The sequence below is a fragment of the Martes martes genome, assembly GCF_963455335.1.
Source record: "Martes martes genome assembly, chromosome: X".
Taxonomy (NCBI): Eukaryota; Metazoa; Chordata; class Mammalia; order Carnivora; family Mustelidae; genus Martes; species Martes martes.
In genome coordinates, this window is record NC_137897.1 from 37,542,012 (window position 1) to 37,614,100 (window position 72,089).

The following is a 72,089-nucleotide window of genomic DNA, read 5'->3' on the forward strand; positions in this document are numbered from 1 at the left end:
CGGTTTTAATACTATGCTGTCTTTGGTACAAAAGGAGGGAGACTATAAGTTTGTGTGCATATTTGCTTATATGTCCGCATTCAAGGGAAGATATCGTGGCAGATGGGGGGTGGCAGGGATCAGCAAGAGAAGAGACTTTCACTGTATATCTTTTTGTACTTCCAGGTTTTTTAATCACAGAAAAACCTTACCTATTCAAAACCTAAATTTAAAAATAAAGGAACAGGGGCACCTGGGTGACTCAGTTGTTAAGCATCTGCCTTTGGCTCAGGTCATGATTCCAGGGTCCTGGGATCCAGCCCTGCATGGGGCTCCCTGCTCAGCGGGAAGCCTGCTTCTCCCTTTCCTATTCCCCCTGCTTGTGTTCCCTCTCTCACTGTGTCTCTCTCTGTCAAATAAATACAGTCTTCAAAAAAAATAAAATCAAAAAAGATAAACCAGGTGAATGGAAAAACCACTGAAAATATAGCAAAATTAAATTTAAAAAAACAAATGAACAGAATGAACAGAAAATGGTGAAACAAACAAAAACAAATAAAGCTATGTTTCCCTCCCCATCCACCTGGAGTTAGGAACTCCAGAGGCAACTTTCTAGCATTTAAGACTTTTCCTCTGTTAAATGTGAGAACATGAGCCCCAGGTATGGAAAGGCGTTTTCAGAAATGAGTGAGTGAGAGAGAGAGAGAAGAGAGAGGGAGAGAATGACTAAATTTGTTTTCTTCCAGAAAAACCAAATCCCCATTCATTTGCATAAACATGGTGGAGCCGACCCTGTTGGTGCTGTGTGTAAATCCCCTCAGACCTCTGTTAACATTTTCTGTGAACTCCCCTTTCCCCGACTTCTGTGCTCTCTGCTTTTAATGGCCTGCACCTGGGACAGTCTTTGGAGCTCTGCCCCTCGGCTGGTAAAGCTACTTGGCCCACTTGGCGAGAGAGCAAGAAATGCCTGGGTATTTACTTGCCGTGGGGCGGCCTCAACCAGCAGACGGCCCAGTGTGGGCATATGAAGTCCTAGCTCCTTGCCTCTGGTCTGAACCAACTTGGAGGTATAATTTATGTTCCAGAGCATTCCACAAGATAAGCCTGAGGCCGGGACTTTGCTTGAATTGTACACTTACTTGGCTTCTTTCCTTCATGCCCTACCTCTTCCACCCCCTTCCTGGTTTCTCCTGGGAGCACTTTCCTTCATCAATCATCTGTATAGGAGTCGATGTCCCAGGATCCCTTTCTGGAGAACACGGCCCAAAACATATGGTTTATTAGATTCGGAATGGCTATAACATGACACCAAAATTTGATTGTTCCTAATACATAGATTTGAGAAATTGGGGTATCATTATTATATGTTCCAATCCAACCTCTCGAACATTGCAAATACTCCAGATTATACCTCATTATGTAATTATTTTATGAAGCATAATAATTTCAATACCTTGCTTCTGTGAGTAAATGGGTTTTACCACACATCTAATCATATTACCAATTTAGTTAATGTCGAACTCCTGCCCCTGGGGTCCTGTATCTTAAAAGACTGTAAATGGAATTTACAATGTTTCAGGTAAACTAATACAGAGGTAGCAAAAGAAAAAAACCTCCCATATAATCTTGGGTTATCTATTAACCTCCTGAAGCATGAGATTTGATTTGATTACTGTTATTATTAGTTTTGTCTGCCTACCTAAAGATGTCATTGAAGCTCAAAGTAGAACACAGCTAATTTAGCAAAAGCGTATTTGTATTTCTCCCGCTACGAACTTGTTTCCTCAAATATAGCACATCTCTGTTCTTGCGAAAGGACTAAATTTCCTGAGAAAAATTTTCTTTTTTTTTTTTAAGATTTTATTTATTTATTTGATAGAGAGAGATCAGTAGGCAGAGAGGCAGGCAGAGAGAGATGGAGAAGCAGGCTCCTTGCTTGCGGAGCAGACAGCCTGATGCGGGGCTTGATCCCAGGACCCTGAGACCATGACCTGAGCCGAAGGCAGAGGCTTAACCCACTGAGCCACCCAGGTGCCCCACTGAGCAAAATTTTCTATAGCCACTTTTCCATAAATATCACTTTGGTATCTGGAATTTTCCTACAAGTAAGGGCTTTGCACAAATGTTTTGTCATGTTAAGAAGCATCCACAGTACAGCAAAAGCCAGAGAACATTCTTGCCCTTTACAGGCTCCCAGTCTGGGAGAGAGGAGTTCACATCTACATCAGAGGTTGGCAAACTATAGCCTACCGCCCAAATCCCTGCCTATTTTGTCCCCACCCTGTGAGCTCAGAATAACTTTTCACTTTTTAAATCATTGAGGGGGAAAAAACTCAAAAAAGAATATTCTTTTGTGACACAACTATTATGTGAGATTCAGATTTTAGGGCTTGTAAATAAAGTTTTTTTGGAACACCGCCTCACATATTGTCTATGGCTGCTTTCAATTGAGTGGTTGTGACAGACAAAGTCTGGCCCTCTGTGGTAGGCAAAATAATGCCCCCTCCCCAGCTTTATCCCTGGAACCTGTGAAAATGTGACCTTAGACAGCAAAGGGGACTTGGCAGATGTACTTAAGGTTACGGACCTTGAGATGAGGAGACCCTCCCAGATTATCCAGGTAGGTCCCATCTAACCTTATGAGCTCTGAAAAGCTGAGCACTTTCTCCAGCTGGAGTTCGAGAAGGGTGACAGAGAGATTCAAGGTATGGGAAGGATTTGACGTGCTGTTACTGCTTTGAAGATAGAGGGGACAACACAGAAAGGAAGGTTTCTGAGAGTTCAATTTGGTAGGAAAAAAATGAACTTGAACCACGGTCCAGTTTTTTCTTGGCCTGATCCTACATTTGGATATCCAGCCAAGCTACCTCTTTCCCTGCAATAGAGCACAATTATAGTCTCTCATTATTCAACTGGCACGACTAACAGATGTAACTGAGGGGGAAAAAAATGTGTGTTCTATCCTTTTATGTATAGGCACCACTTTAAACACAGAATATTAGTTTGTTTACTTATTTATTAGCTATTCTCTTCAACTGAAACTCATTCTTCCTTGGTAAGAGATTCTGTCTTGTTCAACATTCCCGTCCTAGAGCCGCACCTGGCACAAAGGAAGAGCTTGAAAAATATTTGTAGAATAGATGAAAACAGACTGTAGCCATTTGGATAAATACAATAAAATGTTGTAGGATATGTACAGACGTAGGATTCGGGCAGAAAATGTCTCCTGCTCATTTATATCTTGCTGGTCAAATTAGTCAATTTCTAGCTAAGATATATTCAAATCCCACCGATTAGGACAGGAAGGGTTTGGCAGAAGAGAAAGATGGTAATAGAAGTTTGAAATAGAAATACGTAACGTGGCTCCTATTCTAGTCTCAGAACATTTAAGGTAGGGTATCTAAACTTCAGGATGAGGATAAATCTCTGAGCGTGAATCACAACAGGTATGATCCAGACTGTTTTACAAAATAAAAATGGAAGCCAGTTTTTACAGTCCTCTTTGTGGCAGCCAGTATGTTTGAAGGCAGAAGTCATGATTATGATGATTGATTTTAATTTAGCATAATTCTGTCTTTAATAAATGAAACCTTCTTGCTCTTAAGAAAATCTAAAATATCTTGGAGTGGTTGTCAAGAGAGGAGAGAGCTAAGCTTTGCAAAAAAAAAAAAATAGAAAGAAAAAGAAAAAAGAAAAAAGAAAGAAAGAAAACGAGAGAAAAAGAACATGATGTTCTTATGGGGAATTCTAAAGAGTATTAAAATTGACTAATTCATTAGAAGAGTCTTTTGTGAGCTTATTACAAGTTCTTCATTATTACAGGTCTTCCAAAACAGCTTAAAGGGCTTTTGAATGCAAAATGAACACTACATATTGCTTTGATGTTTCCTAAAGATCTGACGTTTTGAAAATCGAGTAAGTCGATTAAAAAAAAAAAACCTACATATTTTCAGCTTTCCCAATGACTGTCAATGTTTTTCTGTATGATTCAGATAGTTCAGCAATTTATTTATTGGGATTCCATTTGGTTCTATAAAATCTTTATCTCATACACAAAATATTTGTATTAGCATGTACAAACATGCATTATTAACTCCTCACGTACTCCAAGTTTACAACGCAATTCAATCCTTCTGGGATACTAGCACCCATCACTATCCCCTCATTCTTTTTTTTTTCTTTTTAAGATTTTATTTATTTATTTGAGAGGTAGAATGAGAGAGAGCAGAGCATGAGAGGGGGAAGGTCAGAAGGAGAAGCAGACCCCCTACTGAGCAGGGAGCCCGATAAGGAACTGGATCCCAAGATTCTAGGATCATGACCTGAGTTGAAGGCAGTTGCTCAACCAACTGAGCCACCCAGGTGCCTGATCCCCTCATTCTTTAACAGTGCCATGGTTCAGTGTAAAACCATGGAAATGTAAAAAAAAAAAAAAATCTTCCTTTTCCTCGTTGTGTGGTTGCCTTTGGGCCAGCTGCCCAGGTATCTGATGCATTTAATGTTATTTGAAACCCTATAGTGAATGGAAAGCTTGCATCTCCTCTTAAAAAGGATTCAATTTACATGCGCCCCAAATATTCATCCTCCATCTAGAAACTGTTAAGAAAATTTGTACAAGAGTGAAAGACAAGGGGAAAATATAGATGTTACATCCTTCGAATATCAAATGGAGAAGAAGCTTCACCCAAGGACTGTCTAGGGGAATGTACCTTGTTTGCTCACTTTATCATTCATTAAAAGTCAAAGACTCAGGAAGTTCCATGAGACCTTGAAGAATTTTGTCCTATAGAGGGGGCCTGGGTGGCTCAGTCAGTTAGGCATCTGCCTTCAGCTCAGGTCCTGACCCCAGGGTTGTTGGATCGAGTCCCACATTAGGCTCCTTGCTTCTCACTTTCCTGCTGCCTGCCACTCCCCCTGCTTATGCTCTCTCTCTCTCTTTTTGTCAAATAAATAAATAAAATATTGAAAAAAAAAAAGAATTTTGTCCTGTAGAGATTCAAGTAATTTCTGTCTAGTAGAAAAAATAACCCCAGGAGTTATAGGGGCTTTTTTGCCCTGTAGGAAAGTTTTGTATCTAACCCAGCTATGTTATCCTGTATTAAACTACCTGTCCATATTGCACTCCTGACATACTCTTCAAACCCATCTTAATATCCTACTGGTTTCGACATTCATTAATGAGTTGAATAAAATCTTTGGCATATGTTTCTTTTATATATGCATAAGAGTCTTGATTCTACCTTTGTTGGAAATTACATCTTAGTGCCAGTTAAGACCTCATGCTTCCACCTACAGGCAAATAAGGTCTGGACTACCCCTATAAGAATGCAGATTAGAGAAAACTTCGATACAAAACAAAACAAAACACATGAAAAATTATGAGGTAAGAAAAAAAATACCTTCAATCTTCAAAGAGAAAAAAAAATCAGTCACCATGGAAACCAACAAGGTATTGCATTTTATTCGGCCCTTTTTCTGTTCCCTTTATTGGGAAAAGGAAAAGATGGGATTCAAAAATTCCTGGGATCCTTTAGCTGATGTAGACGGAGAGCACTTCATTTCCTTTTTGCTCATTAAAAAAAAAAAAAAAAAAAGCGATCCCTCATTTTCCTGAAGCATGACTCTTAACCTCCTGCCTAGATCCATTTTCAAAGGTCACCCGAGTCATGTTTCGGGCTTGAGCAAGCTTTTGGTTATTACCAGATTATTATCACCACTGTTAGTCAAGTGGAGATAAGCCATGTCCCCTCCCCTCAAGGAAGTCACGGTCTGAGAGAGAGAGAGGCCAAGGAGCAGAGTGGACACAGGTCAGGGGAGGACAGAGGGATAGTCTGGAAGCACCTACTAAGACTTGTCTACGAGTAGGAGTAGGTAAGTCTACAGTGAAAAAAGAGAGTAAGGGGTTCCACCTGAAGAAGAGTTACACCATAAGGAATAAAGACAGTGGGCTAAACTCCAGCTGGATTTTCAATTATTTTTCTAAGAAATGAGTCAAGAACCTATAGATTAGGTACCCTTCCTTTAGAAATTCTATGAAAGCCCCTAAGCCTTATAGCATTTATTCATTTAGCAAACATTTTCTGAGAGGACAAAATTTGTGTTAATGTCTTTTTAAGTTTATTTCTTGTAGTAACCTCCATACCTAATGTGGGGCTTGAACCCATGACCCCAAGATCAAGAATCCCACTCTTTTCTTATGGAGCCAGCCAGGTGTCCCAAGTTTGTGTTATTTTTAACTTTTTCAGTTAGGGAAGAACAGTAACATGCTCCTGAATGAAGTTGTCTTATGTGCTAAACTTTGGCCTTCTCTCCAATCGTGGAGGGTGGGGATGGGGCACCAGGCCCCAGGAGACCTACCAGGAGGACAGCAGCTTTGGAAAGGAGACAAAAGCCAAATGTGTGACATAAAGGGAACAGAAAGCCTAGGATCCAGTCTGCTGCAAGAAAAGTCTCCTTGGGACACAAATAACGTGAGCCCACATATTAATGTTATATCAATGAGCTTGCCTCTCTGCCAGACACACCCCTCACGCTACCCATGAGTGGTTTCCTCCCACTACCGCCTTGAGTTTTGTTTTAACAAAACTATCTGTTCATCTGTTCTGACGTAAACATATACAAGCTAGGAAATAAAGAAAAATACAAAATAGAAATCATCCATACCACCTCGCAGAAGTAATATTCAGTATCTTGATAGAGACCCTCCTTCTGTGTGTATTTTTTTTTATATACCTGTATTCATTTTCCAGAGCTGCCATAACAAATATCAGAAACTGGATGGCTTTGAAAACAGAAATGTATTGTTTCATAGTTCTGGAGGCTAGAAGGCCCTAATCGAGGTGCCAACAGAGTTGGTTGTTTCTGAGGGCTGTGAGGGAGAATCCGTTCCAGAACCCTCTCCTTGACTTGTAGATGGCTGTCTTCTCCCTGTCTCTTCTCATTCTCTTCCTTCTATGTGTATCTGTGTTCAGATCTCCCCTTTTTATAAAAACAACGGTCCTATTCGATTAGGGTCCCCCTCATTACCTTATTTAAACTTGATTATCTCTGTAAATACCCCATGTTTGAATAGGGTCACATTCTGAGGTACTGAGGGTAGGGATTTCAACCTATCTTTTTTTGGAGAATACAATTTAATCCATTACAATCCCTCACATATTGACCGAGTGGATTATTCTCTGTTGGTATCCCATTTCCCACCTCTCAGTCTTGCTCTATGTCTGGAAGCTGACCTGGATGGATGACATCAATGGTCCCTCTTCCTCCGGTTTCCAGTTGGGTTGAGCTGATAGAAGGCACTGGCTGGCAGAAGGAGGGTGAGAGTTGGTATTTATTTGCTCGGTTTTCCCCCTCTTTATCAGACCTAGGGGTGATAAGGGTTTTCCACTAGTCCTAGTGCCTAGAAACCTCAACATCTCTGTTTTATGTCCTTAACCCTATCACCACCACCCCCAAATTTAGTAGTCTGTCCATTAAACCGTCCCCAGTTAAAACCTTTGGTGTGGCATGAATTTCCTGTCTGGAGTCTAATACTTAGACATACAACACATTTTATATACTCAGTCTACTGTTTCTTAAGAAAAAAATACCTAAACCTTTGGAAGTGAGGCGAAGGGAGGAGGCACGTTCTCCCAGTGTTGTACTGGGAACACTGTGTAATAGAATTATTTAATTCTCTAAGAGAATGTCTCTGTGTTTGACTTCACTATTTACTATTTGATTAAAGTCCAGACACTGTGAAGTTCTCTGTTAACTTGTAGATTATTTCTGTCTGGTACAAAAGATAACTCCAAAGGTTATGGTTTTATGGCCTTATGAGTTATTTTATCAGTTTTGTGCCTTATGTAGCGTTTATTCACGCCTGTGCATACCCAGTTCACAAAACGCTCTTTTTTTTTTTTTTTTTTTTTGAAGATCACAAGTAGGCAGAGAGGCAGGCAGAGAGAGAGGGGGAAGCAGGCTCCCCACCGAGCAGAGATCCCGATGTGGGGCTTGATCCCAGGGCTCTTGAGATCATGACCTGAGCCGAAGGCAAAGGCTTAACCCACTGAGCTACCCAGGCGCCCCCACAAAACGCTCTTTGAACCAGCTTTACAATCTCACCGATGCCCTCCCTAATGAATCAAGTGAATCTTTGTTACGCGTTTAGTCTATATTTACATGAGTTTAAATTTTAAGCATTTGAATATTATGCTTTGACATGCTTCACACGGTTTTGCATTGTATTTTTTACACCTTACATATCGTCAACTAATTTCACTCAACCACTCTTGAGGTGTTAGGGATTTAGATTACTTGTAGTCTTTAGCTATTATAAACAAACATCCTGATGACTCACTTTTTTTTTTTTTTTTTTTTTTTTTGGAGAGAGAGAGAGAGGGTGGGAGGAAGGGGCAAAGCGAGAAGGAGACAAGAATCTTAAGCAGGCTCCATACCCAGCACAAAGCCCGACGCTGGGCTTGATCTCAAAACCCTGAGATCACAACCTGAGCCAAAACCAAGACTCAGATGCTTAACTGACTAAGCCACCTAGGCACTTCTAATGATATTCACTTTTTTTTTTTTTAAGATTTTATTTATTTATTTGACAGAGATCACAAGTAGGCAGAGAGGCAGGCAGAGAGAGAGAGGGGGAAGCAGGCTCCCTGCCGAGCAGAGAGCCGGACGTGGGGCTCGATCCCCGGACCCTGGGACCATGACCTGAGCCGAAGGCAGAGGCTTTAACCCACTGAACCACCCAGGCGCCCCTGATGATATTCACTTTTAACTGTAGTTCACCTGCAAGCAAATGTTTGTGGGAAGAGGAACGGCATGAAGTTTGCAGTGGACCTTCATGTCTCATATTCAAGATGGTCCTGCCCTCCCTTTCTTCCCTGTCCACTTTCATCCCATCTCACCCCATTACAAGCACCAGAGCATCCTTCTGGGACTTACAGTCCATTTGGGGCATGGCCTGAGCACACTTCTTGCTACCAGTAGCACCTGACATGTAGGGAGTGAGTCTTTGCTATATACAGACACTGTGCTAAGTGCCTGATCTGCATTACCTTTTGGGTTCTTATGACCACCAGTCCACCAAGCCCTGTTATTATCCCCCTTTTCTCTGTATGAGGAGGCTAAGTTGGGATTTAAACTCAGTTCTGACCATAAGGTCCGTGCTCCTAAGCACTGAGGTGGGAATTGACTGCAGAAGTATTAAATACCTGAGTGGATGAGTAAACGAATGGTCAAAACCCTCCTGAAAGGGCCGGAGTACCCGAATCTCACCGGCGGGGAACAAAGGTGGCTGGGGCAGCATTCTCAGCCTTCGTCCTCGTCCCTTCTAGCTTTTCTAGAGGGCCAGACGGTGAATATTTTAGGTTTTGCAGAGCAAATAGAATGTCTTTCACATATTCTCTTTCTTTTTTTTTTAAACCTTTCAAAAATGTGAAAACCATTCTCTCATGAGCCATACAGAAACAGGCCACGAGCCAGAGTTTGCCCATAGGTCTTAGTTTACTGACCCCTGTTCCAGGTCACTGATTCTCCCAGTAGATTTGTCTAACTTTCTGTTACATCCAACCCTTGCATTCTTAATTTTGGTTATTGTCTTTTTTTACCTCTATTCTGCCAAATTACTTTTTTAAAAGATTTTATTTATTTATTTGAGAGAGAGTGAGAGAGAGCATGAGAGGGGAGAAGGTCAGAGGGAGAAGCAGACTCCTGGTGGACCTAGGATCCCAATGTGGGACTCAGTCCCGGGACTCCAGGATCATGACCTGAGTTGAAGGCAGTTGCTTAACCAACTGAGCCACCCAGATGCCCTATTCTGCCAAATTCTTAATTCTGTTTTTTAATCTCCCTGTGCATAGGGAGGAGCTTTTCTTTTCTTTTCTTTTCTTTTCTTTTTTTCCTCTCAATAGATTTATTTATTTATTTTAGAGAGAGTGAGAGAGAGAGAGAGAGCATTGGTGGGAGGGGCAGAGGGAGAGTGAGAGAGACTGTCAAGCAAACTCAGGCCTGAGCAAGAAGACCAAGACTCTGAGATCACTACCTGAGCCAAAACCAATAGTCAGCCACTTTACTGACTATGTCACCCAGGCACCCCAGGAAGGATCATTATTTTAAAGTCTGTGTCTCATAATTTAGTATCTATAACCAATGTGAGTCTGTTTCTATTTTCTATAATTTCTGCTGGTTTTAATTTATGGCATATTCCCTTCTTATGTATCTCATTATTTCTTGTCAAATGCTGGACACTGTATTTCCAAAATTGTTTGCAGAAAAAATTTGATGCATGGACGGTCCCCTCCAAAGACTAAGGTTTACTTCAGAAAGGTATCTAGGCATGCCAGCAGTTTGGGATGCCCAGAAGCCCTAACACACTGGGATTTACTCAATCCAAGTTTGATGATTAAGGTGATTCCAGACTGAGCTATAGCTCTTGGGAGAATTTACTTCTGGTTATAGGATGCAGCCCTTTGGGGTAAAGACCCAAATCTTCCCATGTTTCCTTGACATGTTCCTCAATTTGGCAAGGCTGTGAAAAGTTCTGCTCAGCTTCTCAGCTTTCCTACTAGAATTAGTATAAGTTCCCAGCAGAAAAAGAGTTCCCTGAATTTCCTTCTTCTCACAGATCTTGGGAGGGTAGATCTAGTTAGCTTCCTGGTGCCTTCACACAGACTTTTTTTTTTTTTTTTTTGTAATTTCACCCACCTTCTCTAGTTGTCCCAAAGTCATGTGTGTGGGCTAAATTCCATAGTCCATCATTCCAGAAGTGAGAATCCAGAGATAAATTCTCTGTGCTTATGAATTTGGTCTTGTTATAGAAAGAGATAGTTGAGAAGAGGCTTATACTATCCTTCAAAAATTTCAAAGAAAATAGATCAAACAAACAAACAAATAAAAACCCACTAACACATACATGCTAATTTGGTTCAAATTTCCACCATAGTGTATTTCAATCTATAATAATTGTTGAAATCCTTAATAACCAAAAACACTTCTAGGTCATTATTAATTAACTGTTATACTCTAAAATCAACTGAGGTTGACTGTACATTTTGAGATTCTTATTGAAAAATTAAAGTTTAAAAGAAAAGAAAATAGATTCCTTTGGGAACTAATTTTGAACTGTAATTTTAACAGAAGGCTTCTTGAAGATCACTTTCCTCTACTCTACTAAATAAGGTCTATTCGTATATTCTCCACAGTCGCTATGATGCCTGGGCAGGTTTTGCTTCATAAAGTCCTTTATTAGCATCCTGATTTCTTTTTGTGCACAAGTGAAGTGGGCTGTTCTAAGGATACAGCAAGACACTAAAAAAATGTTACTTTCTCTAATGTTACACTTCTAAGTCAGGGTGAGGCCCTGACTTATTTGGTTAAGCAGTCTTAACCATACAGATCATGGGCACTCTCCAACCTGAGGGAGAGTACATCACAGCAAGGTCACCCTAGAGGACATGGGAAGGAATCGACATAGTTTTGGCCTAACAACTCCTTGCCCTGGCTTCTGTCCTGCAGCTGTCTCTTTGCAGTAGACGTGACAACTATAGTCTTCATCATTGGCTGGAAGAAAATCTCTCTGTTTATGAAAATAAAGGCTAAGATTAAAGGTTGTTACTTAAGGTGACCTCTTTCTCCTCACCTAGCCCAGTGATCAGAGGGTGGGATGGGACATCCCAATCTTCCATGGAACATTTCAACTCACAGAATTTCAGCCCTGAAAATTTCACCTGTCTGCCCCGCCTTCTCTGTTACTTATTGTCTCCAATTCCAATATACTGGCCACAGTGGGGGTGGGTGGGTCTCCCAGGTGGTTTGGATTTGCTGAGCCTCACTCGTCATACCCACAACCTTTGTTTTAAGAACTCCGGGTCTGACTTTTCATGTTTTTTCTTCTACAGGGCATTCTTTCTACTGACCTATATTTGTCCAATCATTTTAAGATGGGCAGCAGTTTTCTACCATGTCCCCCCTCGCTAGCATCTGGTATAAGTCATACCATCTACTATGTGGCACAAGCTCTCCTTCATGTGGGTAAAGTGGATTTGCAAAGACACCACTCTGGTAGACAAGAAAAGCCAAAGACCTGAAGCAATGTTCTCTATATGAAACTGCTAGTAGGAAAGACTCTTCTTTATTTATTTTACTCAGATTCTGTGGTGTTTGTTTTTTTTTTTTAATTTTAAAGATATCATTTACATATAGTGAAATTCACTCTTTTTGGTGTACAGTTCTGTGAGTTTTGATGAATGCATATGGTTGTGAAATTTCTACTAAAATTGATCTATAGGAGTCCCTTTGCCTCAAAGATACCCTCAGGCTCTCTTGTCGTCAACCTGCCCCCTACTCCCAGCCTGTTGGCAGCTACTCAGCTGTCTACTGCTCCAATGTTTGCCTTTTCCAGATAGTCATATAAATAGAATCATAGAGTATGTAGCTTTTTGTGTCTGAGTTCCTTCATTTTGCATAATACTTTCCTCCAGTTTTTTGTGTGTATCAGTAGTTTGTTCCTTTTTTTATTACTGAAGAGTGTTTTATGATATTAGTATACTTTGATTTGGATAAACATTCATCCATTGAGGGATATTTGGGTTGCTTCTAGTTTTTAGCAATCATGAATAAAGCCTACGTTTATCAGCGGACAGGTTTCTATGGGGATGTAAAATTTCCTTTCTCCATGGTAAACGTCCAGGGGCAAGATGGCTTAGTCTCACAGGAAGGGTATGTTTAATCTTACAAGGAACTACTAAGACATATTCCAGAGTAGCTGTATTATTTTGAATTGCAACCAGCAAATTATGAGAGTTCCAGTGGCTCCTCATCCTCACTAGCACTTCACATTGTCATTATTATTAAAAACGTTATCCATTAGGGATGCCTGGCTGGCTCAGACAGTTGAGCATTGGGCTCTTGATCTCAGCATCCTGAGCCTAGCCCTCACTGGGCTCCATGCCCAGCACGGAGCCTCCTTTAAAAAAAATGTTATCTGGGGTGCTTGGGTGGCTCAGTGGTTTAAGCCTCTGCCTTCGGCTCAGGTCATGATCTCAGGGTCCTGGGATCAAGCCCCGCATCGGGCTCTCTGCTCAGCAGGGAGCCTGCTTCCCCCTCTCTCTGCCTGCTTCTCTGCCTACTTGTGATCTCTCTCTCTGTGGAATAAATAAATAAAATCTTTTTTAAAAATGTTATCCATTATAATAGGAATGTAGTGGTGTTTTGCTGTGGTTTTCATTTAAATTTTCATTTAAATTTCATTTAAATTTCCCTAATGACCAAAATGCTCAAAAGATGTTGAGCATCTTTTCATGTGCTTACCGGCTATTTGTATATCTTCTTCAGAAAACTGTCCACTCCCATCCTTTTCCATTTTATTAATGGTTTGGTATTTACAGTTTATGTTTAAACGTTATTTATATATTCTGCATACAAGTCCCTTCTCAGAGAATTTGCAAGCATTTTTCCCATTCTGTGGATTGTCTTTTCACTTTTTTTAAGCTTTTATTTCTTTATTTAAGTAATTTCTCCACCCAATGTGGGGCTCAAGGTCACAACCGCCCTGTCCACACCACCCCCCCATACAGATCAAGAGTCACATGCTCCCCTGACTGAGCCAGCCAGGTGCCCCTGTCTTTTCATATTCCTTTTTTTTTCTTTTTTAAGATTTATATATTTATTTCAGAGAAAGAGAGTGCATGCGAGTTGGGGGAGGGGCAGAGGGAGAGGAAAAGGGGAAGCAGACTCCTTGGGATATCTACTGGGAGATCAAGACCTGAGCTAAAACCGAGAGTCAGAGGCTTAACTGACTGAGCCACCCAGGCACCCCTTTTCATGTTCTTGATAATATTCTTTGAAGCATAAAAATTTTATATTTTGATGCAGTCCAATTTGTCTATTTTTGTCTTTTGTTGCTTCTTCTTTTGGTGTCACATCTAAGAAATCATTGCCTAATCTAAGGTTAAGAAGATATGCATCTATGTTTTTTTCTAGCAGTTTCATATATTTAGGTCTTACCTAAAATAAGGTTTTGGATCCATTGATTGATTTTCATACATTGAATAATCCTAGCAGTATGAGATCAATCCCACTTGGTCATGTCTATAATCCTTTTTGTATGTTGCTAGATTCAGTTTGCAGTTTGTTGAGGATTGTTGCACCTACATTCATAAGGGATATTGGATCAATAATTTTCCTTTCTCATGATGTCTTTGGTTTTGGTGTCATGTCAGAGTAATCCTGGATTCACAGACTGAGTTGGGAAATACTCCCTCCTCTTCTATTTTTTTAGAAGAGTTTGTGAAGGATGGGTGTTCATTCATCTTTAAATGTTTAATAGGATTCACCCCGGAAACCATCTGGGTATGAGGTTTTCTTTGTGCAGTGTTTTTTGATTACAAATTCAATTCAATTAATCTACTTGTTATAGGTCTATTCAGATTTTCTATTTCTTCTGGTAGTTTTGATCTTTCTAGGCATTTGTGCATGTCATCTAGGGTATCTAATTTTTTGGTATTTAATTGCTTACAGTATTCCCTTATAACTCCTTTTATTTCTGCGAAGTTAGTAGTGAAGACTCTTCTTCTATTCCTTTCTAATAATTTGAGCCTTTTATTTTGGGGTCAGTCTAGTTAAGGGTTGTAAATTTCATTGAACTTTTTAAAGGACCCGCACTTGGTTTTGTTGATTTTCTCTGTTTTTGCATTCTCTATTCCATTCCCTTCAGTTGTGCCATTTTACATGTTGTATTTTGGAGGTCTATGGTTAGGTTCACATATATTTATCATTTTTATATATTCTTGATGGATTAATCTTTTGTCATTATAAAATGTCTTCTTTGTTGCTAGTAAAAATTTTTGTCTTAGAGTTCATTTTGTCCAATATTAGTATAGCCACTCCAGGTCTCTTCTGATTACTGTTTGTATGGTATATATTTTTTCCATCCTTTTACTTTCAATGTATTTGTGGTTTTGAGACTAATGTGTGTCTCCTGTAGACACGATAGAGTCAGATGATGTTTTCTTATCCACTCTGCCAATCTCTGCCTTTTGATTGGAGTGTTTCCAGGGAACTGTTGCAAAAAGACTGATAAAGGCAATTCTTGGGGTAGGGCTGGGGGGATCTCCAAACCTCTTCTGCCCCCCATGATTGTTAGGTTGCTAGTTTTCACAGCTACTTTTGTTGTGAGATTGTTGGATTTCAAGGCTTCCAAGGAGATTGAAAGAAGAAGATGTCATGAGGCAAGTACCACAAAGCTCCCATTCTTGCTGAGATTCTAGTCCTTTTCTTGAAAAAACACTCCAAGAATTGTTGCAAGCCTTTAGTTACTTTCCAGAGTTCTGAAAAAGTTGATTTTGACAATTTTTGTTAGCATTCTCACTGGTCTTACCGGGCAGAAAATTCTGGGAGGTCTTTATGCCACCATGCCCATGGATGTCACTCCTCCAAATTGGCTTTTATACCGAACCATCTATGAAGGAAAATCTATCATGTGTTTATTTTTTATGGAATTAAAAAGTGCATATCTATATATTTTCCTTTACTAGAAAAATAAAACTGAAACCACCTTAACAAGCAGGTGCATTTAGAAGATACAAAGAATTAAGGAACAGAGAATACGTTTCTTATAATTCAGAAAAATAAGGAGTAATTTGTAACAGTAGAGCAAAACAACCCCAATTTTAATGCCACAGTTTACAGAATTCCGTAAATTAATGCACCTAAACTCCAAACTCCCTGAATATTTTCCTCTGGTACCTGGACCTTCCTAAGATACTGTATTAATTTTCTATTGTGGCCATAATAAATAACCATATGCTTGTGGCTAAAAACAACACCATTTATGTGCTCACCATTCTGTATGTTAGAGGTCTAAGCAAGCTCAGTACTTTCTTTGTTCTGGGTCTCATAAGGCTGAAATGAAGGTGTCGGCCAGGCTGTATTTGTCTCTGGAGGCTGTGGGGAATAGTCCTCTTCCAAGCCCATTGAAACTGTTGGTGGAATTCAGTTCTTTGTAGTTGTCAGACTGCTGGCTCTCATCTGGGGCTCATTTCTGCTTCTAGAGACTACCTGCTTTCCTTGCCTTGTGGCCACCCTTTGTCCATCTTTAAAGCCAGCATCAGTGGTTTGATTCCTTCTTGGTCATTGAGTCTAACAACCTCTTTTGCAGCCGACCAGAAAAAACTTTGTTTAAAGAGACTCACATGGTTAGAATTAGGCCCACTGGGATAATCCCCCTATTTTAGGGCCAACTGTGCCATGTAACATAACATAAGTTGCGGGGGAGGCGGGGGGACAGTGATTTTACGGTACTCACAGGATCTGGATTAGGGCATAGAATCTTGGAGCCATACTTAGAATTAGTGAAAGCCAGTTTGTTTGCAAAATGATTGGCCTGACTGCAAGTTTGAAGGCAAGGTAGATTCCTTTACAGAGAAAAGTTTTCTCCAAATTTTGACTTTGGAAATTTGCAAACACAAAAAAATGGAAAGAAGAATGTAATGTACACACATATATATATATATCTACCGATGAGATTCCAGAGCTGTTAAAATTTTGCCATATTGGCTTTATGTATTTACTTACAGGTATAATGGTATCATCGTCCTGAATATTTGAACATGTATCTCTCTTGAATAAGGACATGTTCTTATATCACCACAGTGCCATTATCATACCTAAGAAACTTAATGATAGTTTCTTCATAATATCTGCTATGTAGTCCTTAATCAAAATTCCCCAGTTGTCCAAATATGCTTTATGTAACTGCTTTTTTCCTTTTGAAAGGTGATCTAAAGTTTATGAAATATATTTGTCCCATGTCTTTTGTGTCCTTTAAGCTAGAACTGTCTCAACATCTTTTTAATTTGCATTTGTAGGCTTTGAAGAGACAAGATCAATTTGTCATCTTGTTGAATGTCCTGCATCATCCTGAATTTGACTGTTTCCTTGTGGTCTCACTTAACTTGTTTTCCTAGCCCCTGTACACTGCGTGAAAGATTGAAAGGCAGCACTGTTTCATAGGTTATGGCATTTACTTCGTATTGTATCATACTGGGAATGCATAAGGTCAGACTGCCCCAGTCTTTAGTGCTGCTGAGTTTGATTCCTGAGTTAAAGTGACAACCACCAGATTTCTCCATGCAAGAGTATGCATTTCCCTTTATAGCACGTGAATTATTTGTGAGGTGACAATCTGGCACCACACAACTGTCCTGTTCACCAACAACCTGACACCTGATGGTTTTGCTGCACATTCATAACCCCATCCTGAACCAGTTGTGGCACTAACGTTTGCACAGTGGTGATTTTCAATTTCTGTCATCCTTCTACGTTTATCAGTTGTAATTTTTCTGTAAAGAAGAGGCTTCTCTCTTCAATTAGAGTAGGAGAAATACTTCTCTTTTCTAATTACAAATCACCAGAGTAAAAATTGATGTGAAATGAGAGGTTTTCCTTTCTCTTCCTTTTCTTTTTTATTATCAATATAAACTTATGAATCTTGTTTGTTTGGGGGCGCCTGGTTGGCTCAGTCAGTTAAGCATCCAGCTTTTGGTTTCGGCTCAGGTTGTGCTCTCTGGGTTGTGCGATCGAGCCCTGAATCGGGCTCCACATCAAGCTTAGGGTGCTCTCTCTCCTTCTTTCTCTGTCCTGCCCCTCCCTCTCCCTCTCAAAATAAAAAAGAGTTTTATTTGTTTGGTTTATAATTAATTATGAATGTTATCATCATTATCATTATTTGATACTCAAATTACTCAGCCAAATTGGCCGGGGAGAACTTTTTGATGTAATGCCAAGATTCTTTTGAAATGACTCCATTAATCTTGGAGATTTCTTTGGTTTTGTTTTGCTTTCTGACACAAGATAATTCAGGCTCATCTTGAATTTTTCCTGCGTAGGTCTGGAATCAGTTCTCTCTGAGAACCCTTGGTTGCTTTTCCAGGAATGCAATTCAGAAGACAACAATATTCTCATTGCCATCGGGGGCAGGTGTCTGGATTTTAGAGTAGGGGTCAGAAAATACAACAAAGTCTGACCCTTAATTCTTGGATTGCTTTTGTAAATAAAGCTTTATTGGATCACCGTCATGCTCATTTGCTTATGTATTGTCTGTGGCTGCTTTCACACAATAACAGCCAAGTCAAATAGTTGCAGCAAGATGACATGGTCTGAAAAGACTAATTGTGGGGTGCCTGGGTGGCTCAGTGGGTTAAAGCCTCTGCCTTCGGTTCGGGCCATGATCTCAGGGTCCTGGGATCGAGCCCCACATCAGGCTTTCTGCTCGGCGGGGAGCCTGCTTCCCCCTCTCTCTCTGCCTGCCTCTCTACCTACTTGCCATCTCTCTCTCTGTCACATAAATAAATAAAATCTTTTTAAAAAAAAAAGCCTAATTGTTTACTATCGAGCCATTTAGAAGAGAAATTTGCCAACTGTGGTGAAAACATCTAGGAACTATATTTTGTAATAACATTCCATGTTTCTCTTTTTCATTCACATTGGAACTCAAGAGTTTTTCTTAATTGACTTTATCTTTGTATCTCTATTTTCTTAACTGAAAATCTTGCTTTTAAATAACATGAACATAGTTATATATTTTATTTTACTCTATAATATATAAAAATAGCTCCAAAATTGCAATGTCAATATTACTTCTAAAAATAAAATGGCTGAAGAAAGTTTAAGGTTTTTTTTGTAGTGTTTTATGCCTTTATAATATATTCCACCAAGAACGTACAGAGTACTGTACACAAGTCACTTAAAATAATGTTTTTTTTTCCCTGCAGGTTCATTTGTTCCATTTTTTTTCCATTTTGGAGTTTGCTTAACATTCCTTTTTATATAGATATTATTTGAAAATAGGGGATGCCCGGGTGGCTCAGTGGGTTAAGCATCCAAATCTTCATTTTGGCTCAGGCTATGATCTCAGTGTCATGAGATAGAGCCCCACGTAGGGCTCCATGCACAGAGCAGAGCCTGTTTGTCCCTCACCCTAATCCCTGCCCATCCTTCCCACTTGTGCATGTATGCTCTCTCTCTCTCTCTTTCTCTCTCTCAAAATAAATAAAGTCTTTTTTTAAAAGTCTTTATTTATTTATTTTGAGGGGGGGGTACAGAGGGAGAGGGAGAAGTGGATTCCCCACTGAGCAGGGAGCCTGATGCAGGGTTCAATCCCAGGGCTCTGGGATCATGACCTGAGCCGAAGGCAGACTGACTCTTAACTGACTGAGCCACCCAGACCTCCCTACATAAATAAGTCTTTTTAAAAAGTTATGAAAATATGCAAAACACAATCCTAATGGAGGATGTTAACAGGCTTATTAGAAACCAACAAATTGAGGCTATAAAATAAAGGAAGAATATAGAAAAGTTGGCAATACCATTAGCAAGCTTGAGAAAAGTCCCCAACTCATTTTATAAAGTTAATATAATCTTGATACGAATAATGAAAAAGAGAGTATAGGAAAAGCATAGGTCCATCACTCTTACAAAGACTGGTACCCAAACCCCTAACTACAAAAGGAAAAGGAGCAGACCAAATCCAGTAGTATGTGTGCATGTGAGATAGATATTTGATGGGCAAATGGATGGATAGACAGACAGGCACACCAGAAGGCAGTTTTGACCTGGAAGTTGAGATAATAGACTAGGAAGCCAGAATGCCTAAGACTGAATCTCAGCTTCCTTCATTATTATCTGTATAAACCTGGGCAAGCCATTTAATGTTTCTGTGCCTCAGTTTCTTCATCTGTGAAATGGGGCTAATGATAGCACCTACCTCCTAGGGTTGTTGTGGGGCATTGATCAATTAGTATAGGTAAGATACTTCATGTAGAGAGTGTTATATCAGTGCTAGCCTGATATTGTTGCTGTTTTTATTCTTGGAGGACATTTTGTCCATAGAGTGGTCGTGACTCGATTTTGTCCATAGAGTGGTTGTGACTCGGGGCCTCCACCAGAGTTAGCTAAACTCAAGGTTAAGGGCATCAGCAGTATCTGAGGGATATAACAGTATGTTAACAGACCTGAGTCCAATAACATAAAAATGATAGGAACTTCCCATAGAGGACAGAGTAGTAAACCCCCCCTCACCCCCAACCTGAATGTGCCTCCCCCACTTCCAGAGCCAACAGTGATGATACCAGGAGGCCGAGCAGGTGGAGCATGTCACCTGCATGCTCCAGCCCATGTCCTGTGTCTAGAAGACAAAGTAGCATAGTGGTTAGGAGAGAAGGTTCTGGAGTTCGACTGCCTGAGTTTAAATCCTGGCTCTATTTTATGCTAGGGCCGCCTACTGCAAGCTTCCTAATCTCCGGAAGCCTCAATTTGTCCATCTCTAAAATGCAAATAATACGGCACCTGGGTGACTCCATCAGTTAAGTGTTTGCCTTCGGTTCAGGTCATGATCTCAGGGTCCTGGGATCAAGTCCTGCATTGGGCTCTCCACTCCTGGCAAGTCTGCTTCTCCCTCTCCCTCTGTGATCTCTCTCATTTTTGCTCTTTTTAAATAAAATAAATGAAAATCTTAAAAAGTAAAATAAAATGCATATAATATTAGCACCCAGCTCATAGGCCTGCGAGGATTAAATAAACACATGTCGATTATTGAAAACAGTGCACGGCACTCTCTAAGTATTAGCTGTCACTCTTCTGTACCTTATTTGTGAACTTGTCACCATGGAGACAGGACTGTTGTGCTGAGGACCTTGGTCATGAGGAAGCACCAGTAATGGGCAACTGGAGAGATTTAAGCAGCCCCATTGATTAAGAAAGTTCGAGGGGCACCTCGGTGGCTCAGTGGGTTAAGCCTCTGCCTTCGGCTCAGGTCATGATCCCAGCCTGGGATCGAGCCCCACATCAGGCTCTCTGCTCAGCGGGGAGCCTGCTTCCCCCTCTCTCTCTGCCTGCTGCTCTGCCTGCTTGTGATCTCTCTCTCCCTCTGTCAAATAAATAAAATCTTAAAAAAAAGAAAGAAAGAAAGTTTGAAATGAAAGGGTCCTCAAAGAGCTGCCCTCCACCTTCTCCTCCCCTAGGTGGGATGGCGCCTGATCAGATCCACTTAGGGCCTGGGGGTCAGGAAGCAGAGAGCAGGGCTGGCAGTTGGCTGGTCTCGCTCAGAAAAGGGAAATCTGATAAGGCAGATTGCTCCATCAACTCCTGCTACAGCCTTGGGCCTTTTCCGCCTGCGGGGAGACAGCAGCACTTCCTCTGGATCACATGGCCTGAAAGACCTCACCTTCCCCATCGCTGCACAAACGGGGCCTGCTTCTCGGTTTTCCACTCGTGATATCCATGTCAGACCCTCCGGTTTGCAGCGACCCCTCAGAGGATCCCCTCAGAGGAGCCTCACACCGTTTCCAGAGTTCTCTGCCTTTGGTAGGACTCGTAGCTGCAGCGGAGAGAAAGCCAACTGGAATGACTTATGCAAAAGAGGATTTGTTGAAAGGACACTGTGGGTAGCTCCTAGAATCAAGGGGATTTGCTGAACAAACAGAGTCACAGAGGCAAAATTGGGACAGCTCCAAGGACCTCAGAGTTGGTCCCTCAACACCAGTGTGCTGTCTGTCTCTTTACCTGGGACGTTCTCTCAGATCAACTTATGCCCAGAGGCTAAGACCAAGGAAGGCCCTGGAAGCCTCAGGCCTCCTATCCGCTCAGTTTCAGCACCCCACAGGAAAGCAGTGTTTTTCTTTTGTGCTAATTAAAATTACCCTGGTGGATGCAGGCCTGTCTTAGGTCACAAGCTCGTCTCCGAGTCCCACCACTGCGACCAAGGATCAGGCCACTTTAGTCAGGGGCCACCCTAGCCAATCACCATGGCTGAGGGGGTGGGGTCTGTAAAAAGATGATAATTCCCCTCTGACCCTCGGGTTAAAGGAGCATCTCCCCGAAGAAAGCGTTGCTTGCATCCAGAAGAAAGGGGAGCATGGCAAAAAAAAAAAAAATTAAAAAATAATAAATAAATAAATAAATAGATAACCCTACAGTCTCATTAAAGACAAAAGTCGAACCTAGGAGACCTCATACAAATTGACATGACTTCCACAGTCATTCTGATGAATATTCATAAGACAGCAAGTCCAGACTTAACCCACGTCTGAGAAAACGATTTTTCTCGCTAACTGAACTTTATCCTTTAAGTGCTAACACTTGTCTCTTTAGATCATTTGCTATCGTCTCTCTAAAATACGGCAGAAACAACTTTTCCTGCTTTTATGAAAAGACTGTCCCAGATACAATTTCACCACAGTTTGTCACCAAGTGACAGTTATCCATTACACGTTCTGATTTCTGGTTTCATTTTTAAGTTTTTGGTCCCCTGTTCTCAGATGTATTTCCCCACTGCTGTCACCAGGCCTGTCCCTACTATCTTTCAGCCTTAAATGCTCCCCCCTCCCACGTTTCTTTGCTAATTCTAATCTACCGTGGATTGGGAAATCAGATGACCAAGAGTGTTACAACATTGTGTTAAATATTTGCAAATTCAGAAGCTAGAATTTACTGCTATGTGAAGAAATATCTCTGAGCAAAAGCTGGGGAACTTGACTATGAATAAACGATGAGAACTCTCTAACACTTCTTCAAGTGATTTCTCCACACCTGTCATTTCCTTTCCTGTGTTCGTCCATCTCTGCTCAGAGATACATTACCAAAAGTATGATTTTATAAGAACCGAAGTATTTCTTTACTTCTTTTCTTCATAGTATCTCTTTACTAGATTATGCTTTTTTCAATTAAAAACATCTATTTGTCTGGGAGTCCTCCCTCAGCTAACTATTTTAGGCCATTTCCAAGAAGTCAAAACCTGGACCTCCCCACATCCTGCCCCCCTTAAATCAGTAAATGAATACACAGAGGGAAAATAGCATTAAAATTTACACTGACCCAGCAGCTTCCAGTCCCGGAAAGAGAAAATTATAGAGGCGAATTTTTCTATAGATAGATCACTATTAAACATTGTGATTTTAAAATTAACGCTGGGCAGTACTGAATTCTGGAAGCCGATGGAAATATTTCCTTGTGGGAAAAGAAAGAAAAGCTTGTAACAAAAACTGACAGGGAATTGAGAAAAGATCTGAATTCAAACACACAGATCCTGCTTTTACCATCGATAATAAAAATAGACGAAAAAAAAAAACAGCCCACTTCTCTGCTACTAAATGAGAGTAGATTGAAATGATTATGGCCTGCATGTCCCAGATATGAAGACCCACTCTGGAAACTTCATCTCCAAAAATAGCAAGTCTGGCTCCATCTACACCAGGCTAAACAACAGTTCGATTGGTTGATTCAGGGGAAAATAAAACCAATTGTATGACAAACTTAAGTAGGTATTGCCCTTACTTCGGCGGCATAATAAACCATCCAGAAACTTAGTAGCTTAAAAGAGCAGCATTTATTTTGCTCATAAATCCACCATCTGAGCAGGATTCAGCAGGGACACCTCATGACCACTCCACTCCACGGTAGCTGAGGTGACTCAAAAGCCATTAGCAAAGGATGCTCCAAGGCCAGAGTCTGGAAGGCATCCAGACTCATCTACTCACACGTCTAGATGTTGATGTTGGGGTTACTCAGACAGTTGGGGGCCGGGACAGCTGTTGCTCCTCAGACTTCTCTCTCTGTATCTCCATGTGGTCTCCCTAGCATGGTGGCCTCGAGGTAGCCAGACTCTTTCCATGACGGCACTGGGATCTCAAGGCAGTGTCGCAAGAGAGCAAAAGCCTGGCAGAATCTGTTTTACTTTTGATGACCCAGCCTCAGCCGTCACGCAACTGTCCCTTAGTCTGCCTTCTGTTGGTTAGAAGTGAGGCACCACACGCCAGCTCATGTTCAAGGGATGAACGTGGACCCCACTCTGGTGGCTATAGTGTCCACGAATTTGTGGGTGTTGTAAAACATCACGGTGGGTGACTCTGCCTGAGGAAGGACCAACAGCTATTGTTAGTTCAAGCTTCTTAACACGGCAGCTCCAGACCCAATTCCCTTCCTCCCTGATTATTTTAGCCAGCGAGCAACTCTTCCCGACATCTGCCCAAAGGAATCCAATTTCATGAGTCTGCTGACTTGTTTTTGGATGAATCTGAGACAGAATAAGAGCAGAAACAGAAGAGCTGACTGGGTTTAGTTAGTGTCTCCCCCTTGCCAGAGGCCCCGCCGTGAGGAAGCTCAAGAACAAGATCCTCAGAGCCAAGGCCTGTGCAGAAGCTGCCCTGGTGAGAACTTCAGAGAACCCAGCCTGAGCAAGAGAGGGAGAGAGCACAGGTCTACACGGGCTCCAAAGTCACCAAGCAGTCTCTACATAGTCATTTACATTCATGAGGTAGGGGTTCTTAAAAATAAGATCAATCAGCAATTGCACCACTAGGTGTTTATCCAAAGGATACAAACATAGTGATTGCAAGGGGCACCCGCAGTCCCAACGTGTATAGCAGCAACGTCCACAAGAGTCAAACCATGGAAAGAGTCCAGGTGTCCATCGACAGATGAATGGATAAAGAAGATGTGGTTTATACACACACACACACACACACACACACACGCACGCACGCACACACTGGAATATCACTCAGGCCTCAAAGAGAATGAAATCCTGCCCTTGGCAACAACATGAATGGAACTAGAAGGTATTATGCTAAATGAAATCAGTGAAAAGACAAATACCATATGATTTCACTCATATATGGAACCTAAGAAACACAACAGATGAACATAAGGGAAGGGAAGGAAAAATAAAATAAAATTTAAAAAAAGAGAGGGAGGCAAACCATAAGAGACTCAACTCCAGGGAACAAACAGGGTTGCTGGAGGGGAGGTGGGTGGGAGAACTGGGGGAACTGGGGGATGGGCATGAAGGAGGACACAGGATGGAATGAGCACTGAGTGTTACATGCAACTGATGAGTCACTGAATTCTACTTCTGAAGCTAATAAAAAAACTGGAGCAATGATAATAAACACTTTGGAGTTACAAGTTACTTTGGGCTTTGTGGAGAATATCCACATAAATTCTCCTAGTTTCTGCTCTGTATGGCAAAACTTCTGATTACTTCTTCTCTACCAAAAGGCAAGAGATGACACTCTCAAGTTCATCTTTAAGAAGGAAATGGGATCAGTCTTTGAAAAGATTGCATCTTATGTTAAGGGAGGCTCGGGTAGCTGCTTTCAGTGGTGGTTTCTGCTAATCAGGTGATTTTTTTCAGGATGCTCTCTGTCTCTCTCATCCTTAGGCCAGAAGTAACTACTCCTTTCTCTTCTCTCAAAGCACAGTGATCACATCTTTATTGCACATTTATTCTCTTGTGGGTGCCATTTTGGTTAGCTCTTCTCATATCCCTATTGTGTTCCTTACACTCACTACCCAGTTGTGAACTTTGAACATTGTGAACCATTTTGATCTATTTTTACCCCTGAAGCATTTACATGATACCTCACACATATATGGTTTTTGAGGAGTGACTGTGTAAGAGAGTCAGTGGATGGTCATGAAAATATAGTATACGGCAACTTCAATATAAAAGTATGAAGATCATACTCATAAACATGAAGGGTGTCTCTTCTAACTAGAAAAGACAAAGAAAAAATATAATAAAAGCACATAATCTCGTTTATGTATGCTATGAAATATTTCAATATCACCCTCTATCTATGTTGATAAACATGTGCTCGGCGTATCTTAGTGGGCCTACATCAATATTTGCATCATTATCATCAACAGAGAAGAGACTTAATATTTTATAGGAATTTTATGACCATATCATTTGAAAATTGCATAGATATTATGAGAGACTCATTGTTTTAATAAGCTAGATTTATGGAAGATATTTCCAGTATCAAATGAAGAGGAGCCTCATCATATTTTTGTTGTAAATGGCTTTTCATATTCCCAAGTCAATTATTATGGTTCTGAGACAGTGAACCCAGAAAACTCATTTCAGAGTCAGGAACGCTTGATTTGTAAGATGTGAAGGGAATGGATGCCTTTACTTTGAATTATTGTCAAAACCAAAGATAGACAACCTATTTGTTTTGGAGGGAAGAAGACTCAAAGGCCAATGAGATGAGACCAGTTATTCACCTCCCGGGGCAAGGAGCTGATTATGCATGTAAATAAGCAAACCTTGGGTTCCATGACAAGGACAATGCCACTCACTCCATGAGGAGAATATAAGATGGTCTGGCTTGTCCAGGTAATGGAGCAGAGTGCGTGCTGGCATAGCCTGGAGCGGGGGAGGGGGAGAGGTGCTCACATGTGTCTGGATCAAAGTGATGGCCACTCTAGCTCAGTGCAGGTAGGGCCACTCTGCCCCCATTCCCCTCTCCTGGACTGCAACCTGTGAGCTTTCAGATTTTCAGCACCCAGAAACCATCTCACTCAACTACCATGCAAATAGAAGGATCCCACCTGCTATAAGGGACAACTATTTTTGCTCCAAGGAGAAAGACCCTAACCCCCAGGAGAAAGGCAAAGGATGAAGCAGATGTCTTTCCTCTTCATCCTTGTGAGATGCTCCCTGAATAAACAGAAGGGGGAAACTGAGAAGATGGGAATTGATCTGAGTGGATTTGAAAATCGAATTGATTTGAGGGTTTGTTCCACATGAAATTTGCACTGGCCTATGTCCCCCACCCAAGGAAAAAACAAGGTCCATTGTGGTTGTGAATGAAGTTCACACTCCAGACCCTCAACATTCACTGGTGTTCCAGAACTACTTTCCCTCCCTGATGGTTTGAGGGTCCTAGAAGACCTCATCTGCATCCCATGAGCTTTCCTCTTGTCACCTCATGCTCTCTGTCTTCTCATGGCTTGTAGGCTGATGCTTGCCAAGACACATCTCAGTTACTTCTCCTGACACCCAAGTTCTTGCTTTCTTAGCCATGCTTGGGCTTCATCTTCACCTGAAAGGTGAGGAGAAGGCTGGTGTCTCCCCACTGGGTCTTTGTTTAGGGTCACAAGGCAAAGCCCGGCGTCCCTACCCTCAGGCTCTTCCTGAAGCATTAGAGGAGGGGCCCCATCGTCTCAATCAGGCTGTCCATTTTCTCTTAGAAACCTAGATTAAGTCTTTGGGGGCAGCTCTGCCTTGAGACAACATAAGGGGCACTGCTTAGCGTTGACATGCAATCAATGTCTTCTCCCCAAAAGTCTCTTGTCTCAGGCTGTACCCTGGCTCTCCCTCCCCACCCTCAGCAGGAACTTCTAATCCATCGATTTCTGTCTGGGACATTACAATGTGCTTGGTAGACTCCACTTTTGGGGTCTCTTAGCCCTAGGGGGTGCAGATCTCTGCAACCACAAACACCAAGAGGTAGACTGTACCCACTCGGAACAGACCATTCCAGGCAGCCAATTGGCATGAGCTGGGCAGCATTGCACCAGCGTGTAGGACGATAGAGGGCCCAAGAAAAAAGATCTCAAGGCCTGAGAAAGCCAGGAGAAATCCTACTGAGGGGCGCCTGGGTGGCTCAGTTGGTTAAACATCTGCCTTTGGCTCAGGTCATGATCCCGGAGTTCTGGGATAGAGTCCCACATCAGGGTCCCAGCTCAGTGGGGAGCCTGCTTCTCCCTCTCCCCCTGTCCCTCCACCCCACTTGCACTCTCTCTCACTCACTCTCTCAAATAAATAAATAAAATCTTAAGAAAAAAAAAGAAAAAGAAATCCTTAAAGTAGTCCATCCATGCCCTGCCTGGGAAGACCAACAAACACCTGGAGAAGAAGGATGGGAGCCTGGGGACAAATAACACAAGCAGCCAGACACAGGTATGACAGGGTGGGCATGGAGGTCCCCAATTCAGAAATTTATCTGCAGAGCCTCTCTCCTCAGGGCAAGGGTAGTGTTGTTGAAGGGGTATGGTGCCTGTCTTTGTTCAAGTCCCCCCCCACCCAAAGCAGGGCTTGAGACAAGGACTTGGTTGCAGGTAATTTATTTGGAAGGTGACCCCAGGAATAAGAGTGAGGGAGTAAGAAGAGTGAGACAGGGAGGGAGAAAAAGCTAAAGGAAAGGTGCTTTGTTGAGCTGTTTACCACGTGAACCCATACTCACTGGGAACTATTGGTGGATCAGATAGACTGAGCCTCAGAATTGTCCCTCCAGAGGACAAGAGGTGAGACCATTTATCCAAGGAACCCAGTCTCGCACTGGTTAGTGTGTGCCCCTGGGGCTTTACCTCCTCCAAATTTCTGGATGTTTTATGGACTGAGATAAGTTCACTAAGCTTTGGTAAAAAGCCCTTAGTCAGAGAACCTAAGAGGCCCCAGAACCCAAGGTGCATCCATGCCAGCTGAAGTCAGATAGGACCAAGGAGATGTGATACAAAATATAAAAAGCATCTCCCATAGTTCCCTAACACAGGCTTAGCAGGCCAAACACACCCAGTTCAGAAGCGGTTTGATCCCCTGAGCTCCTGACGGCACACAGCTGACATGCTCACACTGGCTCTGCTGTTCCTTACAGAGGCTAAGGTTTGCCAGTGGGGTGGGGGCTGATGGGTGGCACAGGGAGGATGTTGGGCAGGAGACTACAAAGCCCCGGGGATCATGGCAGGTCTTTGAGTGAGAGACCTGGGAAGATATTCAGTGAGAGACCAGGGAAGAGGGCCTCTGAAGCCAGCCCAAGATGGCTCTGATGACAGTTGTCCTGATGGCAAAAATAAAGGAAGGTTTGGCCCCATCATCTGGGCTCTTGGCATACGGATCATTCTCTGTAATGAATCCTCTTATAAATCACCCACATAGAAAAATATTTCAAGTGATCATTTTCTTAATTCTCCCAAAGATGGTGCAAAACGAGTTTCATTCTAGAGAGGTTGGAGAGAGATTAATTTATTATATACAGTGGGTGCCTTAAGGTATACATTCTCTCTAAAATTCCAGCTGAGAGGAACACCTGGGTGGCTCAGTCAGTTAGGCATTGGCCTTCGGCTCAGGTCATGACCCCAGGGTCTTGGGATCAAGTCCCGCATGCTATTCCTTGCTCAACAGGGACCCTGATTCTCCCTCTGCCTGCCACTGCCCATGCTTGTGCTCTCTCTCTCTCTGTGTCAAATAAATAAATAAAATCTTAAAAAAAAAAAAAAAAGACTCCATCTGAGAAAGGCTAGTCTCTACTAAGATTTTCTTTCTGGTAATAGACTGTGTCTTCTCATGTTTCAAAGGTAACAGGGACAGCTAAGTTTTTCTGGTTTTATTTTTGTTTTCTTTTTAAGATTTTATGTTTAAGTCATCTCTACACCCAACGTGGGTCTTGAATTCACCACCCCAGATCAAGAGTCCCATGTTCCATTGACTGAGTCCTCCAGGTGCCCCAATAGGCACAGCTAGGTTTGTACATAAATCCAGGTGACCTGATTGAAATCACATCAGCACATGACTTCTGCCACCCAGTGCCCTGTCCTGACCATTCCCCAGGTTATGAAGAACTCCTCTGAAATCTCAGCCTTCAATGGCTATACAATAAATACTTCATTATATGGAAGAGCCAAAGTGTTCTTTTCCTCCAGCCATTTTTCTGCTGTTGGACATTCTGGCTACCTCCAATCTTCACCAAATTTTTTTCTTTCTTTTTTCTTTTTTAACTTAAAGCAACCCCAGAAGCAGTATGGAGTCTGGACAACTTAGCCAGCTATTGCAATGGCTCAGAATGAGATCCCAAATTCAGATGGAGGTAGAAGGAATGGAAGGGAGTGGACTGAACCAGACGCACAAGAAAAAAAGACATTTGGGCCCTTTGAGATATACAGATGTCTGTTTTGCTTCACACCTAATAGTTTTTTCAAAATTTAGGGTTTTTTAAGACTTATTTGTTTGTTTTAGTGGGGGGAAGGGGCAGAGGGAGAGGAGAGAATCTCCAGCAGACTTCCCTCTGAGTGGGAAGCCTGGTGAGGGGCTTGATCCCAGGACCCTGAGATCATGACCTGAGCTGAAATCAAAAGTCAGATGCTTACCTGACTGAGCCCCCCACACACATACCCTCAAAATTTAATTTTATGACATAGTCACTTAACCCAGTTTGAATTCTTTATAACACGCTTTCTTGAAACTTAGCAGAGCACTCTGGTTTCTGGGCGATTGTTTCATCTCAGTTTTCCCCTTGAGCAAACGCTGACTCTCTGTAATTCTGGGTATTTGTCATCCAGGGCTTTGCACACCGCATGGTGCCTAGTGAAGAGAGCTCAAGTCAGCTGACTCCTTGGGGGGTCCTCTGCCCTGAGGACATGTAGCAGGTAGTACACCTCTGCGGGAAGTCAACGCCTGCTGGAAGCAATGAGCTCCCATTTCCAGCAGAAATGTTCACACTGCTAATTAAAGAAAAAAGATGAATTATCTTAAAATTTTACAGTTTTTCTCAACAGAAAGTCATCACTCTTACCAAGAGAGAATCTAACTTTTGTGCCTAGCTACATTTCCCTGGAGAGAATACCTTCAGATCTATGAGCAGAGAGTCAAGACTTTGGATTACGGATATGTTTATTTGGCTTTTTAAAAATAATACCAGTGCTGCTTAATCCAAAATCAGAAATGATGACTCCTGATATTTTGCAGAGAGAGAGAGATATAATCAAAGTAAAAATACTTTGCAAGAGCTCCATACATGAGCTATATCCCTGCTTTGGTTGCCTATGCAAGATTTTAAAATGTCTTCTTAACACCTTGCCAAGCAAATAACATAAGTCTCATAGTGAATTCAGAAATCTGCTTTGCTCTCTTTCGGGTGCATGCTTCAGTCAAAACAGATTGCTTTTTTCGAGCATTCTAGAGTTGGGTTGCCATCAGATTCTCACTTAGCTCTTCAGCCTTAAGACCCTTCCTCAAAGTAGCAGCCATTTGCTAAGCAGGGAAAACAATTCTTCCAGATGCCCAGCTGCATATTTTTCTATGTTAATTGTATTGGCTTCCTTCCAGGAGAATTTGAAGAAAAAAAAAAAAAAAGATCATCCCTACTTTCAGGTATCAGAGACAACAGAGAGGTCCCTCAATAGGTGGAATGAGCTCTAAAGAGATACCCAGCTCCGGGTCGATGGTTTTTCAAGTCACTTTCAAGTTATTTTGGACACAGATTTCTTAATGGACAACAAAAGGGAACTCTGAAATTTCCTTCTGCAATAGTCCTGTACTCCCTGAATTACTCAAGGTCAAGGTCAGCTGTGAACTTCTTGTTCACACTTGATGTCTCAAGTTCAAGATGGTCAGAGCAAAGCAGAAGATAGGGAGAAGATCGCTGGAGCTTAGAACTGGAAAAAGTGGTAAAAAGCCTCTTCACAGAGAAATAAGAAAGAAGATGTAAAAATCAGGGAAGCAAACTGTGTAATGAAAACTGAACACTTTATTTCGGTCAATGAATTACAAACTCAACTAAAATTGATGCAATATTAAATGCACCACCTGGGCCTACAGAGAACTACTGCTCAAATGTCAGCAAATGTTGCCATCTTATTTTTCATGCTTTGCTGTGACATGGTATCCTTGCCAACCGTGGCTCAGCAGAGAGACCCTTTAGATGCTGACTAGCACAAGCCTATGAGGGGAACACTTCTCTAGTTTTTGTTGTTCCCTTCACATCTGCCTCTCTGAGCTCTTTGACTCTATCAGTCACCGTGCCATAAAACAATGTAGGCTGGGAAAGGACAAAGCCTAGGGATTTAGGGAAACTTGTGCCAGCCCTCCCCATACAAGAACCCATAGAATAATCTCCAGCTCATCTCATCAGTTTCTGGGCCTCAGTTTCCTCTGTAGTCACATAAAGGATGTGGTTCTAGATAAATCTCTAAGTATTGATTCCTCTCCCATGTGGACATCCTTCTGGATTTAGGACTCAGGATCAGTCAAGTAAATGAGATTCTGAGCTGTTCCAAACAGCTCTCTGTTGGGTAAGAGAGAAGGACAGATATCTGCCTCCATCCCAAAGCACACACAATTCACCTGGTCGTGTGTTAAAGCCCGTTATGGAAATGGGCCTGGTGGGGTTTTAATGGGTGGCCGTGTGTCACTCACCTGTAGGGTGACTGTCCTATTGTGCTTGAGCCCTGGATGGGGGTCCAAAGCTAACTAAGACCTCTTTAAACATCCTAATGATTTTAAAAATCAGGGACAAGAGCCACCCTGGTGCTTTCAGATGTCACAGCACTTAGCAAGGCCCCTTAGAAGTACGCAAGATACTCATGGCCTACGGTGTTCCCTCCTGACCTGAGTAATTCCTGATTCCCCAACATCAACCTCATCATAAGTAGTTGGAAACATGTACTGGGCCATCTCATAACAGAAGCTATCATTGACCCAAAGCTGACTCTGGGCCAAGAACTTGCAGTGCTTAATTTTCATAGAATTAAGATGAATTCTTGAGCAAACTGCTCAGGTCAGTACTATTATTATCTTCATAGCACAGATGAGGAAACTGGTCCCTCACGGGCCTAGCAACTTGCTTACAGCCATCCGGCTAATAAGTGAATTCCAAGCTAGGGAGCCTGATTCCAGAGTCCACACTTCAAAAAATAACAAACGTGAACAAACAAAAGACTTTTATTCTGACATGATTCTAACATCAAGTTGCAAGAATGGTGCAGAGAATTCCATATACCTTGCACTCAGAATCTTCAACTGCGAACATTTTACCCCAATTTGCTTTATTTTTCTCTTCATATGTGTATACATATGTTTATATGTGTGTGTAATAAATAATATGTATATATATATGAAGTCTATAATCATCTTTGAACCATTTGAGAGTCGATGGCACACATGAAGTTTCTTTACCCCTAAATACTTCTGTGTGTATTCCTTCAAAACAAGGACATTCTCATATAAACATGGTATAATTGTCACCGTACCATCAATTAACACTGAAATGATACGATTAGATCTTCAGATCTTATTTAAGATTCTGCCAATTCTTCCAGTTATGTCTGTTATAGAAAAAAGTCTTATGGTTCAACATCAAATCCTTGATCACACATTGCATTCAGTTGTCACATCACTTTAATCTCTTAACCTGGAACATTCCTCAGTCTTTCCTTGGATTTTATGATCTTGGGATGGTGGAAGAGCACAAGTCGGTTATTGTATAGAACGCCACTCAATTTGCTGCACCTGATGTTTCCTTGTGTTTAGATGCGCGTTACCCATTTTTGGCAAGAATGGTGCACAAAGGAGGTGGTGTCCTCCTCTGGGCATCCTATCAAGAGGCACATAGTGTCAGTTGGTTTCATTACTGGTGATGTTGGCTTTACTCACTTGGTGAAGGTGGTGTCTGCCACCTGTCTATACTGCCTTTGCAGTGAATCTCACGCAGACAGAATCTGCGCTCTTAACACTATATATAACTACCACTAGGCAAGCGACACTGTGGTCACCATTGAAGATACGAGGAGCCTTGAAGGAATTCTCCTCACAGAGAACTTACAACATTATTGGGAAGACAAGTGGGTGATGTATTCTTTTAAAGATTTTATTAATTTATTTAACAGAATGAGAGAGAGAGAGAGAGAGAGAGAGCAAGCAAGCACAAGCAGGGGGAGTGGCAGAGAGAGAGGCTCCCCGCAGAGCAGGGATCCTGATGCGGGGTTCGATCCTGGGACCCTGGGATCAGGACCTGAGCCGAAGACAGACGCTTAACCGACTGAGCCCCCAGGTATCCCAAGTGGGTGTTAAATTACTTCAGCATGCATCCACAAATTGTTCTGTGAGCCCCGCAGATGATTAGAGTTAGAGGAATTCAGAGGTAGAAGTGACTCTTAAGGCTTCGAGGCTCATTGAGGAGGAGTGGTAGGAAAGGTGCTCTAGCAAGCAGCTGGGAGGGAGGATGGCTCTGGCCATCACCAGGAGGTGGAAGGGTCAGATTTAGGCACTGATTTTAGAGGGCCAGAACAGCGTGTCATTTTCTCACACAGGAGGATCCTCACAGCCATTCTGAAGGGCTGCTTGCAGGGCAGATCAGCTGGGCCAAAGGAAAAAAAAAAAAACGTGAAATTCAAGGCCTCCTGGGAGCCAGAGGGGGTGGTCAGATGTAGGGGTAGGGTGGCTGACCCAGAGCAGCTCCGAAAAACCTGGCTGAGTAACACCCTTGCTCCTGGCCTCGCATTTCACCAAGTCTTTTTTCTTTTTCTTTTTCTTTTTTTTTTAAGATTTTGCTAAAGAGGGAGAGAGAGAATGAGCAAGAGAGAGAGAAAGAGCACAGGGGAGCGGGCAGGAGCAGACTTCCCGTTGAGCAGGGAGCCTGATGTGGGGCTCGATCCCAGGACTCCGGGATCATGACCTAAGCAGAAGGCAGACATTTAATGACTGAGCCACCCAGGCATTCGCCCCTATTTCACCAAATCTTAACAGCACATATGTGCTGACATACATGTTCTCAGGACGTGCTCATGGTATTTCCAGTGCCAAGCCAAGGACATTCAGCCAGAGTAGAGGTTCTCTGTGGAAAAATAATGTGAGCTAAGGTAGGAAGGGATAGATGGGGATTGACTGGGAGACACTTGGGTGCTCCATTCAGGAATTATTTGCACCACCTTAGCATAAGGATTCTATCCTGTGTCCACACAACAAGTAATGGGATAAGAGTTAAAAATTCTCTCGTTTCACTGGCTACTCCTAAACTCAAATTAGAATCTTTTCAGAACACCATTTTCACCTGTTTCTGTAGTAAGAACAGGCCCTGGCACTTCTGTGAAGTGCCCTTTGCCTCTAATCTGGCTCAGAATTAAAGTGCGCTAATTAAACGAAGACCTCATTATATTTTCCTGTAATCTGTGGCACAATCGTAATGCAGTGATTACCTTGAACTATTATTGCACATACTTCCACCCACTTATTATTACATGTCTCTGTACTTTAATTATGTTTCAATGAATATAATTCCATACCCTTCAATGCTTAAATAATATTCACTTTAAATATAACTGTGTGCCTATAATTCTCCATAAGCACGAGTGATCACATGGCAAATAACAAAAATTACTACTGCTCTGGAGGCTGAAAGAAACTCAACCATTCCTGAAAGAGATCAGTTGGCATTTTAATAGAATTTTAAAATGTTGAAATTTGTTACTAATTCATTTTTTTCAAAAACACATTTTAAGAGGGTGATTCTTGTAGACTTAACAACAACAACAGAATCTTTGGAAGGAAACAGCAATTCTCCAGAGGATTTTGTTGCTTATGAACCACTTCACCAGGGACTTGGCTCCCATAGGGAATTGATTTTTTGGAACAAATAAAACTTTGCACTGATTTTACACACACACACACACACACACACACACACATAGCTATATAAATCTTCCCCAAGCATTTACTCTGGAGGAAACTCCCTAGAGAGTTTGATAGGTCAAAGGTGGAATCTCGGAATCAATAACCAGGTAAGTGACATGAAGACGTTTTATCTACTCTACTCGTCTGCACATGTCTTCTTATTACCCAGGAGAAAGAGTGACGTCAATGCTCATATTGTTTCTGGTGTGCAGTTTTAGAAAACCATTTATTCCCTTTTTTGCTGCCAGGATCTGTCTCAGAGGATACTTTGTCTTTGGAGAATTGTTTACATTGTGTTGTACTTACTAGTATAGCTACAACAGCTACATACTTCGGCTGGTATTTTTTTCAAACATATGGCCAACAGTAACTTGGAATGAAAAGTAATCATTTGTGATAAATTAGCTCATGACCTCATGCCATGGGACCAGGCTCCCAAAGAACTAGAGAAATGGTAATCTACCCTTCCTTTCTAGTCCCTGATTTAAAAATACAGTGTGTGAGCTATAGACCTCAGCAATAAGTTTGTTAAGAGGAGAGAGAACTAAAACAGAATGCCACTTTGACCATCTTTGATAAGGAGTCAACACAGAGTAAGTTGTATAAACCTTCTGGCTAGGTAAATCCTTCAAGTTCAATCTCGGTTCCCCCATTGTGAGCTATTCCAAACCCATTGTCCAGGAAGAGTGCTTTGCCATTATCACTGCTGGAAAAAATCAATGTTATTAAAATAACAATTCTTCCTGAAAAAGACGTGTCTACAACGTTGGCCACTCAACAAGTCCATGGAAAAAGTGAAGCCATTATATAAATCGGTTACTAAAGTTTCATCTCAAAAGGAAGGACATTAAAAGGTACAAAAAGGAGGTCAAACAGATTGGTGATGTAGGAAGTAGAGATTGAATTTCTTTTTTACCCTTTGTGCTAAAGCAGGAATTGTTGATCTGTGTTCCCTCATGGGTGTCTTTGGTATGATGAGGACTAAATGAACTCAATCAAGTACTCTAAACTTTAATGCATGTTGTACTTGAAAAGAAAATTGTAATTGCAGCCCATCATGACACAGTGAGTCATTCACCCAGATACCAGGTTGTGGGTGTGATTAGGAAAAACGAAAAGATAAATTGAGCTTCATCAAAATTTAAAACGTTTGTGCTTCTGAAGGATGCCATCAGAAGGTGAAAAGACAACACACAGGATGGGAAAAAAATATTTTCAAATAGTATACCCAATAAGAGACCTGTATCTCGACTATATAAAGAATTCTGTACTTCAATAATAAAAAGACAAACCATTTAAAAAATGGACAAAGGATCTGAACAAACGTTTTTCCAAGGAAGAGCTACAAATGGCCAATAACCACATGAAGAGAGGCTAGTCACTATTAGTCATCAGGGAGATGAAAATCAAAACCACGAGATACCATTTCATACCCACTAGGAGGATTTTAATCAAAAACTCAGTTAATAACAAGTATTGACAAGGATGTGGAAAAATTGGAGCCTTCAATCATTGATGGTTGGATTAGAAAGTGATTTGCTGCTTTGCTAAATAATCTGGCAGTTTCTCAAAATGTTAAATATAAAATTTCCATAGGAAACAATAATTTCATGCCATCATATGCTCCAGTGAAATGAAAACTTGTACACAACTGTTCATAGCAGCATTATTCATAACAGCCAAAAGTGACCCAAATGTTCACCGACTGATGAATGGATAAATGGAAGTGGTATATCCATATGATGGAATATTATTCAGCCATGTAAAGGAATGGGGTACTGACACATGTATGACATGGACCAATCTGAAGTTTATGCTAAGTGAAAGAAGATGGCCACAAAAATCCTACATATTACATGATTCCATTTATATGAAATATGCACAACAGGCAAACCTACAGAGACGGAAAGTGGATGAATGGTTTCTTAGGGCTGGATGGGGGTAATTACAAAGAGGGTGACAGCTAAAGGGTGCAGGATTTCTTTTTGAGGTGATGAAAATGTTTTAGAATTGTTTGTGGTGGTGGTTGCACTTATCTGTGAATATACTAAAAGCCATCGAATTGTCAGCTTTATTTTTATTTATTTATTTTTTTAAGTAGGTGGTATGCCCAAAGTGGGACTTGAACTCACAACCCTTTGAGATCAAAATTTGCATGCTCCACAGACTAAGTCACCCAGGTGCCCCTGCCATTGATTTTTTAACAGCTTTGTTGAGATATAATTCTTTCACTATACAATCCATACATTTAAAGCATACAGTTCAGCGGTACCTGGCTGGCTCCGTTGGTAGAGCACCTGACTCTTGGTTTTGACTCATATCATGTTCTCAGGGACATGAGATTGAGCCCCACATCAGTCCCCGTGCTCAGCAGGGAGTCTGTTTGAGATTCTCCCTCCCTCTCTTTCTGCTCTATCCCTCCACCCGCTTGTGTGCATGCTCTCTCTCTTTCTCTAAAATAAATAAATGTTTAAAAATACAAAGTAAAGAAAACAAAAAATCAATGGCAAATGTGATGGTACTTCAGGAGAATTGGATGATCTGAATAATACACAAATTCTGTTCATCATGGTGAGCAGCAACACACAGAAACCCTGAAATTAATTGGCCCATTTTCTGAGAACATAATTACTTACTTAATTAATTATATTATGTATGTAGTTACCAAACTTTCACTGAACTTTGAATTTTCTTTAAAGCACTTGCTTTTGGTGGTGAGAACACACAGACAGGATTCATGATATTCCTTGCCTAGTAGGGTGACCAGACATATAAATAACTTCCATGGGGTCCAGTAACATGACCTCAGAATTTGTTAATGAGGTCAGATAAAAGTCACCCTCTGAGTGAAAATTACCATAAAATAAATGAGCTCAGCCATTTATAGGAGCCACCCCACCTAACAGATGGTTTATAGATGTGCTTTTGACAGAGATACTTGGAAAGCACCAGAGTCAGATGCGATAAACAGGACCAGGTCTGTAAGCCTGGTGGGGGGGTGGTGTCATGTCCCCAAGATAGGCTCTGACTTCTCCTCAAGCCTCTGCCAGCATCAGGAGACCATATCCATGAGAATTACTCTGAGTCCATTCACTCTCTGTACCCCTGGCTTTGTCTTCTGATCTACTTAAGGGCTTTCTATTGTCTTCCTTCCTGTTGTCATTTTCTATCTTTCAGCCTCAATTCCTGATTTGGTCACACTTACAACACCCCTTGTGTCTGTTGAAGTTGAAGTGGGCTTCAGCACCTAAGGCAGATCTTTCCGTGTCTCCGTCCGACCCTCAGTGCAGGTCCAGTCTCAACACTAACAGGTACCTGAGCGAGACCAGGAGATGGTGTTAGGCGATATTCCGCGTGGAATACAGAAACGAAGAGAGCAAAAGAACAAACTTGCCTATGGATCTCCACAATGGTCAAGAGGTGAACTCTCTTTTTGACTCTCTGGCCCATGTGTTCTGGAACTTTTGGCAAACGTGGCTCCAGAGGTGGACAGTAGCTCTATGACACCAGCAATTTAACCATCTGATTTCCTGTGGTCTGATTCCCATGCTCACCCAATATTCATCCACTGGTAGTCACTTGGTCTCCTGGGTAGTCATTCCTATAAGGAAAAACGTGCTGACCCACTCACATAAGTAGTTCTATTTGCTGATCTTCTATTTCTCACTGTAATTTAATAAGTTGATATCTCCCGTAAACTAGCAGTCTCCTGAATCTAATTGTGTCTGGGTTTGATGCTGAACTCCAGTGTCCCAGCCTCCAAAGTGAATCCCATTACCCATGAGGCCCTGCTGGAAAGAATCACCAGTCTGTCTTGTTCAAGTTTCTATTAAATGCAACTGCTGTTTTTTTTTTTTAATAAAATAAAATAAATGCAACCACTGTAACTCAATGAGAGACACAGTCTAGAAGAATTAGAAACTAAATGCCAGGAAGGCCTGGACTCGGAGGGACTGATATATCTCAGGCAGAAGGGAAGTGGGAGCTGAAGAAGACCTGGTAGAGGAAATATTTGAACCTGCAAAGAATTTTTATTGTTGTCAGTTTGAGGGTGGTTTTTCTAATCAGAAGAGTAATGCATGTTCAATGTCAGACATTCGAAAAACACAGAAAAGCATAAATAGGAGACACTGTAGAAGATGACTGAAATGTGGACAGCTGAAGAAGTCAGAAAGTAGCTTCTATGAGACACTCCTTTCAGGAGTTTTATAATCAATTTTTCCAACGTTGGCTGCACGTGGTCACTCAACCCCAGAGCAAAAACTCACTGACATGTCAGAGTGGGCCAAACTCACATAGAGGCAAACCCCCAAAGTTCAGCTTTGGGAGGGATTCTAAATTTCCAAGTTTGGACCTTTTATCTGACTTTTTCTCAATGTTTAGTCCATAGACCTACCTCCATCAGAACCAGATGGGGCAACTGCTGTGAAAAATGCAGGTTCTTGGTCCTCACCGAAGACCTACGGAATGAGAATCTCTCAGGTGGAGCCAATAATCTACATTTTAACACACTCCTTGGGTTACGCTTAACTGCACCAGAGTTTGGGAATCACTTTTAACCAAGCTCTCTAGGGCAATGAAAATGGTGATTTGGTGATGTGAATGTGGGTACTTTATTTTTTTTAAGATTTATTTATTCATTTAAGAAAGAGCAAGCGAGCAAGCACGCAGGGCAGGTGAGAGGGAGAGAAGACTCCCTGCTGAGAGGAGAGCCCAACACAGGGCTCGATCCCACAACCCTGAGATCATGACCTGAGCCGCAATCAGGAGTGGGAGGCTTAACAGACTGAGCCACCGAGGCACGCCAACTGTGGGTGTTTGAAACACATCTTAAGAAATTGGAGCCCTTGCAAACCCTGCTGGAAATGTAAAATAATCCAACACTCTGGGAAACAATATGCATTTCCTCAAAAATATCAACATGGGATTACCATATGATCAGCAATTCCATTTCTGGGGAAATCCCCAACAGAACTGAAAGCAAGAGCTCCGAGAGATTTTGTTCCACCCATGTTCATGGCAGCATTATTATTCTACCGAACAGGTAGAAGCAACCCAAGTGTTCTGTCAACAGATGAGTGGATAAACGAAATGCAGTGTATGCACACAATGGAATATCATTCAACCTTGAAAAGGAGTGAAATTCTGATGCGTTTTACAACATGTTACAGACCCTAAAGGCTTTATGCTAAGTGAAAGAAGCCAGTCACAAAAAGACAGTAACTCTAAGATTCCACCTACACAAGATACCTGGAGTAGTCACATTCACGGAGACAGAAAACAGAATGGCAGTTGCCAGAGTCTGGGGGAGACAGGGACTGGGGAGTTGGTGTTTAACAGGGAAGGAACTTGGGGAACGTGAAAAAGGTCTGGAAATGGGTGACGGTGATGGTTGCACAGCCACGAATACACTTAATGCTGTAGAACTGGACACTTATAAAAATGGTTGAAATGATACATTTTATATTATGAATTTTTACTCCAATTAAACACATGCACGCATGCACATGCACACCTGAAAACGGTCATTCCTTTACTTTGTCCGAAGGGAAAAATCAAGAAGGCTCTCGCAGGGACAACCACAAAAGTGTGGGCCAAGTTCAAGCCCAGCTGCAGAAGGTTTTAACCATCTCACAAAATATCCCGCCTTACCAGAAGATAAGGGCTTCCAATTTGCTTCTGGGTGTGATTTAAAGTGCCCATTTGGGACTTCAGATCTAGATCCGGTTAGCAAAAAGTCACCAGTGTCCCTGATCGGCCCAGCAGGATGAGGAATTACAGCCCTGAGCTCAAAGCAGAAACCAAAGCCAACAAAAGAATACTCTCTTTTCCTGGGGTTTGAAAACGTTAGTTAACAGCTACATAAGGCTGTAATTACTTATGTCTCCTACTAAAAAGCCCTGGATTTAGAAAGCCGATGTTGTTCTCAGGGCAGTGTTGGTTGCTGCCAATCTATATTTTCCCTCTTCTTTACTGTTGGGAAACTGACCAATTTTACTACATAAAAGGGGCAGATTCAAGTGGTTTGCAAGCTATTTAGAGCAATTTTTTGACAAGTACAGGCTGCTTTAGCAAAAAGCTTTGGAAGGCTGGAGGCAGCCATTGGTGCATTTCTAAACTCAATAAACCATAATACAATGTCACTAATATGATTTTTTAAAAAAATATCTAAATTATGAATTTCTCGAACTTGAGACTTCTTTTTTCAAATGCAATCACTGACCACGGCGACAGCTTCATGGCAGACCTCGAGTAAAATGAGATGAAGCTATCTATTTTGGTTTTCTTTTTAAAGCCTGCCCGTACTCTCAGGTTCAAGGGTCCCTGCAAAACTGCTAAGCCACATTCCCCTTCGATCTGCCGTCAGCCACCGGCATTGGGCAGACCAACTCCCTGAGGCTCCTATAACAAGACACGCTCTTGCTACATTGTTAACTGTTCAGAGGATGAACAATAGAAAGGGATTACAGGGTACAGGGCAGTGAGGATGCTTTTTAAATGTGTTACAGGTACATGGAAAATGGCCGAAAGGGAGCACAGCAAAACGTTCACAGTGCTTCTGTCTCGGGCTGAGGCTTGTGCGTGAGGTTTGTGTAGGTGCACGTATACACTTAATTCTGTTCTGCATTTTCTAAACGTACTACAATAAGCATGTCACTCTTTTATAACCAAATGCAAACGAATACATGTTATTTACAAAAGGAAAATGAGCCTGCCTCCGGATCTGTTTTCTTTGGGCTCGGTGTCTTTCGTTATATGCCCACCCCTTAGAACATTCTCCATCTGGGACTATCCCCCTGACCTGTGGACACGAACCTTGCCTTCTGTTTCTTGCCTGCCGCCCCGGTTTCTGACCTGTGATTCTCTGTGTGCGCCTTCACCACTCTGAGCTCTCAGAGCCTCTGCCATCCCGGCCTCCCGCCCTGCGCTGCGTACTTCCCCCGCCCTGACTGTGGTTGCTCATGGCCTTGGCCGCCCCAGATTCACTTTCTCCGACCACTGCTGGCGCTCTACATGAATGTAAGAACGGAAGCAGAGGTTTAGGTTTTTGATGTCGTGTTGGTCTGCTTAGGCTGCAGTAACAAAATGACACAGCCTGAGTCGCTTACACAGAAGACATGTTTTCTTTACAGCTCTGGGGGCTAGAAATCTAAAATCAAGGTGCCTGCCGAGCTTGCTTTCCTCAGAGGCCTCTCTTTTGGGGCTACAGACTGTTGCTGTCTTATCTCTGGGTCCTCACATGATGTTTCCGCTGTGCTTGGGCCCCTGACCTCTCTTCTCATAAGGACACGGGTCGCATTGGCACAAGGGGCCAGGAAGAAGGAGAGTGGGAATCTCAAGCAGACTCCCCACTGAGCAGGGAGCCCAAGGTAGGGGTCTCGATCTCAGGACCCTGAGGTCATGGCCTGAGCTGAAATCAAGAGTTGGATGCCTAACAGACTGAGCCACCCAGGTACCCCAAAGAAAAGAATTTTAAATATTTACAATCTTACCTCCCGGCGATCAACTCTGTTGCCATTTTGGTATATGGCCTCATATTCTGTTTTATATGTATATGTACAATAAAGACTTTAATATGCACGTTATTCTGTAGTCTTCTGCTTTGACTTATCAATAGGTCACGAATGCCAGGTTTTCTGAGTCTCTTTCCCCCCCAAATAACTTTACACTATTAAGGGACCTAATAGCCTTTAATTTAGCCTATATCAAAATTAGAAATTTTTCACTGGGATATGTTAATTTTTATCTGCATCTTTCCTTAAGTTGTCCTTTCTGGGAAAAAGAACTATAATAATAACAAAACCAAAGAATATCTTGAAATTTTCTTTTCTTCAAGTGAAGATCCTCCTTTGACCTTATTTATAAGGCCATTCCAGCCAGTGGTGACTGGCTATTGTTATTGTCACCCAAATTAAAATGGCTGTCAACATTTGTAGCCGTTAACATCTTATTGTATCTTTTAACACCTTAATAACTGATGGATACAAGTAATGCTTGTATTTTTTTAAAGTCCTTGTATAATTTATTTTTTTAAGATTTTATTTATTTATTTAGTTGAGAGAGAGAAAGAGCTTAAGAGTGGGGTGGGGCAGGGGGTGGGTGGAGAAGCAGGCTCCCTGTTGAGCTGGGAGCCCTGATGAAGGGCTCAATCCCAGGACCCCAGGATCATGACCTAAGCCAAAGGCAGATGCTTAACTAACTGAGCCACCTAGGCGCCCAAGTCATGTTCGTATCAACCAGAGAATATCTAAACTCATTTAGAATCTCTATGCCACGTCTTATACTCACAGATGATTTGCTGTTCCCACTTTGTTTGTAAAGAGGTCACTGAGGGACCCAGGAGGGACACAGATTTTTCCCAAAAGGTCTGCCACTCTTTTTGAGTCTGGGGGCAGGCTCTAGGATTAGAGTTCCATAAATTCATCTCCGCATTCACCCCAAAGTTCCTGGTGAACTGATCCGTATTAGAACAATATCTGGGCTTGACAGTTGTTCATCTCCAAGACTCCTGTACTCACCAGTGAAACAGAAAGTCAGGCACCGTGCTTTATAGAGGTACTATGTACTAAGCTATAGATATCTTTGTTTGAAAATCCCAAATTATAATAAACCTTCAGTCTTGTCTTGTCTTCTCTCTCTCTCTCTCTCTTTTTTAATGGCCTGTAGTAGGCCAAATAATGGTCTTCCAAAGATGTCCTGCCCTAACCCTTGGAACCTATAAATATGTTACCTTACATGGCAGAAGGGATTTTCCAGATGCCATTAAGGTTACGGACCTTAAGATAAGATAATTATCCTAGATTTTCCAAGTAGGCTCAATCTAATCTCTTGAGTCCTGAACAGCAGAGAACTTTATCTGACAGGAAGCAGAGGAGAGATGTGGCAGTAAGAAAAGTCAGGGAGATCTGAAGTATGGGAAGGACTCAGTCAGCCTTTGTTGGAGGGGGTCGCATGAAAGCATGAGAAGGAATGTGGGCAGCCTCTAGAAACCCAGACCATCCAGCCCCCAAATGACAGCCAACAAGAAAATGAAGACCTCAGTCCTATAATCACAAAGCACTAAATTCAGCCAACAATCTGAATGTGTTTGGAGGTAGTCTTATCAGAACCTCCAGAAAAGGCCTGCCAACACCTCGATTTTGGCGTGGTAAGACCCGAGGCAGAAGATTCAATTGTGCCATGCTGTATCCAGGCTTCTGACTTACAGAACTATGAACTAATGAACAGATTTTGTTTTAAAGCACAAACCGGGGTAATCTGCTATGGCAACAATGGAAACGCACATGTGGCCTGGCCTTAAATGAAAATCCACCCTTAAGAAGTAAGATCCATTTTAAAGCTTAGTTATTAGGTTAAAAACAGAACTTTCTGTAACCCAGGAATAGTGACATATGAATTATGAAATTATGATAACATCATAATTCATTCAGAAAACCTCAAAATCTAACAATTATTATATGACCTCAGACCAGCTAAAATGGTGGTCAACGATATGTAAATTCCCTCCTTGCTCTTGGGAGCATTCTTTCAGAGGGTTGTGGATGTTTTGCATTTAACATTTATCATGTTTAAAGAAGAAAAGAGGATCGATAGTCTGGAAAAGTTAAAACAGATTCTAATTCAAGGATTCTATTTACCATCAATCTTTGTATGCAGAAGGGATGAGAATTTGTAAAGCCATTTTAAAATCATACTGATAGGTCAGTTTTGATACACAGAGAAGCTTAAGATTCCAATGTCATGATCCAGGTTGGCAGTTTTCCCACTCCCCATTCCAACAAAGTTAGAACCTATCGAAATGCTGTTCGAGCCAGGCAGAAATTCGGAGACAGAGTTGTTTTGTTTTGTCTTTTTAAGATTGTATTCATTCATTTGGCAGAGAGAGAGACAGCCAGAGAAGGAACACAAGCAGGGGGAGTGGGAGAGGGAGAAGCAGGCTTCCTGCAGAGCAGGGAGCCCGATGTGGGGCTCGATCCCAAGACGCTGGGATCATGACCTGATGCTTAACAACTGCGCCATGCAGGCACCCCTAGGAGATGGAGTTATTAAGTAGGGTTCCCAGAAATGAGAAGCAGCCACAGATTTTCAGGCAGCCAATTTCAGGGGTCAATACATTGACTGTGTCTATCTTTTTAAATCACTATATTCTGCTTCAGGTTTTGATGTAGTCAGAGAAAAGAAGCCACAAAGAAATAAATCTGGGGCCCCCCTAATGATGTGCAACATGAGCTGTGGGTACCCTGAGCCCACAGAGATACTTCCTCGTTATTAGTAGTAATTGCTTATCATTATTGGATGATTGCCTGATCATCTAGGGAATAAAATTTCTTTCAAAGCTGACACATAGAAGCATATTCCTCCAATCTGTGTTGTTTTTAAGATGTTCCATGGGTCCGCATAGTGGCCAAACTCACGTTTGCTTTGGTTTTTAAGATTTCATAGGTAGCCATTAAGGAAGAAGCATCTGATTGTTTTATTTAGATGTTTGTTGCAAAGTACAAACGTCTGTTATTCCCTGTCCCAGGTTCCATGTTAGAATATGCATATAAAATCTAGGTGCAATTGAAATAGAATTATATTTACGTTCTCTACAACTCAAAGCACACCCAAGGAGACCAAGACTAGACACAAGGTTGGGATACTTTATTTAAAGTGTTAAGACGGGGTGACTGGGTGGCCCAGTTCTTTAAGCCCCAGACTCTTGGCTTAAGGTTGTGAGATTGAGCCCCTGAAAAGCATGCAAAATCCGCTTGAGATTCTCTCTCCTTCTCCCTCTGGCCCTCCTGCTTGTGCGTTCTCTCTTTCTGTCTCTAAAATAAATAAATAAATAAATCTTAAAAAATAAAGTTTGAAGACAAATAATCACATAATACAATTCTATGTGAATGAACACAAAGTCTTATTGTGTGCAACAGGCCAAACCTATCATCAGATTTTTAAATTTTATTCGAATAGCAGAGTTACCTTTATTGTTTTTCTACCCGATCTACATACAACACTGCACCACTTTCCATCCGTACTACTACCCTTAACCACCATAAAATATTAAGTAGAAGTTTCAAAAAAACATTGCATGTTAAAGGAAAAATAGGAAATTTACGGTGGAGAAACATGGAGGCTACTTCTTCAGCCAAGTGAGTTAGCGTCGTCAAGTGGGACAAATGGACCTCCTGATCTCGTGCACTGGGAAGAACACATCACCACGTCTCTGATATTGCTGGCAAATATACACAACCCGAATTTAATTGTCAATAAATATAGAAACCGAAATTGAGGGGTATTCTACTAAACAACTGGCCTGTATGATTTTTAAAATGTCAATATCATGAAAGACAAAGAAAAACAGAGAAACTGTTCCAGATTAAAGGGATAAAGTCATATCCCTAAAGGGGATGTGACTGATAAGTAGGTAATATGACCCTGGATTGCATTCTGGATCAAAGGGGGGATATTTTGCTATAAAAGACGTTATTGGAGGGGGTGCCTAGGGGCACAGGTGGTTAAGCAACCCATTCTTGGTGTCTGCTTGGGTCCTGATCTCAGGGTTGTGAGATCAGAGCCCCGCATCTGGCTCCATGCTGAGTGCAGAGTCTGTTTAAATTTCTCTCCCCCTCTATCCCTCCTCCCACCTCCTTCTCTCATTCTCTCTCTGTTTCTGTCTCTCTCTCTCTCTCTCAAATAAATCTTAAAAAAAAAAAAAAAGACATTGGGGTGTCTGGCTGGTTAAGTGTCTGCCTTCAGCTCAGGTCATGATCCCAGGGTCCTGGGACTGAGTCCCAGGTCAGGCTCCCTGCTCAGCTGGGAGTCTGCTTCTCCCTCTCCCTCTGCCTGCCACTTCCCCTGCTTATGCTCTTTCTCCCTCTCTGTCAAGTAAATAAGTAAAAATCTTTTAAAAAATAAAGTAATAAAAATAAAAATTTAATTTAATTTAATTTAAAAAAGATATTTTTTGAAAAACTGACAATATTTAGATATGCTTGTTATCATAGATCATAATATTGTTGCCATATTTTATTTTCTGAATTTAGTCATTTTACTATGGTTATCGAAGACAACAGGTCCCTATTCTTAAGATATAAATGTTGAGGGGCCCCTAGGTGGCTCAACTTGTTAAGCGTCTGCCTTTGGCTCAGGTCATGATCTCAGGGTCCTGGGATCGAGCCCCTCATCGGGCTCTCTGCTCATCGGAGACCCTGCTTCTCCTTCTCACTCTGCCTCTCCCCTCTGCTTGTTCTCCCTCTCAAATAAATAAATAAAATCTTTAAAAAAAAAAACAATGAAAGAAAAGATATACACATTGAAATATTTAGGGGCTAAAAGGACATAAAGTCTGCAATTCACTCTCAAATGACTTAGAAAACTAATAATAATAACAAGAATAATAAAATATAGAGAGAATAGTAACAATAAAGATTATATATAATTAGTTATATTTATTTTAAATATATTTTGTATTTATATTTAATATAAATATATTTATTTATGTATTTTTACATATAATTATAACTTATTATAATGACATATATTATATAGAGAGAGACCCATAGAGAGAGAGAGAGAGAAAGTGATAAAGCAAGTTTTGCAAAATGTTAACAACTGGTAAATCTAGATGGATACACGTGAGAACCTGAGATCTTTATACTGTTTTTAAATAAAACTCACCTGTAAGTTTAACTTATTTCAAAGTAAAAAGTTCAAATTAAATATAATAATAAATAACATTAAAAGCATATTCCAATTGTGACAATTCTGGGACTCCAACTATATACCCTGCCCGGAAGCAGGCAATTGTTAATTCAACTCAATTAAACTGTGTAAGCCTTTTGGTTAAATTTGTTCATAAATATCTCACCCCAAGTTAATGTTAATTCCTTATCAATGTCCTCGTCGTTTTCTCACCAACAAATATTATGCAAAGGGATGTTGCTAGAAGGAAACACTGCATTGAGCTGAACCAGTGACCTTCTGAGAGATTTGTGCTTCCTCAAAGCAACCCAGAGGGACTGAAACAGGCAAAGGGGATTAAAAATGCACCCATTAGCTTAGCTGTTTACCCCCCCATTTCAGTGCAGCTCTTAAGTAGAACTGACCTAGAAACAAAATGCATTCATGGAGACATAACCGGCAACTCCCTCAGAAATTAACTTACGCCAAACTTTCCATTAAGAAACTGAGGTGACTCAATTCTCTTTTTTCTACTACTGTTTTACTATTGTGAAAATATGACAATGTTAGCTCTAGAATATTAAATTCTGCTTATTTAGATAAGAGGAAAGGTAATGCCATTTTTAAACAAGTCTACTTTTAGTAGTGTATTTTAAAATAGTTTTTCCTTCAAAAAGGAAAATATGATGTATACATTTATACAATATTGAAGAGAATTTTCCATTACAAAACCTGTTTCTCAGCTGTTGTCAATGAATGTGTACAGTTTAGATAGCATATTTTAGGTTGAAAAACAGAGTACATCAGAAAAATACATTACACCTTAAGACTTTAATTTTCCCTCAACTAATTTATGACAGATACAGCTAGCCAATAAAAAGACAAAGAATAAAGATAGAGAAAAGAACCCTAGCCTTTCTCACTGCCTAGTGCCCATACCCATGATCCTCCAAGGGACAAGTTATAATTGATCCCTAGGATGGAGAAAGAAGACACACAAAATCCAGCTCTGATTATGTAATCAGATTGCTAATCACCAAGACAATTATAATCACAGCACGAAACTACAAAATCCAGGGACCATAAACAAATGAGTCAGCAGCAATTATTTAAACACCTAAAAAGCAGCTGGATGGGGGAAATTCTTTTTTTTTAATTTTATTTTTTTAATAATTTTTAAATTTTTTATTAACATATAATGTATTATTAGCCCCAGGGGTACAGGTCTGTGAATCACCAGGTTTACGCACTTCACAGCACTCACCATAGCACATACCCTCCCCAATGTCCATAACCCCACCACCCTCTCCCTAACCCCTTCCCCCCCAGCAACCCTCAGTTTGTTTTGTGAGATTAAGAGTCTCTTATGGTTTGTCTCCCTCCCGATCCCATCTTGTTTCATTTATTCTTTTCCTACCCCCCAAACCCCCCCCACATTGCATCTCCACTTCCTCATATCAGGGAGATCATATGATAGTTGTCTTTCTCCGATTGACTCATTTCACTCAGCATAATACCCTCTAGTTCCATCCACGTCGTCGCAAATGGCAAGATTTCATTTCTTTTGATGGCTGCATAGTATTCCATTGTATATATATACCCCATCTTCTTTATCCATTCATCTGTTGATGGACATCTAGGTTCTTTCCATAGTTTGGCTATTGTGGACATTGCTGCTATAAACATTCGGGCACACATGCAATGGGGGAAATTCTTTAGGGTCCCTTGAGTTTAAAGGGTATTGGGCTCTCTTTAAAGCATTCTTTCGAATACTTCATTTTTTTCTAAAACTTCTTTTATTTAAGTGATCTCTACACCCAACATGGAGCTCAGACTCAAGACTCCGACACAAAGCTGCACACTCTTGCAACTGACCCAGCCGAGTGCCCCTCAAATGCTTTAAAAACATGGTGCAGTCAGTTAAGCATCTGACTCTTGATTTTGGCTCAGGTTGTGATCTCAGAGTCTTGAGATCGAGCCTTGTGCTGGGCTCTGTGCTCACTGGGGAGTCTGCCTGAGATTATCTCCCTTTGCCTCTGGTCCTCCCCTACTCATGCTCGCTCTTGCTCTCCCTCTCTCAAATAAATAAATATCTTTTAAAAATTGAAAAAAAAAGAAAGAAAGGAAATCTGTGCAAAGTCTTTACAGTCTTAGAAATCTTTTTATTTATTTATTTACTTACTTATTTACTTATTTTTAAAGATTTTATATATTTACTTAGAAATCATTTTAAAGATCCAGTATCAATGCCATGCTTTGGTATCTATTTTTTATTCACAGCATATTATTTTGTAAAATTTTAAACCTTTGGAAAAGTTTCAAGAATTATAAAATGAACCCCTACATACCATCTTCACCAAGATTCACCAGATGTAGCACATTTATTTTCTCCCTTTCCCTCCTCCCACTATATATATATTTTTTAATTTCCTTTTTTGCCCCACTTCTCTTTTTCTTTCCTTCTTTCTTTTCCTGAACGATTTGAGTTTGTTGCAGACATGACACTTCAATTCTAATATTTCAAAGTGTATCTTTTAAGAATAAGGACATTCTCCTACATAGCCACATTATGATTTTCACATTGCAAAATTTAACATTGGCACAGTAATGTTGTCTAATATGTAATCTATACTTAAATTTCCCTTACTTTCCTCAAAATGTCCTTTAGAGTTGATTTTTAAAAATTCAGTTTCTGGGGCACCTGGGTGGTGCAGTCAGTTAAGCATGTGCCTTTGGCTCCAGTCATGATCCCCGTATCCTAGGGTCAAGTCCCGCTTTGGGCTCCCTGCTCAGTGAGAACCCTGCTTCACCCTCTCCCTCTGCCCCCTCCCCTTCATGCTCTCTCACATGCTCATGTTCCCTCTCTCACAAATAAATAAAAAAAATCTTTTTAAAAAATCAAATAAAAATTCAGTTCTTACTAAAGGATCACACGCTACATGTCTCTTTAGTCTCCTTTAATCTAGAAGGATTCCTACTTGTTTTTCCTTGTTTGTGCCTTGGTCTTTCATGACACCGACATCTTTAAAGAATCCAGGCCAGTTGTTTTTGAGTTTTAGTATACATTTTGGGGGGAGGGGAAAACTAGTCCCAAAGTAAGTTAGAAATCGAATAGAAAAATAACTTTGTAGTTAGATTCAATGTTCAGCCTTAGTAGACTTGAAACAAGTTTCTTACTCTTCTTTGAACCTTGGTTATCTGATTTGTTAAATGGGAATAATGATCCTCATTTTACAAGGCAGTTGTGAGGATTATAGATTGGCTCAATCCACTTGGTGATCTGTATTGAGAGTCTTAAACAGACTTGTATTCTTGGACCCAGTAATTCTATTTCTAGCAATTTATCCTTAAGAAATTATCAGAGATATTAGACAAAGATATAAGGAGTGATAGTTATTACCATGGGTGTCAGGAGGGTGGGTGGGTATGAACTGTGCTACATACCCCATCTCCTTCCTTATTATCATCAGCCTCCTTCTCTTGATCACTCATTGCCAGCATTTATTAAAGGTTACCCTGTGTCCAGCACTATGCTAAGTTATAGATTGCTGTGGCAAATTTGAAAATCATGCTTAGGGTGCCTGGGTGGCTCAGTTGGTTAAGCGTCTGCCTTCAGCTCAGGTCATGATCCTGGAGTCCCAGGATCAAGTCCCAAATTGGGCTTCCTGCTCAGCAGGGAGTCTGATTCTCCCTCTGACCCTTCCCCATCTCAGGCTCTCTCTCTCTCATTCTCTCTCTCTCAAATAAATAAATAAAAATCTTAAAAAAAAAAAAAAGAAATAATGAAAGTCATGCTTAGGAGGAGCATTTGATAACTTGGAAGAGAAATAAGAATATAGGGTTTAATGAGGAATCTAGATAAGTCTGTGTATATAATGAGATCCCAATTTTGTTTTATATTTATGCAGTTGTGTTAATAGAGGAACCTAGAAAGAAGAGAAACCTAGAAAGAAGTAAAATAACATTTTTACACTGGGAAGTGACATTGGGGTAAATTTTGTTTATAACAACAAAAACAATGGAATTTGCATATACATTTTATGTCACTGTATGCAGAGCCCTGTGCTTAGCAGGCATCAATTCCACTCATGGTTGATTGGCAAAAACTAGTCATATGACCACTCACAGGTGAAAGGAGGACTCGGAAATTTAATCACTGATGGATCAGCCACTTCCCAGCTATAACTCCCTATAAAAAGGAAGAGATTTTAAATGTATAGTTAGCTATATCTGTCATCATAAAATCTGCTTTTGTTTGATAGTAATGTAACCATACAACATTTATTTTGGTTAGATTTTCCTACCTGTACACTTTTCCTAACCTATTCTCTTCAATCTTTCTGAAGCATTATGTATTGTTGGTAAATTGCACAAACCTGGATTTTATTCTTTATTCTGACAACCGCTGACACTTAATTGATAAATGTAGTCCATTTATATTTACTGCGATTGCTGATGCATCTGCAATAACTGCTGCCATCTTATTTATGCCTTCTGTTTCCCCCACCTTTTCTATTTTTTCCTCTTTTCCTGCCTTATTTAGGATTAAGTTTTTAAGATTTATTTTTGGGGTGCTTGAGTGGCCCTGACTTGGGGCTTGATCCCAGGACCCTGAGGTCATGACCTGAACCAAAATCAAGAGTCCGACGCTTAACTGACTGAGCCACCCAGGCACCCCTATCATCCATTTTTATATTTTGGGCTTTTATTATGGGATCTTTCTTTCTGAAGAATGTATGGTAGCAAATTCTCAGTTCTTCTTTATCCGGAAATATCTTTACTTTCCCCTTGCTCTTAAGAGATACTTCTCTAAAAACATTGTCTTAGGAAGAAGAAGAAGAAGAAGAAGAAGAAGAAGAAGAAGAAGAAGAAGAAGAAGAAATAAATAAAATGGAGAAGAAAAATTATACTTGAAGAATATAAATTTTATAGTCAAATTCCCTCCATCTACTCTCCATCACATGACTTCAGACCAAGATATAACCACGGTTAAGAGATTCTCGTGTATTTTTCTATATTATTTTATTTATTTATTAAAAGAGTTATTTATTTATTTGAGAGAGAGAAAGAGCATGAGCAGGAGAGGAAGAGGGAAAGGCAGAGGGAGAGGAAGAGAGAATCCCAAGCAGACTCTGCACCGAGCGTGGAGGCTGACATGTGGCTTGATCCCATGACCCTGAGATCATGACCTGAACCAAAACCAAGAGTCAGATGCTTAACCAACTGTGCCACAGAGGCCCCCCTATTCTTCTATATGATTGTAATTCACATGCATGCATGTGTTTATTTACAAAAATGGGATTGTAATATGCATATGGTTGGGCTACTTGCTTTTTATAATTTAAAAATAGGTACTAGATATTTCTATATCATTATAATAACTATATAGTATCCTATTTTATAAACATATTATAATTTATCCATTCCCATATTTATGGCTAGTTTTTGCTTCTACAAATACAACTGCAATAAACATTTTTTTTTAAAGATTTCATTTATTTATTTGTCAGAGAAAGACAGAGAGAGAGCACAAGTAGGGGGAGCAGCAGGCAGAGCAGGCAGAGGGAGAAGCAGTCTCCCCGTGAGCAAGGAGCCCAATGTGGCACTTGATCCCAGGACTCCAGGATCATGACGTGAGCCAAAGGCACTTAACAGACTGAGCCAGCCAGGCATCCCCAATAAACATGTCTTATACACATACCTTTGTCTACAAAACAGACTTATTACATGGGCTAAACTTAATGGATGTAAACAAAGATTAGAAAAAAAAAAGATAATCCATCTGAGCATACAATTCTAGGTTAACAATTATTTTGTTTTCACACTTTAAAGGAATAATCCACTGTCTTCTGGTTTTATTTTTTCTCTTGATAAATCTGCTGTCAATTCAATTGCTTTCCATTTTTTGATAATCCTCTTTTTTCTTTCTAAATGCTTTTAAGGTATTTCTCTTTGTCTTTGGTGTTCTTCAGTTTTGCTATGATAAGTCTAAGAATATATGTTTTTATTAGCGTTCTCAGAGCTCATTGTAGTTCTTCAACCTGAAGATTCATGAGTTTCAACAATTCTAGAAAATTCTTCACCATTATATATTTGAAAATTAATTTTCCCTTATTCTTTCTGTTCTCTCCTTCAGAATATTCACTTAAATGTAGATCGAATTATCTCATTATATCCTCCATTTTTCTTGTTTTCTCATATCTTCTGTGTCTGTTTCTGAGCACTGATTTCTATGAACATTTTTTAGATTTTTCTTCCAGTTCACTTGTTATATCTTCAAATCTGTCCAGTCTCTTTAACCCATTTATGGAGTATGTAATGTCAATAACTACATTTTTCATTTCTAGAAATATTTAGACTTTTTTTTCAAATCTGTTTGATTATTTTTTATGTACTCTTGTTCCTTGCCCATATTTGTAATTCCATTTCATATTTCTTTCAATAGTTTAACTAGTAACTCTAATTGCCTTTTGAGAGTGGATTAAATGACTATGGACTAAGGCTGGAAAGAAAACTTTTGAATGCAGCTCTTTTGATGCCATTCAGACCCAGTGAATCAATTGATGAAATTACACTCGAGGCAACTTTTTAAATAAACTAACTCTATAGTTGGAATTTGACACATATAACATGTGAAATTCAAGAAGTTTCCATTATGTTGTTTTTTTGTTTCTGCTGACTCTAAACTGGCTTGTTTCTTCTAGTGTTTTCTACTTTTATATTGGCTTCTACATGAAGGAACTTTGTGGATAACCTGAGGAATCTGGTTGGAGGGCCAGATTCCTCCAGAGACAATTTCCATTGTCTTCTATCCATCACCATGTGGTGTTATGAAGCCAGGCTACTCGAAATTAAACCCCTTAGACTTTTTATGTGATATAAATTTGAATTATAAGCACATATGCAGACAGGCTTATAGTTATGAATTTTCAGGTAAAACATTTTTTCCCACCTGGAAGGGAAATTGAGACAGATTAGACTCATTTTCTCCCCTTGCTGAAAGTGGATTGCTTTTCTGGCCTGTCTCTTCACTGTGCTATAGTTCTGAGAGGGTCCTGACTTCATGTGAAGTTGTGGTTCTAACACCCTCATTGTGTGGGCCCAGAGCTGGTGTCTTTTGTCCCTGTGCAGGCAAAGTTCTATGTTCCTAATAATGGCAACTATGCGTGGCTTTGGGCTTCCCTATCACTTTGGTTTCTGTTTTCTGTTCCTTTTTTTTTTTTTTTAAGATATAACTTGGTTATCGGAGGGAGCAAGAGAGAGAGCACAAACAGGATGAATGGGAGAGGGAGAAGCAGGCTCGCCACTGAGCATGGAGCCCAATGTGGGACTCGATCACAGGACCGTGGGATCATGACCTGAGCCAAAGGCAGGAGCTTAACTGATTGAGTCACCTAGAGGTCCCTTCTGTTCCTTTTTGACACCTGGTGATTTCCTTTACTGTCTAGAAAGCTTGTATTTTATCCAGGATTTCTAGATGTCTTATTATGGAAAGGTTTATTGGACTATCCAGTTTTTTATGTAATATGAAGTAAAAAAAAAAAAAACCAAGATCCTTTAATCTTTACAACAACCCCACAAATTAAGTACTTATTATTCCCACTTCATTATATGGAAATTGAGGCTCAAGCGAGATAAGGATCACATAGTTCTATCAAGTAGCAGAGTCTGGATTTGAATCTGGTACTCTCCTTATTGTTTAAACACTAAGCTATATTGCCTCTTAACTACACTCTTAACATCTTCCTTTTGGAAGATGTTAATTGTATCTATCATCAGGTTTCACTTATTTGTGGAGCATAACAAATAATATGGAGGACAAGGGTAGATGGAGAGGAGAAGGGAGTTGAGGGAAATTGGAAGGGGAGGTGAACCATGAGAGACTATGGACTCTGAAAAACAACCTGAGGGTTTTGAAGGGGTGGGGGGTGGGAGGTTGGGGGAACCAGGTGGTGGGTATTAGGGAGGGCACGGATTGCATGGAGCACTGGGTGTGGTGAAAAAACAATGAATACTGTTATGCTAAAAAGAAATTAAAAAAAAAAGAAAAGAAAAAAAATGAAATAGTTTTTAAAGGTACTATAAGTTTAAGAAGTATCCCTTGCTTATAAAATGTATTCATTTATTAAACCAGATAAGCTCTGCTATCTATACCCTGTAGCTCGGCCAAGGTCATTCACTGTATCTGCCAAGTACCATACGGGGAGAACTGTACCTTTTCTTGTGCATAAATGATAAATAATACCTGAGCCAAGATATTACCATACCTTTTCTTCCCTTGACTTTGTTGTGCTTACCTTTTCCCTATAAGCCCATCATTTTCTACATCACTCTTTCCCCAGGCTGCTACTAGCTCTAAAGAGTAGTAATAAATACGATTGGGTCCCTGCTACACTTTTGGCAAGCAGGAACTTCTTCTTGGACACAGTAGATATAGACCTTATCGGTCTAGGTTGTTGATTAGAAAAGCATGCTGGAGGACGTGTAAGCCTTAATGAAGTCTGAGCAGATTACATCTATTGCTTCCCCAGGATCAGCATGACATGGCACTCAGCAGAAAACAGAATCAGTCTGGCACATTGGCTCACCATGGACTCATACTGCTAGCCACACACTGATTTTTGCTTTCTTAAGTGCCAGAAAACTGATTGGTTTGTAATTTTTTCCCATATTTTCCCAAATATGTTGGTGTCTATAATTACTTGGATTATCCTTTTTTTTTTTCCTTTTTAAAACATGCACAATCACATGCACACACACGTACACACACAGTTTGTCCTTCCTCAGGCTTTAGGGACACTCGGGCCCTGATTTTGTTGCCAAGGATGCAGTAGCAACCCTTTAGAGAAGTCTGCGATCTCACAGAATAAATGGTCTAATGTGGAAGTTAAATAAACCATTTCAGATAGGCATAAATGCTATGAAGTATTTAAAGCAGGTGATAAATACAGAGCAATTGAATTGGGGGTGGGGTGCAACTTTAGAGTTCTTCAGAATTATTGGCCAAGAAAGAATTCAGAATCTGGGCCATTACTCTTTCGGATTCCCTTTCTACCTTTCTGCAATGATTTTCCTTCATCTTTCCAACCTCCAAATATTAGAATGCCCCAGAGATCATCCTTGGACTTCTTTTTCATTTTCATTCAATGCCTGGATCCCATCCAGTTCCCTGATTTTAAATATTTTCTGTACTTTCTCCTTAAATGAACAGAGTATTTATAGAACACTAACATTTGTCTAAGAAATGCTTAGGGTAGAATCCAAAAATATATGTGTGTTGTCAAGAATTGTAAAGGGTCAGAGATTTCATCCTACTTGCAATCTAACAAGGTAGCCTGCCATAGTTTCATGGATTCTAGTAGAAGGAAGATACATGATTCTTGGGTCTTATAATTCCATTTCATATTTCTCTTGCCAATTTAACTAACTTGTAATTCTAACTGCCTTCAGAGAGAGAGTTGAATGACTATGGACAAGGTCAGAAAGAAAACTACTGAATGCATCTCCTTTGATGCCATTTCACACCTTTTGAATAAGTCGATAAAATCAAGCTTAAAACAATTTTTGAAATGTATTTTTGCTGTTTGAATTTGACACATCTAGTATCTGAAATTCAGGAGGGTCAAATGTCTCTAGATTCAATTCTCTGCTCATTGCCATTTCTGCTCTCACCCTGGACCATGCCCATCTTTGTTTCCTTTGGCAATAGCCTCTTATTTCCATCCTTTCATCCCTACCAGAGATTGTCCACACTGCATCCAGAGTAATCCTTTTAAAGTGTGCATGATCACGACCCCATAAAATTAAGGCACTTCTTTGCTCAAAACTCTCTGACCGCAAAGAAAAGAGACAAAGGAACTTATTACTCACAGAAGTAGCATGAATCAGACTGTTGGCATTTGAGCCAGGTCTCCACGCTCTAATTACTAAAGGGTGGCATGAAGAGGGTCATATGTAATGCCTTCTCAACCAGTGGGTTTCATTACAGGAAAGGATCCCTAAACTTAGGGAACCTGAATATTTTATAACCGGCAATAATTCTGCCCTATGCTCCCAAGGGAGATACTAGCTCTATCCTTCAAGGCTGTTAGCTCTACAAACATCCTTGACAATATAGTCCAGAATAAAAGCAATCAGTGACTCTCTTCACAAAATGTGCAGAAACATGAGAGAACCATGGAGAATTATCTCCCAACATGTATTTGTTTATATTTTTTATCAGAAAAATAAACAAAAGCATTTTTTTAAAGATTTTTTATTTATTTATTTGACAGACAGAGATCACAGATATGCAGGCAGGCAGAGAGAGAGAGAGAGAGAGGAGGAAGCAGGCTCCCTGCTGAGCAGAGAGCCCGATGCGGGGCTCGATCCCAGGACCCTGAGATCATGACCCAAGCCGAAGGCAGAGGCTTTAACCCACTGAGCCACCCAGGGGCCCCAACAAAAGCATTTTTTTAGAAAATTATTGATAGAGAAACAAAAGCAACAGGGTGGGAAGGACAAGGGTGGAAACTAGATGTCTCAATAAATCTTGTTATGTATATTTGATTTTGAAACTATCTATTTTACATAATTAGAAAACAAAATGAAATTTTCTAAAAGCAATCTCAAAGACCAAAAACTACACAAAACAATTGAACCAAATTATCTATCAAATTGACAGAAAAACCGCACGGAGAATAATTATTTCAAAATATTTTTAAATACAGTAATTTGTATGTCCCTAATGGGATATACCCTAAAGGCAAAAAGAAATCCAAAAACATTCTTAAATTTTTTATTTTTAGGTTTTATTTATTTGACAGAGAGATCACAAGTAGACAGAGAGGCAGGCAGAGAGAGAGAGGAAGGGAAGCAGGCTTCCTGCTGAGCAGAGAGCCCAATGTGGGGCTCGATCCCAGGACCCTGGGATCATGACCTGAGCTGAAGGCAGAGGCTTAACTGACTGAGCCACCCAGGTGCCCCAAAAACATTCTTAACTCCTTTCAGCCATCATGTTAATGTTGGTGTTGGTATTCTGAGACTGTTTCATGTAATATGTTGATGAAATTGGGAACAAAAATTTTGTGTATAAGAGTATAAATAGAGGTACAGATTGAATATCAAAAACGTTAAGTAAAACCCTGCAATTCCAAATTTATTTTTTTTAAGATTTTATTTATTTACTTGACAGACAGAGATCATAAGTAGGCAGAGAGAAAGAGAGAGAGAGGAGGAAGCAGGCTCTCTGCTCAGCAGAGATGTGGGGCTTGATCCCAGGACTCTGGGATCATGACCCGAGCCAAAGGCAGAGGCTTTAACCCACTGAGCCACCCAGGCGCCCCGCAATTCCAAATTTAAATTAGAAGTATTATATATGGGGTACCTGGGAGACTCTTGATTTCAGCTCATATCATGATCTCAGGGTCCTGGGATCAAGCCCCCTGTTGGGCTCTGAGCTCAGCAGGGAGTCTGCTTGAGGATTCACGCTCTCTCTCTCCCTCTTCCCCTCCCCCCACTCATGCACTCTCTCTAAACTAAATAAATCTTTTTTTTAAAAAAAGTACTATGTATGAATTCATAATGTACTTTATCTTTATAGGAAAAAAAATCAGTTTCCAAGCTCAGACATTGAAAAGGCCTGAAAACAGTGACCCAATCCAGTAGCACTGAAAGCCCAGACTGTAGTATCCAAATACTATTTCCCACTAAAATAGACCAGGACTCCTTGAAGAAATGGCTGCTTTCAGTTATGGGATAGGAAAGGTGCAAGAGACGCTTGGAATACCTTGCCATATTAGAAAGTAAGGAAACTGTCAAAGACTGCTGGGAAAGTATCAGAAGAATTCAGGTGCCAACCTACTGGAACTCCCACTTGCCAAATATTTGAGTATCCATAGGAAGTATAATTGCATAGGAAGGAAACATGTTGGGTATACTTAAAGTCATGAGTTCATGGTAAGATACATAAAAACAAAAGCAAAAAAAATAAAATAAAATAAAAGCCCTCACTGACCACCTGAAGATAACAAAAAGGAACTAATTGATCATTTCGAAAACTGGTCTTCAAAGAGAAAGAATCAAGTTTCACCGTACCAATGCCTTTTATATGCCAAAGACTCCCAAATTTTCACCCCTAAATCCAACCTCTCCCCTGATCTCCAGATTTATATGTCCACCTGCCTATCCAAGGTCTCCATTTGAATATCTAATAGTTATGGCAAATTCAAATTATGTCCCAAACTAGAATCTTGAGTCTCTTTCTTTTTTTTTTTTAGGATTTTTGTTTTATTTATTTAAGAGAGAGAGTGAGCACAAGTGGGGGTGGGGCAGAGGGAGAAGGAGGAGGAGACTGCCCACTGAGCAGGGAGCCAGACATGGGGCTCAATCCCCGGATCTCCCAGGACTGCAGGATCATGACCTGAGCTGAAGGCAGCCGCTTAACTGACTGAGCCGCCCAGGGGCCCCTTGGTTCTCTTTCTGTCCCAAACCTGTTCTTCTTAGTATTTCCTTTCTCAGCAGAATGAGCAATATCAACTGTTCACACCAAAAACATTGAAATCTTCCTTGACTCCTCTCTTCCTCTCATACCCCACATCTAATTTATAGAAAAATTTATTGGCCCTTCCCTTGAAATGTATCCAGAATCACTCCTCTCTTCATTACCTTCCATGCTCCCACCTTGGTCTATGCCCATCCCTGTGTCCTTTGGACTAGTTTTTCAATAGCCTCCTCTTTCTATCCTTGCATTCCTACAGGTAATTGTCTACATTGCAGCCAAAGGGATCCTTTACAAGGTACTTCCTTGCTCCAAACTTTCCAGTCACAGTCCATCTTACTCAGAGTAGTGTGCAAAACCTTTTCCACATTTGCAGATAAAGCGGTAACACCAGAAGAATTAAAACATTAAAAAATAAGTAGATAAATAAGGCCCAACTTGATCTGGTCACTTCCAATGACTGATGATTGCTGGAGTATAGAGACCCAGCCATCTCTTCCCCCTCAGGACACCTCTGAAGGACAATTCTAGCACTACAGAGCCCCAGAGGGTTGCCCGAGGCCTTTAATGGGTCTCATGGTAACTCATCTTCTTCTCTGCCCATGCCTGCTAGCTTGCCCAACCTCCCGCAGGTGTTGATACCAAGGGCTCTCCTAATGAACCTTCATTTGAGAAACTGCCTGGCATGGTAGCCACGCCCCCTCCAGCAGCACCTCCATTAAGCACCATTGTTAACATGTTACTTGCAAAAAGCTCGATGTGGACCCCTACAGATTCCAGGAAGCAGCCAGCCATAGAACACTCTCTGCCCTTAACATTGAACAATTCTTCCTCTTTCGAAATATTTCCAAACAGCTCTAACCAAGGATGCCAAATGGGCCTGAAGATCTATTATAAAGTCTCCCACTTCCAAAAAATCCCACCATAATAGTACACTTTCCAGTCACAGACTGTCTCAGTATTTCTTCTTTTGATTCTATAAAGCATTCCAACACCCTGGAACGCAGGGTGAAATGGAAATGATGGAAGATGGGTACCTTTGTCGGAAGTTTCTGAATGAAGAGCCTATGTTAATTTTGCCTGGGACTTAGCTTTGTCTTTGACATGACTCAGTCAGCTTCCCAGGGAATCCGACCTGGGATAATTCATCCACTTATTTGCTTATTGTCAGTCTCCCCACATCAGTCCCTGAGCAAGTTGATAAAGTCAAACTTTATCAGTCCCTGAGAGTAGGGGCTTTGTGGTGTCTCCTCTGTTCTTCACCAGCTCCTCCCACTGAGCTGCTCACCAACCAGTATGCTGGATGAATGAATGAATGAATGAAATGACATTTAAACTGAGACCCAAATAACAAGGAAATAGCCAGGCCAAGATCTTGTTGGAAGAGCATTTTGGATGTTAGGAACAGCAAGTATAATTCCAGAAAGAGCTCTTTCTTCCCTGTTTTTGTCCCAGCTCTTTGCAACTGTAACTTAGTATTTGGGACATTTAAAAGATTTTAATTTGTGTGGAGTCCCCCCCCCCACCCATTTCTTCCTCTCTCGCATTCTAGGATCACTTGATTTTTATAAATTTAGCCAGTCAATGTCTGTTAGTTTTCTACTGATGAGGTCTTATCAAAGCTGTTGATGCCCTCCCCATTATTTATGCTTTTATGCTGTGAGGCCGTGGTAGTTCATGCCAAATTCACTTCAGGGGGTCTACTATCTATCAGAAGTCTGTTTCACAATGACCCCAGGGAAGAGACCATCATCTCTCCAGAGCTATGCAGCTACGGTGCTATAGTACCAATGCAAAGGGAAGACTCAGATCAGTCTTTTCTGCATATGTATTCCAGATCTCTCCCTCCCCTCCATTTACACACATTCTATGTACAGCCTGACTGCGTACATTTTGTTTTCTGCTTTTGTTTTTTTTTTTAATGCTTTTTATGTCTTCTGTTGCAGTAAAATTTGTACATGGTTATATAAAAATGGATAAAGGGAAACCTCACCAGAATGGAGTTTGGAGGCCAGGAGAAGGAACTCTCATGCCCTACCACCTGTGGTCAATTGCAGACCCTAACATGAAGAGAGTACTTTGCACTCCCAGCAGGAAGAAGCCTATACTTTACTATCTGAGCAGCAGGAAGGAAGAACTTCTCCTTGCCCAGCAACAGCCCAGCCAATGAGAGACTGCCACAATTCAGCCAATGAAAAGCCTTCAAATTCCCTTCAAATTCCCAGTTTCCTCCAGGGGACTTTTTGTTTATAATGGCCCCGCCCAACTGCCCCCTCCATATAAGAAGTTTTCTCTCCTTTGTTCTCCCAACTTGCCAATGGCTTTGCCATAGCTTGCACATCCCTAATTGCAATTTTCTGCTATTCCCAAAGAGACCCATTTTTTGCTGGAAAAATAACTAGACAGTTTTATTTTTAAGGTGAGCACTTAAAACATCAGATGCTCCAGCACGTCTTCTCTCATCCTTCCCCTGGTGCTCTACTGTTATCTATTCCTCATTTGACTCTTTGATTATCTTTGGAAGTTTATCTCTGTCTCTCTAAACTGTTTATGCCTTGGTTTCTTTTTTTATCATTTTAAAATATTATCTGTTCACTTGTCAGCATGACAGTTGAGAATTTAGCACTCTCTCACGATCTCTCTCTCTCTCTCTCACACACACACACACACACACACACAAACACCACCATCACCTCTTCCTCTCCTAATATGGTTAGAACATATCTTTAGTTCCTTTGTTGATTTTTTTTTTTTTTTTGGTATTTCTTTCCTTCACATGTTGCAAGCTCTTTTCAAATATCTGGTAACTTTGTAATCACCAGACCATTTATTAAATATACTTAGAGAATGACCTGCCAGTTTTGAATGTTTTATTAAATTATTATTATTGCTTTTGTTATTGTCGTTCCTTTTGCTTGTATACTAGATAACTGGCTGCTGGACATCCTGCATGCAGGGACGAGAGGAGGATGGGGAAACAAGACATCCTTAGCAGCCATCTAATAGTTCCCCTGTTTTCACTTCCATTCTGACCCTTGTGTCTTCCCAGCTCTCCAGATATGCTCCATGCTTGGCCATAGCCTGCACTGTACAGAGTCCAGGCCAGCAGGCCCTCAGTCATCAGCCTTCACTTGGCTTTCCTGTCCCGGAAACTTACCGGAATCACCCAGGAGCAGATATTTCCCTGCCCCCACCACTCACTATGGGCTGCTCATGGTGTCTTTATTACGGGCATATATATATATATATATATATATATATATATATATATATATATAATTTTTTTTCTATTCTTCTATTAACATTTTCATGGGGGTCTCAGGAGGGATAGGAAATAAGTAGTCTGCTTTCTTGAACTGGAGGCTTACAAACTATTTTAACTTCTGCCTGCCCATTTTGAAAGTGGTTATAAGGTGATCTTAACAACCCACTCCCCTATACTCCCTTGGAGTCTCACTCACTCTTGATTAGAACCCAGTCTGAGCCTCCCACCCCTAGGCTTCCCCAGTTCTGTGAAAGGTACTGCCCCCACTTCCCCAAACTGGCCATAAGGCTGAGTTTCATCCAAATCCTTCTTTATCCTCAATCCCCACATCCAATTCACCAGCAAGTTCTGCCATTTTCATCACATAAAACCACCTGATGGGCAAAGGGGGAAAATTATAAGTCAAGCTGACTAAAGCTAGTTTGTTTTTTTTAAATCCTAATTGAAAGAGAAAAAAAAACAAAACCCACATTTAAAGAATAACACACCCAGAGCAGGGTTAGTTAATTCCAGGTATCTGAGGACCGTTCAAAATTAGGAAATTTACTAAAACGATTCATTATATTAAGAAATCAAGTAAGTAGGGTAGCCTGGGTGGCTCAGTCGGTTAAGGGTCCAATTCTCGATTTCAGCTCAGGTCGTGATCTCAGCATTGTGAAACTGAGCCCCACACCAGCCTCCATGCTCAGCAGGGAGTCCACTTGAGATTCTTTCTCTCCCTCTTCCTCTGCCGCTCCCCACCAATAAATAAATAAATAAATAAAGTAAAAAAGTAAAGTGAAGAAGAGGTCAAACAAGTAAAATTACATAATTTTCTTCATAAATGCTAAAGGGCATGCAATAAAATTTAACATTTAGTCTTACTTTTAAAATCTCTTTAAAATAGAAAGTAAGGATAAAACAGCATGGTAAAAACATATTATGCCTTTATAACACTATACAGTAGTAAAAGTTATGTGAATATGTGCAAAAAAACCCCCCATATTATGCCTGATGATGAAAAGTTTCTAGAGATGGATACTTGTGATGGTTGCAGAGAAATATGAATGTCTGTAATGCCTTGAAACTGTACACTTAAAAATGATGAAAATTAGGGGTGCCTGGGTGGTTCAGTCAGTTGAGCATCCGACTTTTGGTTTTGGCTCAGGTCATGATCTCAGGGTTGTGAGATGGAACCGCATATTCAGGCTCTGTACTCAGTGCGGAGTCTGAAATTCTTTCTCTCCCTCTCCCTTTGCCCCTCCTCCCATCAAATAAATAAATAAAAACATTTTTAAAAAGATGAAAATGGCACATTTTATGTTATGTATATTTTACCATTATATATATTTCTAATATACATATTTTTATTTAAGTTTTTTATTTTAATTTCAGTATAGATAGCATACAATGTTATGTTAGTTTCAGGTGTTCAATATAGTATTTCAACCATTCTATGCATTACTCAGTGTCCATCACAATCAGTGTACTCTTAATCCTCATCACCTATTTCATCCATCCCCCCCCCACATCCACTCTGGTAGCCCTCTGTTTCTTCTCTCTAGTTAAGAGTCTGTTTTTTGTTTTGTCTCTTTTTTTCCCTTTGTTTGTTTTGTTTTTTAAATTCCACATATGAGTGAAATCATATGGTATTTGTCTTTCTCTGACTGGCTTATTTTGGTTAACATAATACCCTCTAGCTCCATCCATGTTGTTGCAAATGGCCAGATTTCACTCTTTTTTATGGCTGAGTAATATTCCATCGTGTGTGTGTGTGTGTGTGTGTGTGTGTGTGCGCGCGCCCTACATCTTCTTTATTCATTTGTCAATCAATGGATGCTTACACTGCTTCCATGATTTGGAATGATTGTAAATAATGCTGTTGTAAATAAAGAGGTGCATGAATTAGTGTTTTTGTATTACAGTAGTGCAATTACTAGATCATAGGGTAGTTCTATTTTTTTAAGATTCATTTATTTATTTCAGAGAGAGTGTGTGCACAAGTCAGGTAAGGGACAGAGGGAGAGAATCCTGAGCAGAAACCCCACAAAGCATGGAGCTCAATGCAGGGCTCGGTCCCATGACCCTCAGATCACAACCCTGAGATCAAATCAAGAGTCTGACACTTAACCGACTAAGCCACCCAGGTGCCCCATGAGTAGTTCTGTTTTTCACTTTTTGAGGAACCTCCATATTGTTCCCCACAGTGGCTGCACCAGTTTGCATTTGTATCAACAGGGTAAGAGGCTTCCTTTTTCTTCACATCCTTGCCAGTACTTGTTGGTTCTTGTGCTATTGATTTAGGTATTCTGGCAGGTGTGCGATAATATCTCATCGTGGTTTTGATTTGCATTTACCTGATGATGAGTGATGTTGAGCATCTTTTCATGTGTCTGTTGGATATCTATATTTCTTTGCTGGAGAAATATCTGTTTATGTCTGCTGCCCATTTTTTAATTGGATTATTTGTTTTTTGGGTGTTGAATTGTATAAGTGATATATATATATATGAATTTTTTTTTCCTGTGACAGTTGTTTTTTATAAAGGTTAACCCTGGGGGTGCCTGGCTGGCTCAGTTGGTTAAGCATCTGCCTCCTGGTGCCCATGCTCACTACCAGAAATCCTACTGATAACCCCATCATGAGGATCAGGGTTCACATTTCTTTTTTTATTAGTTTAAAGATTTTATTTATTTATTTGAGAGAGAGAGCAATACTGAGAGAGAGAACCAGCAAGGAGGACCAGGAGAAGCAGGCTTCCTGCTGAGCAGGAAGCCCCATGCAGGGCTCAATTCCAGGACCCTGGGATCATGACCTGAGCCAAAGGCAGATGCTTAATCGACTGAGTCACCTAGGCACCCCATGCAGAAGCTTTTTATTTTGATGTAGTCGCAATAGTTTATTTTTGTTTTTGTTTCTCTTCCCTCAGGAGACTTATCTAGTAAGAAGTTGCTCCACCTGATGTTGGACAAATTACTGCCTATGCTCTCTTCTAGGATTTTCTTTTTTGGGGTCTCACATTTAGGTCTTTAATCCATGTTGAATTTACTTTTGTGTATGGTGTAAGGAAATGGTCCAGCTGCATTCTTTTGCATGTGGCTGTCCCATTCTTCCCACCCCATTTGTTGAAGAAACTGTCTTTTCCCCATTGGATGTTCTTTCCTGCTTTGTCAAAGATAAGTTGATCACAGAAACGTGGGTTTATTTCTGGGCTTTCTATTTTATTCCATTCATCTGTGTGCCTATTTTTGTGCCAAACCATACTGTTTTGATTACTACAGCTTTGTAATAGAACATGGAATCTGGAATTGTTATGCCTCCAGCTTTGCTTTTCTTTTTCAAATTGTATTGGCTATTCAGTCTTATGCGGTTCCATGTAAATTATAAAATTGCTTGTTGTAGTTCTATGAAAAATGTTGTTGTTATTTTGATAGGGACTGCATTAAATCTGTAGTTTTCTTTGGGTAGTATGGACTTTTTTTTTAAGATTCTATTTATTTATTTGACAGGCAGAGATCACAAGTAGGTAGAGAGGCAGACAGTGAGAGAGGAGGAAGCAGGCTCTCTGCTGAGCAGAGAGCCCGATGTGGGGCTGGATCCCAGGACCCTGAGATCATGACCTGAGCAGAAGGCAGAGGCTTTAACCCACTGAGCCACCCAGGCGCTCCGGGTAGTATGGACATTTAAACAATAGTTGTTCTTCCAATCCATGAGCATGGAATATCTTTCCACTTGTTTGTGTCATCTTCAATATCTCTCATCAATGTTTTATAGTTTTCAGAAACATGTTTTTGACCGCCTTAGTTAAGTTTTTCCCTAGGTATTTTACTATCCTTGGTGCGATTGCAAATAGGACCCCTTTCTTAATTTCTTTTTCTGTTCTTTCATTGTTAGTATATAACAATGGCATGGATTTCTAAACATTGATTTTGTATCCTGCAACCTTACTAAATTCATTTATCAGTTCTAGTAGGTTTTTGGTGGGGTCTTTAGTATTCTGGGTATGTGTATGATGTCATCTACAAATAATGAAAGTTTTACTTCTCACCGGCTTAGATGCCTTTTATTCCTTCCTCTTGTCTGATTGCTGTAGCTAGGACTTCCACTATTATGTTAAACAATAGTGGGGAGAGTGGCCATTCCTGTCTTGTTCCTGACCTTAGGGGAAATTTTTCACCATTGAGTCTGTAATATTTTGAATTATGTTCCCTGTAATCCTACTTTGTTTTTTTTTTAAAAGATTTTATTTATTTATCTGACAGACAGAGATCACAAGTAGGCAGAGAGGCAGACAGAGAGAGGAGGGGAAGAAGGCCCCCCGCTGAGCAGAGAGCCAGATGCGGGGCTCGATCCCAGGACCCCGGGATCATGACCCGAGCCGAAGGCAGAGGCTTTAACCCACTGAGCCACCCAGGTGCCCCTGTAATCCTACTTTGTTGAGAGTTTGGTTTTTGTTTTTTGTTTTTTTTTTTTTTTTTATCATGAATCCATGTCATACTTTGTCAATAGCTTTTTCTGCATCTCTTGAAATGGAGCATCAGTGTGCACAGCACTTGTATGAGGCATTAACAAAATTTGTGCTGAGCCCAGGGCTAAGGTCCACAGGCTTGCAGTGGGCAAGTCTTCAGGAGAATGCATGGGCAGAGTGCATTGCTAGCAGGTTAGGTAGTTAAGAGTCCGGGCTGCGCTGCCTCCTGTAGGAGGCTCTGTGCTTATGCTGGGGGGCGAGGGAGGAAAATGGCCCCTGCCAGCTCCTGTGTTCCCGGAGAAGTCCCCCAACATGCTCCAAGATCAGTATAAACAGATTTTCCTTCCATTTGCCCCCGACATCATGCTTCTATGTTGCCTCTCCGTGGGTTGCTGTCTCTTTAAGGGCAAGGACCCAGCTATCACTTGCCCTCCTGGCATGCCCAGGGCTGAATCAGCTGACTTTTAAATCTCCAGGCCAGGAGTCCCGCTGGTTGTACACTCTCAGGGAATTCAGCCCCACTAGTTTTCAAAACAAATGTTATGGGGAATCGTCTTCCGGTGTGGGCTCCCTGGTGTGAGGAACCATTTCTTTCCCCCAACCATGCCTGCAGCTTCCTCCCTCCTGGAGCAGCTCCAGCCACAATTCCTGCCCTTCCTAACCTCTCAGATGCAGCTTTTTTTAGTTGTGGAGTTTGTTCTGCCAGACTTCTGATCACACTCCAGTTTCTTTACAAGGCTGAAGGATATCTAGTTGTACACGTGAGTTGGGGTGAGCGTAGGGTCCTCCTACTCCGCCATCTTCCAAAGTTCCTCCTATCAATATACATATTATATATATTCTAAAGTCAGCATATGCTTAATGGGAACACAGTGAAAGCATTCTCATTTGAGACTGAAATAAGATAACAAAGTTCATTATCATTCCTTTTATTTAACCTTAATCTGGAGATACTGGCTAATGTAATTAGGCAAAAGAAACAAGCTAAAGGTATAAAGTTGGAAATAAGGTAAAATTATCATTATTTACATTTAATACAGTTGTAGACCTAAAAAAAAATCTAAAAGAATCAACCGAAAAGTCACTATAAAAAAATAAGATAATTCAATAAAATTTATAGATACAAAATTAAATAGAAATATATATACAAAATTAATAGATAGGCTTCATATATACAAACAGAAGAGGTATTGAAAGAAAAGACCCTGGTTTACAAAAGCCACTGAAAAGATAACATATCTGGGAATATACTAAAAGTATTTGCCTGATCTATATGAAGAATGCTTAAATGCTCCCAAGGGACACAAGAAAAACTTTTTTAAAATGGAAAGGAATGGCATATTTTTGGATAAGAAGCATCAGTGCTGTAGAAACGGTTCCTTTTCCCTCAGTGAATCTATCATTTTAATGTGAGCCCAATTAAAAAATAACAACAGGATTTCTCCTGGAAATAGACAAACCGTTTCTAGAGTCCGCATGGGCAAAAAAACAAAACAAACAAACAAAAAAAAACCAGTAATCAAGAGTAGACAATCGCCGTTTTCCCAAGAAGGCAGATAAAAAGGAACTGAAGTTACAAAATATTAAATTTTATCACAAAGCTCTGACAATTAAGACCATGTGATAATGATGTATGAGTAGGGGGATCACTTCAACAGAAGGTCCAGAAATAAGACAATTACCCACAGAAATGTAATATATGATAGAAGTGGCATGTTGGAGCGGTGTGGAAATGCTGAATTATTCACCAAATGATATTGCAACTACTGGTGAGCATGGGGTGGTTCTGTACCTCTCACCTCTTACAAATACATTCAAGATTTAAATACAAAAAAACATGGAACCATAAACATACTAAAAGGCACCCAACAGCCTAGGCTGACCTAAAACTTAGAGCCATAAAAGAAATTATTGGTGTCAATAGCAAAAAATTAAATATGTCCAGGAGAAGTGATTGTGATTCAAATGCCATGTATAAAATCAAAAAGAAAATACCATCTGCCTAAAAGAAAACTTGGTGGAGGGTATGAGCAGGCAGTTCACAGAGCTTGAAATACAAATGCCTCATAACTGTGGCGAAAGATGCTCAAACTTGCTCATAATAAGACAAATAAATAATTAAACCCTCCCACCCCAAAGAAACTCTTCACCTACCAGATTCCCAAGCTCCAAAACTTTGATCATCCAATAACTGGCAAAGATGTGGGGGAAAACCTCTCTCAAACTTTGCTCGTTGGAGCTACAAATTAGCAGGATGTCTCACAGATGCAAATGACAGTGCCTGTCAAAATTACAAATGCACCCAGAAATTCCCCTTCCAGGAGTTTATCCTCCAGGTACACTCACAGATGGTTGGCAGATGCAGTCCGCAACAGCAAAAGTTTGGAAACAACCTGAAGGTCCATCAGGAGGGAAGAGGTTAAGTCGATGATGGTGCAGGCAGGCAGCCCATGGAATCGGAGGCAGTCATCAAAATGAATGAGTTATCTGTTTAAACGCTAACCGGGAGTGATTTCCAAGATAGACTGTAAAGGAAAAAAGCAAGGTCCAGAACATTATATACGATGCGTTATCCTTTGTGGAGATGTATTTGCTTGCATATGAAAAAATTCTGTAGAAGAATACATAAGAAGCTGGTACCATATGCTGCTTCTGGGGAGGAGAACCTGGTGGCTGGGTAGAAGGGAAACTTCTACTCTATTTCTGTTCGTACCTTTTGAATTTTAAAGCCTGTCAATGTACGACCCAGCCAAAAACACAGTTTAGAGACATATTTTGATAAAATAAAGTATATCTCCAATCTGCCTCTTCCTCGGCATCTCCACTGCCACTTCTCTTTTCTTAATGACTTAGTAACTCAGACGGTTCCTCTTAAGAGGAACTGCCCCCGACTATTTTAAGTAGTTTTCTATCTTCCCACCATGTTCTTTCCCACTGCTACACTCTGGGATAAAAGCTCACAAAGCAATGAACACTTTGATATTATGTTCTGCTTGGTCTATTGTTCTGCTTAGTTCTATTCATTTATTCATTTATTACTTGTCACCCAATTCCCTACCCCACCAAGGGAGGATATTTTTTTAAAAGATTTTATTTATTTATTTATTTATTTATTTATTTATTTATTACAGAGACAGAGCAGGGGGAGGGGCAGAGGAAGGGAGTGGGAGAATCTCATGCAGACTCCATGCTGGGCTCCATCTCACAACCCTGAGATCATGACCTGAGCCGAATGAAATCAGGAGTTTGCCACTTAACAGACTGTCCCATCCAGGAGCCCCCTCCCCGCCGCCCATGGAAGGAAATGCTTTTTTTTAAATTAATTAATTTATTTTAATAAACATATAATGTATTTTTATCCCCAGGGGTACAGGTCTGTGAATCGCCAGGTTTACACATTTCACAGCACTCATCATAGCACATACCCTCCCCAATGTCCATATCCACACCACCCTCTCCCGTTCTCCCCTCCCCCCAGCAACCCTCAGTCTGTTTTTTGAAATTGAGTCTTTTATGGTTTGTCTCCCTCCCAATCCCATGTTCTTTCATTTTTTCTTTTCCTAACCCCCCAACCCCCCCACATTGCATCTCCACTTCCTCATATCAAAGAGATCATATGATAGTTGTCTTTCTCCGATTGACTTATTTCGCTAAGCATAATACCCTCTAGTTCCATCCACATCATCACAAATGGCAAGATTTCATTTCTTTCGATGGCTGCATAGTATTCCGTTGTGTATATATACATCTTCTTTATCCATTCATCTGTTGATGGACATCTAGGTTCTTTCCATAGTTTGGCTATTGTGGACATTGCTGCTATAAACATTCGGGTGCATGTGCCCCTTCGGAGCACCACGTTTGTATCTTTAGGGTATATACCCAGTAGTGCAATCGCTGGGTCATAGGGTAGCTCTATTTTCAGTTTTTTGAGGAACCTCCACACTGTTTTCCAGAGTGGTTGCACCAGATTGCATTCCCACCAACAGTGTACGAGGGTTCCCCTTTCTCCGCATCCTCGCCAGCATCTGTCATTTCT